General features: G+C 44.5%; 4 protein-coding genes across 14 annotated transcripts in view; 3 read left to right on the top strand and 1 right to left on the bottom strand.

Moving 5' to 3' along the window:
* Nucleotides 1-349: 349 nt before the first annotated feature.
* TSC1 (TSC complex subunit 1) lies at nucleotides 350-27,499 on the bottom strand. Of its 6 annotated transcripts, none has more exons than XM_042878652.1 (23): nucleotides 27,350-27,499; nucleotides 20,673-20,735; nucleotides 19,497-19,670; nucleotides 18,597-18,700; nucleotides 17,772-17,924; nucleotides 16,312-16,456; nucleotides 15,166-15,320; nucleotides 14,756-14,829; nucleotides 13,138-13,316; nucleotides 12,568-12,677; nucleotides 12,195-12,318; nucleotides 11,714-11,826; nucleotides 11,312-11,384; nucleotides 9,931-10,029; nucleotides 8,634-9,204; nucleotides 7,903-7,946; nucleotides 7,605-7,771; nucleotides 6,623-6,805; nucleotides 6,136-6,246; nucleotides 5,492-5,614; nucleotides 4,335-4,522; nucleotides 4,061-4,219; nucleotides 350-3,384 (listed from the first exon to the last, which is right to left on the bottom strand). In XM_042878652.1, the coding sequence occupies exons 3-23, from the start codon at nucleotides 19,600-19,602 to the stop codon at nucleotides 2,889-2,891; spliced, it is 3,477 nt and encodes a 1,158-aa protein (XP_042734586.1). In that variant the 5' UTR covers nucleotides 19,603-19,670; nucleotides 20,673-20,735; nucleotides 27,350-27,499; the 3' UTR covers nucleotides 350-2,888. The 6 variants fall into 6 exon arrangements, with proteins under 6 accessions (XP_042734586.1, XP_042734584.1, XP_042734588.1 ...); XM_042878650.1 differs by lacking the exon at nucleotides 27,350-27,499 and adding an exon at nucleotides 27,190-27,276; XM_042878654.1 differs by lacking the exon at nucleotides 27,350-27,499 and adding an exon at nucleotides 27,190-27,276 and having other exon boundaries at nucleotides 4,335-4,519.
* A 3,460-nt stretch (nucleotides 27,500-30,959) lies between these two features.
* On the top strand, nucleotides 30,960-41,959 carry GFI1B (growth factor independent 1B transcriptional repressor). Of its 3 annotated transcripts, none has more exons than XM_042879161.1 (8): nucleotides 30,960-31,049; nucleotides 31,401-31,518; nucleotides 35,927-36,055; nucleotides 37,538-37,690; nucleotides 38,136-38,404; nucleotides 38,570-38,707; nucleotides 39,113-39,278; nucleotides 39,604-41,958. In XM_042879161.1, exons 3-8 carry the CDS (start codon nucleotides 35,941-35,943, stop codon nucleotides 39,780-39,782), a joined length of 1,020 nt encoding a protein of 339 aa, XP_042735095.1. In that variant the 5' UTR covers nucleotides 30,960-31,049; nucleotides 31,401-31,518; nucleotides 35,927-35,940; the 3' UTR covers nucleotides 39,783-41,958. The 3 variants fall into 3 exon arrangements, with proteins under 3 accessions (XP_042735095.1, XP_042735096.1, XP_042735097.1); XM_042879162.1 differs by having other exon boundaries at nucleotides 30,980-31,033; nucleotides 31,404-31,518; XM_042879163.1 differs by lacking the exon at nucleotides 30,960-31,049 and having other exon boundaries at nucleotides 31,112-31,518; nucleotides 35,931-36,055; nucleotides 39,604-41,959.
* A 3,475-nt stretch (nucleotides 41,960-45,434) lies between these two features.
* Nucleotides 45,435-56,037, top strand: CEL (carboxyl ester lipase). Of its 3 annotated transcripts, none has more exons than XM_042879159.1 (11): nucleotides 45,435-45,632; nucleotides 51,259-51,409; nucleotides 51,632-51,754; nucleotides 52,319-52,516; nucleotides 52,602-52,732; nucleotides 53,030-53,137; nucleotides 53,479-53,596; nucleotides 54,028-54,214; nucleotides 54,736-54,939; nucleotides 55,103-55,300; nucleotides 55,787-56,037. In XM_042879159.1, exons 1-11 carry the CDS (start codon nucleotides 45,618-45,620, stop codon nucleotides 55,962-55,964), a joined length of 1,611 nt encoding a protein of 536 aa, XP_042735093.1. In that variant the 5' UTR covers nucleotides 45,435-45,617; the 3' UTR covers nucleotides 55,965-56,037. The 3 variants fall into 3 exon arrangements, with proteins under 3 accessions (XP_042735093.1, XP_042735094.1, XP_042735092.1); XM_042879158.1 differs by lacking the exon at nucleotides 45,435-45,632 and adding an exon at nucleotides 50,407-50,758; XM_042879160.1 differs by lacking the exon at nucleotides 51,259-51,409.
* Nucleotides 56,038-58,352: 2,315 nt separating this feature from the next.
* GTF3C5 (general transcription factor IIIC subunit 5) overlaps nucleotides 58,353-60,948 on the top strand; it is a 7,086-nt gene continuing 4,490 nt past the window's right edge. Inside the window, exons 1-5 of one of the 2 annotated variants that reach the window (XM_042878862.1) lie at nucleotides 58,353-58,435; nucleotides 58,672-58,882; nucleotides 59,125-59,323; nucleotides 60,285-60,477; nucleotides 60,938-60,948. The exon at nucleotides 60,938-60,948 is cut by the window's right edge and continues 94 nt beyond it. In XM_042878862.1, coding sequence (XP_042734796.1) covers nucleotides 58,768-58,882; nucleotides 59,125-59,323; nucleotides 60,285-60,477; nucleotides 60,938-60,948 — 518 coding nt within the window. In that variant the 5' untranslated portion in view covers nucleotides 58,353-58,435; nucleotides 58,672-58,767. Of the gene's footprint in view, nucleotides 58,515-58,671; nucleotides 58,883-59,124; nucleotides 59,324-60,284; nucleotides 60,478-60,937 lie in introns of both variants that reach the window. The other variant, XM_042878861.1, reaches the window with a different exon arrangement.

The following is a 60,948-nucleotide window of genomic DNA, read 5'->3' as shown; positions in this document are numbered from 1 at the left end:
AAAGGGATTCAAAACGAGCTTGGATGAACTTTCTGCTTTCTTACCCAATGCAGGAGGACCAAAAGCAGCTTTCCCCAACACCCAGTATCTAGAATAAGGCTTAGGGTTACACAACATCTTCCCATTCAGCCAGTGTGCTTTCACAGACAGCTGCACATTGACTCGTGCCTTCATGCACACTGTTCAAATTCTGTCAAATGAACACCATACAAAAAGGGGCAGAACCTCTTACCTGCTCAATGCTGTTCTGCTCACAGATCCTGGAGGGTGCTTCACTTGGTTTCTGCACGTTCTGCCTCAGCACAGCTTGGTCCCAAACAGATCAGCTTGCAGGGAATTTAACACTTAGTAGTGCAAAACAATACATTTTATTTGTTCACAGTTAAACACAAGCAACTGCCTTGACATTTTAGAACATTCTAATAAGGACAGCAAAACCTCCTTTTGGTTTAAGTTCTCTTTAGCTTAGGATTGTACCATTTCCTCATGTTTCATATTTATGGCATTTAATGTGGATTGTTTAACATGCTTACAAAGAGCGAGGCAGGGAACAGATTAACTTGACAAAGACAGCAATTTTAGATTTAACTAAAAGCAGTCAGTCAGAAAAAAAAATGTATCTGTTTCCACTTCACTGATGGGACCCCTTCAAACAAACTGCAAGTTAACTACATACAGCAGATCCATGATTTTTAGACTTTTACAAAAAAAAAATAAACTGCAAAATTTGTTCCTCCGTAATCGTTGTGGTCCATAAACAAACCGAAAGTGGTTTCTATCACTATCCTGGTGCTAAAGTCCTTTTTAAAAGAAGAAAAAAGCCACCTCAACGAGCTTGCATTACCACCAGGGCACGTTTGTCACCGACAACAAAAGCTGCCTCTCCTCTGGACGATGGAGGTCGCCACACCAGCAGGGTGCTGCTCTGGGGCTCAGCACAGCAGGGTGCTCCAAGGAAGCCATGCAACACCTCCAGCTCCACCAGCCGAGCTGCCTGCAGGGCAACGTGCAAACTGCTCCACTCCCCATGCTGGGACCAGGTGGGATGAGAGGCAGGAAACCTCCAAACCTTACCAAAACATACGCTACCACGTTTGCTACCACTAAGTCTTAGAAAGCCTATAGACATGTCGACAAAACCAGTCTGTCACTTACAACCAACTCTCTATTTTCTATTCCATGCAGATTCAAGCTTTGACAAAACCACTTAAGTTCACCTTACTTTCAGAGTTAGGACTGACCAAAAGGACACAGAGTAACGCAGACAGGCAGAAATGTATTTCAACCCGAGGTGTTACGGACAAAGCAGCAGGAGAAGCAGTGCCTGGCACAAGTTATCAGACCGCCAGCTCCTCCAGCAGACTCCTCCTCTGGTTAGGATGGGAACTGATTTAATGTGGCCTTGATTTAATACTTGAGACGATTCTCGACCAGCAGCTGCCACCCACAGAAGGTCTGAGAAGAGGCCACGTGCCGTGCAGGTACCTGTGAAGCCCAGTATGGCCACGTACGCTTGGATTCAGACACACCTACGGCTTGAAACAAGCACACTGCCTTCCTAACCCACAGGCTCTGCTCTGTCACAAAGGAGACTGAGTCAGACCACTGACAAGCCCTGACCCTGCAATCCTCTTTCATTGAAGGCTTAAACATGATTAACACAGAAAGGCTTTCACCATCAGATTCTCAGTTCGAACGAGCAAGCTGCTTCTTCAGCCTCATCTTCTAAGGAAATGGGGATGAAGGGGATACATCTAGTGCCAAACTGACATCGCTGAGCTGAAAAGCGTGCTGCAGGTGGTACAGAGCAGCACTCAAAGGAAACTGTTTTCTGCAAGTCAAGCCCCAAAACAAACTCCCAGGTAGAAGCCAATTTCTTGACATCAGAACACAGTGGTCTTGCTCAGATCAGGAACAAAAACCGTGAAGGAGTCCAGGCAAGACAAATATTTCCCTGATTAGAGAAAGAAACGCTCTTTGTGAGCTGCAAATCTTCATTCTACATACATGTTCTGCATGCTCTCCTTATGTGACTAAGGCTTCCTTCTCCCTCTTCTCCCACCTAACTGCTTTCCCCTATGAACCAGTCTGAGGTCAGTACCAGTCTGTCAAACAAACACAATTCCAATGCAATCAGAAGCTAGTGTTTTAACAAGTCTTCACATATCGTCTCTGCATTACAAGCTCCAGTTCCTTGTTAAGCATCTATTCAAATGAAACTTTCCAAGAAATGTTAAGGACAATATAAACAGTGATTATGAATTAGGATGAACGAATTATTTTGCAGAGGTACACCGTTCCTTAAACATTTAAGTACTCAATTGGAGTCCAACTTAAAGATTGGGCTCTGAGAAAGGTGGGGCAGCAGACAGGCAAAATAGAGACCCTTAGATGAACACACCAGAAATTCTAGCGTTGCTCCTTTCCGTGATGAAAACAATCAGAATCACCCAAACAGGCAGCACAATTAACTGCTCTAAATTGGAAGCTTGCAAGGAAATACAAAGCATTCATAGTAGACTCACACACGTTAGTTTGGCCTCATATTGCACTCAAGTTCATAAACGCAGCCACTCACTGCGCACAGGGAGAAAGGGAAAAAAAATATCTGTAAATGCTAACAGTTGTCCCTTCAAATTAGTACACGCTGCTAAGGACTGAATTTGAGAAAGAAGCAAGAGTTAGGCTGGGCATTTCAACTGCAGACCCAAAAATCCACCTTGCATTCATTCAGCAGCCTTCTTGTGTTACTGGACATCAATCCTATTCCACTGCATGAGCTAGCTGCTCAGACCAAAGAAACATAAAAGCTTTTAGTTAAACTTGCATTCACGCCTCCTGTTCTATGCCAAGAACATGAAAATAACACTGATTGACTATCTTCCTTTTTAACTGTGGTCATGATGAGTTTCGTTGTAGTCCATGATATGAAGCTGTCCAACACTGCTTTCCTGGATCTTAGGTGAGAGGCTAAGGTTATCGGGGCTCGGAGGAGCCTTCGTCTCCATGCTTGGATCTTTACATAGTTCAGTCTTTAGAGTATCAGAAAGGCTGTTGATGGTTACACCGTGCTCATCACACTGGCTCTCACTCTTGTTGCGAAACAACTCTCGTGACTTCATGCCAAGGAAGCTCTTGGAGCTGGGGAGTGAACCTACAGTCAGTGGGACGGTAGTGGAGGGCTCCCGCAACATGGAGGTCTCCCAGCGACTGCTGAATCTCTGGTTCTGTTTTTTTTCTGGGGTGGAGAGCTCACTGTTGCTACCACCTTTACTGCTACTGCTACCTCGAGTGCTGGGAGGTTTGGTTTCTCCATTTCTATCAATGGTTTCTTCACTGTATCCTGCCACAGTATCTGCACAACCTTCGTTACCACAATCCAGCCTGTTTTGGAACAAGAGAGGATACAGCATCAAGGAAATGGTAACTGTTAAAATGGGAATGGAGGCGAGTTTCATTACTTCCTAATTCTAGAACTGCATGTATGCTTCAGCAGGCCTACACCAGGTTTCCTTCTGCAGTTTCGTAGTGAAGCAGAACTGTCAGCAAGTAACCAGGAAGGGAATAACTTACAGCAATCCTAAAGCAAAACAGAACAGTATCCTTGATGGATCAGACAGGAAAACGGAGGTAGCTATGCACTGTGCCTGGGTTGCAGATCTTTCACCTATCCCAAGAACAAGTTTTTTGCTACAAATCTGCCTGCAGTGCAAAGAATGATCCTCATGCTGTAGAAGACCGGTGTAGAACAAGCATCATCTGAGGGGAATCAATACCCAACTGTTTTACACTTACACAGCAACTTCTTCAGAACAGTGTAAATAGAGAAGTTTGCCCAAAGTTTAAATAACGGCTCAGCTATCTGAGAAGTATTTTATGAGCATTTCCAATTTTGCTAATGACTCCCAGTAATCCAGGAAGAATCCCCAAACTCAGTCTGTAAAAGGGGGAGTAACAGAAACACCTTGAAACAATACATCCAAGTGCTAGGAATTCCCCAGTTATACAACACCCCTGGAGCTGGTTGTGAGTCCAGCATACTTTGCATCATCATCCTCACCTTTCTTCTGCTGCTTCAGCTGCTTCTGTTTTTTCATCTTCAAGTTTTTTCAGTGGGCTGTTCTCCAGTCGGCCAAACAGGTTCAAGATCTCCAGCTCAAACGCCTGGGTGATTCTTTTCTGGGCCCTGTATCTACTTTCTACTGCTTGCAACTGACCTCTGAATGGAAAGAGAAATCAAAACCTATCAGATCCACTATCTCCAAATTCTCCCTCAAATATAACACTGCATCTGTCAATGCACTCACAATTTTTTTTTAATTAGAAATCTCTACCTTGCTTTGATTTTGACATCCTCCAGGTATTTCTTTTGCTCCAAGAACAGGTGGTCCTTTTTAGAAAGCTGAGATTCCAGTTCAGCTATCCGTTTCTGGGAAGCATCGAGCCTTTGGCTTTGCTGCTGAACACACAATTTTGCTTTCTCCAGTTCCTTTCGAAAAGCAGCATGCAACATTTCAACCTCCTCAAAGGAAAGAGCACAACATTAAGTACAATTTGATTGTGTGTTATTTTTATTTAGACATGTTTCTGACACTATAAATAAGCACACCTTAAGCAGGATAAAAAGATGCATTTCTAGAAGTTGATATAGAAAGCCAGATAGTGAGAGGACGTACACACAGTTACTGAGAAAGCAACCCCCCACCACTGCAATTTATCAGCACACTGCTGTTCTTTATTAAAAAAAACTTTTTAGCAAAGCAAACCTGTCAGCTCTGCAGATTAGGCAGCCTCAATTTTAAAACAATCTTTTCAACATGGCCTTCAATAAAAATATGAAAAATAGTTTTGTTTTGGTTTTTTTTTTTTTGGCTTATTCACCTTCTTCAGTTGCTTGCTGTCATGCAGAAACTGTTCTACTGTTGGGCAAGCTGCTTGCTCCTAATTAGAAAAAGGCTTATTTGAAGTCAAGAAGTAAAACCACACGAACCACAGGTGTTTTAGTAAAGTTAACACTCCTATGAAGAAAGCAACTTAGGGGGAACAAGCAGCTGCTTGTTTTAGAACAGCATATCACACTAACTAGTTAAATCCTGGTTAAGATCCTCCTGCAAATGCCAATACTATTCCATGTGATACACTTCCACAAACATAAGAGCCCAGTGTTGCTTAATCTCCAACAGTCTGCTACCAATTACAGCAGGAGCACAGTAAGGTTTGGGACTTACAGCAGTGGCATGAAGAAATTAATAAGGATTCAGATGAAGTGGCTAAAACTGACTTCAAGTGTATGCTAACACACCGTTCTTAGCTTTCAAGAGCAGCGAGCTGAAGAGATTTCATAACCACACAGTGCATAAAAATATCTGAACAGAAGGCCAACAAAATATGTTAAGCTCTGAATCATTTCTTTTATTCTGACATCAAGCTATTTCAGCTTGATGATGACTGTGAGCCAAGTCTCCCCGGAAGGCATTGTCTGCAACTGTACCTTTGTAGTGTCTGTGTGCTTGTGCTGCAGCTGCTCCAGGTACAACTCATTGACCTCTCCAAGAACCAGAAGCTGTCTGTTCAAGAACTCCATCTGCTGTTGCACTGATTCACTGTTGGAAAGCTTTTTAAAGAGAAATTAAACAGAATTAAACACTGGATTTAACATTTCAGCAGGAGTCACAGTTGACCAGCACTGCTCACAAGCTATTTTTATTAAAAAAGGCAAAGGTCATAGGTGCTACAGAAATGAATTTTCATAAAGGCAGTGACAATTCATACAGGCTCTCACCACACTGGCATTGTTTCCTTCAATCTTGTTTCCACTTTGATGAAAAGACCATTTAACTTCAACAAGATCTCTCTAATGCTCAGATTTAGCAGGGCTTTAATACAAGTTTATGTTGCTCACTCTGTGAATTCCTACTGCATGAAGAGCAGCCAAAATGAGAAGTTTCAAGAGCCTTTAACTGTTTAGAATTTCATCACCATGATCTGCTTCTGTTGTTTTTGTGCAATGAGTATCAGATTCTACGGATCTAGGCTTTCAGAACAAGAAAGAAAAAGCACTCAACTGCAATCACCAAAAGTAAAAGAAAAAAAAAAGAGAGACAGAGGGACCCTGCAATCTGTGACTTCTCCTACCTTTTGAGAAACTTGGCTAAGCAGCAGTTCTGTGTGACAGACTTTGTTGTTAGCCTTTTTCAATTCTAACCTCAGATCTGCAATCATGGTCCTGCAGTCTTCCAGCTTGGTCTGTTCAAACAAAAAGAACTCGCTCAGGGTCCTGAAACTTCAGCAAGGAGCAGCAGTGCCACATGGCTGGAAGGCCAGAACCACCAAGGCTGTGAGTCAAGTTATGTAGAGCACTTGTGAAAGTCCCAAAACAGAAGCTAAGAAACTGCATTTTCCTATTCCCAAATAGAAGACAGAATAAAACAGAGCTATGAATGGACAAAGACTGTTTAGCCAGGCATTTCCAACTAAGCTTTGTCTTATTCTGAATTAGGACAATACATCCAAAGATGATCATAAATTTCTCTTAGGTATTTCATGCTCTGTCATTGGGAAGGTTATTTTTAAAACCACAGTGAGGAGATAACGCAATATTGCTCAGTGTTCTGCTTCATACCTGTAATTCCTGGCTCTGGTTGTAGAATTCCTCACGGTCATGTTGCAGCTGTCTGATCTGGCTGTGAAGCTGAGCCACTATACTTTCATGCTCCTCCTGAAACTGGTGGTACCTGGCCTGTTCTTTCTGCAGACTCAGTTTCAAGGCCTGGATTTCTCTTTCCTGTAATTTCAGCTGATCTTTCTGTTGAGAACCCCATGCAAAGCATTAGACAAGACATTTGATTTATTAGTTAGAACATCTATTCAGTGCCACTAGCTAAGTAAAGCAATAACATCAGTTAACAGCATGCAGGCTGAACACTTCTCCATACATGGAACATTCTGTGTAATGTATGGTTTTGTGGGCTTTCTTCAACTTAAAGAGAGACTGAATGGTGCTAGAGGGGACTGGCTGATAACTCAAAGTTGCATGCAAAGGCACAGTGAGCAATAGCATGTTCCTCCCCGCCACGCTCTTGACAGGACTTAGACTTCAGAGCTGAAGCCACACTTTATTTTCCAAAACTAATATGGAAAGCTCTTTTTCACTCTCAAATTATTTACTGAAAAGTGAAATTGTAAATGGAAGTAACTACAATAAAGAGGTACAGAATTAAACATTCTTCAGTGCACTTACAACTTGGAATTTCATCACAGTAAATAACTCAAAGAACGTCTGAGTTTTCCAACCGTTTTTATTTTTCCCGTCTTTAATTGAGGAGCACTAAGTAACCACTGCACTAACTGCAAAGCCTTTAACAAAGGTAACTGCTTGCAGAGGTAAAGCACGCAGTCACCCACTGATTCAGCCTCTTACAGTCAACAGGAATAATCACAGCACACACAACTCATTCACGTGCCATTCCACAAACACCGACTTGAGTACGGTGAGCTACTGGGCTTCTGCAACTCAGTGGTGCTGAGAGGTGCTGCCCAAGCCGATAAGCTCCTGTTCTAGGAGCAGTGATTTAGAGCACTGCTAGATTTGTACCCCTCCTCACCATGGCAGCGTTGTGCTCCTCCAGTGCTGTGGCTTTAATCACTTTTCTCAAGAGGCGCCGGTTCCGGAGGGCGTGCTGTTGTCTTTTGAAGCGTTCGTACAGCAGCTGGTTGTGCAGCAACAGCAATTGGTTACGCAGGGTGTGAATCTCATCTGAAGGGGGAGAACCTGGGTTGGAGTTACAAGACAGAGATGAACACACACACACACCCACACACACCCAAGACAGTAGCAGGTCATTGTTCAAACAAGTCTAATAATAGAGGAACAGATTGCCAAAACATAAGAAACATCATCACCTCCAAAGTGAGTCCAGTCAGCAGATTTGCTTGGCAGAGACAATCTGAAAAATGAAAACGCAGCATTAACCGGTAAGTTTAAATATGCAAACGTTAAGCAAATCACTTTAAAATGGAATCCCCACCTCAAACGAGCTTACATAATAAAGCTTAATAATTAAGCACGAAGATGATCAATTTATATGGGGAGAGTAAAGAGGAGTCGTGCAAGAAGCAGGTTGCAAGGGCAGATGGTGAAAGAGGCCATATTATTTCTTGGAACTCAGCAAGAATAATTCTCTCAGGCATAAAAAACAGCGTAAGGACAAAGTGGAGTACAGAGTAACGAGATGAAAAGAGGGAATGCAGCAGATGCATCTAGCCCTTAAATCTGATTCTTCAGTTCTTAGTGTCATTCTATTAGAAAGAAGAAAGTATGCACAACAGTGGTCTTTAAGACACCCAGCTGCTCTGCTTCTTCATCCCAAACTCTGTTACTGAAGGTATATAGAGCTCTAACAGACCTCCCCACCACACCTTTCTCCCCTCACTTTTCACAAAATATTAAACTAGTTGTTACTATAAAGGGTTGCTGGGTAGAGAATCTAACTCAGTTAACAGTAACACTTCACAGAATATGCTTTCATTCACATTTCCCAGCACAGGTGCTTTCCAGGCAGAGGTATTAAAATAAAGCCAACACAAAAAAGTTGCATGAGAAAGTTTGTAGAGTATGACTTTCAGTCACCTACTTGTTCAGTTCCTTAGTGTGTGCATCTGCCCCTTGCTGTATCAGCCTATCCAGTACTTCCACGGGAGAAGTAGAGGACATCCAGTCTTTATCCTGGGTTCCCTTGGCTTTCTTTAGCAGCTCCTCAGTCTTCTTGCCAACAAAGAGGTAGGCAGTCTTTGGTAATGCAACCTCAAAAAGGTGCTCATACAGGGGAGGCTGTCCACTCCCAAACACTGCTCTTCCTTGTGCTGATGCTTTGCAAGGGCTGGGAGTGAGAATACTCGTCTCCCCAGAGGTTCCTTCCCTGTTACCAGCAGGGCTTTCACCAGAGCCTCTGCAGGGCTTGTCTATGGGAGTAAATGTTTGTTTGGGTGTCTCCAGCACACTCTCAGGCCCAGGCTTGTCCAGAGAAGATATTAAAGGCTCAGAGGTCAGACTGTGTCCCTGAACACTAGAGACTACTGAGTGGGTCTTCTTCTGAGAACCCGACAGATTTTCATTTGTGTGGTAAAATGGAGAGTCAAAACCACCTCTAGGCACCATGTGTTCAGCATCGGTTGTGATCTCAGAGATCTCTTTAGATATTGCATCTGAAAAAGGATTGGAGGAGGGAGCACAGTTATTTGCCAGCTCAGCTTAGTATACTTTGTTTCTGTACAGTGTTCTTATTGCTGTTCCAGTGCTGTATCCTAACCAGTTCTCAAAGCATCCCTAGGCATCCCTTTACCTCATCCATGCTTGGACTTCTCAATAACCAGGGAAAAAATCCTGTGAGGTGTCCTAATACAAAATTAGAACCAGACCATGATTCAGGTCCAGATGTAAAATTCCAAACCAGATCATGCTTCAGAACTGAAAAGCACAAGCTAACTCATGGTTTTGAGGTAGAAGAGTGATTTGCTTCTGTTTTAAATAGCTCTAGTTCTTAAATTGGTCAACTTTTCCTCAAAAACTTAAATCCTAGAATTAAAATGGGCAACACAAAAACGTGCCTTAAACAAAAAACCTCAACAACTTGCTTCGAAGGCAACACAGATTTACAGCAGCTAAAACACCTTATAGAGAGCTTGCTTTTTACATCAAAATCATACTCACTTCAGTAACCTTCTGAAGATTAACTTTGCAAGTTTTACTGTTTTCACTGTTTATAAACAACAGCTGTATTTGAAAAGAAGTGCATTAACCCTATGAAATCTACTGTAGAGAGCATGGTGAACAACACTGATAGAGGGCAAGATGCTTCAGAACAAGCTGTGAATCTTACATTTCTATTAGATATACTTGGCTAACATATATGTAAGGATGACAGAAGTTACCTTCTTCTCTGTCCTTTTCAGCACTATCTTCAAAAGACAAACCGCCTAAAAACTCTGGAAGATCACTTAAGGTTACTGAACTTTTACTACCAGATGTGTCTGAAAAAAAAGAGAAAAGTTAGTTGTACAGATTGCACAGATGCCTTGTCTAGTCTTATCAGAGCAAAAAACAGGAGCCTCTTACTGCTGTAAGGACCTTAGATTAAATGCATCCCCTTCTTAAGGAAGCATCTCTTCTTGTGGAAACCAGTTCAGAGACGAGTCACATTTCTCCTGATCCAGGAATTTCATTTGGTAAACTTAACACCTGTTACTGCAGGTGACCTCCTCTACCAAGAAGGATTCAACTGAACCCATTATGTTAAGTTAGAAAAGCAGCCAAAACCTAGTGTGACTATTACACCTCCATGTTAGCTTTAAACTCCCTCTTGACTTCAGTCCTGGCTACTCAGAAACACAGTACTTACTCCCTGAGAAGGAGGTAAACTAAACTGATGTATTACACTTCTGATCAAAACTCTGAGACAGCTGCCAGGAATACACACCAACTGTGCAGGACAGAAACCTCACGCTCACAGCTCAGTCACAGATTATGAACCAAGCGAAGAATCTAGCACAGTCTTCACTTGCAGTTCATGAAGTTCAGATTCCAGGGTTGCTGTTACAACATCACCAGGAAAATGAGCTTAAATTTCATTACCATCTCCACCCTGGGGACAGTACAGAAGCCTCAAACACAGAGTCAAAATCCCTTTTTATAGCTGTCAGAGATGTAGATGATAGAGAATGGAAAAGGAAATCTAGATTTACCTATTAGAAGCTGAGTTCCTCAACCATCCACTGTTGCTTTCAACATTCCACAGGACTTTTAAAAAAAAAAAGGTTCAAGTACAGCACTACAATTGTAGATAGCAAACAAAATTTTTCCAAAAGCCTTTAAAAAGAAGCATCTATCCTTACGTCTGGATCAAATTGTAAGGCTGCACACAACATAAAAGTTATTCAAGTAAAAGCTGCAAATTTGTTGCTTCTAAAAAAAAAAAAAAAAATCACCCTCAAACCATCAGCTTTTTTTAATCCTTTTCCAGGTTTCAGTGCTGATATTCATATTTAGATGTGTGTAAGAATGCAAGAGGGCTAGTTAAAAAAAATATCTGCAACCTATTTCTGAAGGTGAACAGTTAAAATTGAATCAAAAGCATCACAGGAAGGTTTTAGGCTGAATCACAGGTTAAGGCAGGATCCTGGAACTATGAAGAATTCAGAGGAGAGAAAAAGAGAAAAACCTGTGGAAAAGTGTTTGGCAGTTGGAATGTGGCAACAAAACCAAGGTTTGTCTAACACAGGTTATGGAAAATGGGGAGAGGAAACTGGAGTTTACCCAATGATTTATCGCTGCTTATGACATTTTGCTGTCGGTACAGTGAAGGCCTCCCAGAATCTGGTTTGTCCTCCTGTTAGAAAAGAAACACAAGAAAGGCATACAGATTTCTTGCATCAGATATCTGTGGGAAACAAGTCTCTTGAGTAGTTTCATAGAAATGAAATTCCTGCAGGTAGATACCTTAAATAGCAAAGCAATTCTAAGCAAACTTCTGTGTGAAATGATCACACAAAAATGTGTAATTGGAAATGGCAAAAGTTTTCTAACCTTAGAAATTGGGATTCTGCAATAAAATATAACATTAAATCTATTATTCTGATTTTCTTTCTCATTTACGGTCTGCATGTATCATCAGTCAATGACAAATTGTATTCATTTGGCAGAAGAATTTTGTTGTACCTTTTTAGGAGGTGTGGCAGCAGCTGAAGGAAGTGAGACATGCACAAAGTCATCTGAAGTGCAGGGTGGAGGAGATGTGGCTGGTGTCCCCAAAGGTGTTCCCTTCCCCACTGCTGAAAAGTGGGAGCAAAACTTATTTCAGTAAGGTTCCCATTTCCACATTTCAGCTGAACATTGTATGTGAAGAATTGTGTGTTTGAACAGGATCTCAACCACTTCTTAGATCTCTCTCAACTATTTAGCAAGATAAAAGCGCAGTTTCCAGTGGACCTATTTCAGACCTGGGCACTCAATTCACTGGAATTTATTTCCTCTCTCAGTATTTGCACTAGTACTACCCTGGATGACCTGGTACTCTGTTCACAGAATTAATGGCTCAAGCCTCTCAAATAGCCAAGTGCTGCAGTTCCAATTTATGAAGCAGACAGCACAATTTATAGTGAGAGTTTCTATTTTAGTAATACAAAACCACAGCACGTACCAGATGTGCCAAAAGCTTTGCTGTAAGGTTGCGATGCTGACTGGGATGACTCTGATGGGACAATTCCAGGGGAGGTTGGTGGAGTGGTCATACCACAAACTGCAGAAGGACTCCAGATGGTAACCTATGCAAAATTAATACACAATAAACACAGATCAGCAAAGCTCATAACAGGAACACGTGCACTGTGAGACATCCATATCCAGGTTCTGACACTGCAAACAAGATGGGAATGAAATCTGAAACATATGCAAAGCTCTGACCAGTTCACAGCACTTCCCAAAACCATGATTTTTTTTAAGACTGTCACAAGAAGGTACACTTGTACCTTGCAAGGCACTGAACACACACTGCATGTGATCCTCTCCTTTACCTGCTGTGGCTCAGTTGACAGCTTTATTGACTGCGGGCTCAGAATCTGAGGTAGCTGCCCTGGCAGTTGTGATAGTGTTAGTCGAGGAGTGGAATATGGGGTAGATGTCCCTGAAAATGTAAAAAGATAAATAAAGTATCCTACATACCAAATACAAAACGATTATTCTTATGGTTAATATTGAAATGTTTTATTTAAAAGCCTTTAAGTCCATTAAACATATACAGTCATAGCTAGCAAACAAGAAAATTCTATTCCAACCCAAGAAAATATGTTTTGAATGTATTACACACTACAGCTTTTGTTTGGTTTGGTTGTCTTGAGGGCCCAGGCAGAAGTAGGCAAAGGTAACTTTGTCAAAGTTCTGTACGTCTGCATGACCAGACACGCATGCATATATAAATAAACATACATGCATATAACATTATATACATATGTTAAATGAAAGTTTGTTTTCCAGTGCTTAAGAATTGGACTTCAAGTGAGATAAATCAATTAAGATGCCCTTTTGCTATAGGGGCCACTTTCTTCCTGGAAATGGGTATTCATTAGACATCAGGCAGATCTTACCATAGCTGCTCTGTGTGTCAATGTAATGGCTGGCACTGGGGTCAGTTTGATGATGTTTTAAGTTTGTACAGGATTTCCGAGACGCAGAGTAATAGCCATCTTCATATGAGGCTTCTGCAGGGTCCAGGGAGATTTTGGCACATTCTATCACAACATCATGAGTTTCTAGTCTTTTCCACCTGCAGACAGTTTTTGGATCCAAAAGAGTAAGTTAGTCAATTATTGCTACGAACAAAGGTTCCTGGAGATTTCAGGAATTGGCTTGTAGGATGGCTCATTTGATCCAAACTGCCTTGTATGCTCCCAAATGCAAAACAAGGCACCGTACAGAAATTGTAACCAGATGACTTGTGAAAAGGGGGTCTCAGATAGGAGACAAACAGCTTTGATATAGAGATCCATAAGGTCTGCCATGGAGCATTCTGGAAAGGAGGAATAGCATATGAAGATTCGGTTGATCCTGAGCTTCGGCAGCTGTAGAAATCAGCTCATTTAGACTCAGATGTTGGTTGCCAAAAAAGAAATGCCAGCAGACAGGGAACCATATTATTTAAGCAACTGCCACCTGCAATGCCAGTTTCAGGTCTGTGTTTTGGCTCCTAAGTTTTGGGAACGTCCTTTATTATTACTACCACCTTCGCTTGGAAATCTTTTCTCACTAAATTTAGCAGCCATATCAGATCTGCCCAATATTTCAAGGGATGGAAGTTCACTGTAAAGAAGAGAAAGCACTGAAGGCTATTAGGCTGTCTATGAAAGGCTGAGTTACTTTTGAATATCAAGACACGTGAAAGATACCAAATCAAAAGGCTTCAAATTGTAGCTTTGTGCCAACTGAATTCCTCAGTGGTGCCACCCTCTCTCCATCCCCCTCCTCCCTGTCTGAGAGAAGCCTGCAAAACTGAGCACTGTGATATTCAATAGGTTCCCATTTAGCAGTGTTTTCCTAGTGGCTCTGAAAAGCAGGGCAAGAGCACTACTGTGCAGCAACAAGAGTCAATTTCTCCTCTTCATTGGCTGGGCCTGTGGAGACAAGAGAAAAGCAGCAAGTGGTGCTGCTGCAGGCAAATGAGCCTATTTCTAAAGAAAACTAATACAGCTGATGTTAAGACATACCTGTTAAAAGAACTGATCTGTTAATGGAACCAATGTCTAGGTACCAAAACAAAGACACACCAAAGCCATTTCAAATGGGCAAATCCCACCAAGTACTACAACAGACCAAAAAATATGACCCAAAACTTACGCCAATGTTTCCTTCCTATTATAAGGAATTTTTTTCTTAGAACTTTGAGAATGTTTGACTATAAAGCCATAAAATTAAGACAAAGTCAGCAGATGGGTAAGAGACAGATTCTATCCCAAAATCAAAATGAATACAGAGCCCCAACATCGCTGTTAACGGCCCTTCATGACAAAAGGCTGCTTATTCATCCAGCTGTGAGCCTGGATGAAGAAATTTTACATTTACCTGGTGGACTTAGGAAAAATGGATGGCAAAACACCACTGGCACATGCTGTTGTCAAGAGAAAAGGTTTTGCTGTAAGCCTTCTGAAATAAGTCAAGTACAAACTGCTAGTTTGCAGTCTTTCCTAGTAGCAGAGAGAACGTATGTACCTTCGTGGGTCCAGTTCATGGTCCTTAGATCCAGTCACTAATTCTGGATGAATTCGCACGTGTTCCATCATTGGCTGAATGAGCAAGAGCAAAAAAAAAAAGTACAGACTTCAATTAAAACATTTTTTTCTGCTTGCACTAAATTACACAAAGCTGAGAGCTAACTCCTGATCACAAAAATCAATGGGATTTTTGCATTTAACAGATGTTCAAAGCTGACACACATTGCCAGATTCAAGAGATGATCCTGTTCCCAAATGAGCTTTCATCCCTGTAGTACCCTGTCTTTATACATTTTTGTTGAGTAGCACTCAGTTAAATAAAACAGTGTACTAATGTAGCACATAACTGCCTTTGAACAGCTATGAATTCCTTGTCTCAGATAACGTAGAGATGAACTGCATTTTTACCTTGACTACCTCTTCAAAGGTCCCCAAGTTTTCCTTCATACTGTAGTGAGAACGCAGAAAGGAGACAAAATTGCAAGGATACATTCCATAAAGCCGATGAAAGAGAGCATAAACACTGGCATGAAGATGGACAAGATAAATCTCTGCCACGTGACCTGGAAAAAGTAGTTAGATTTTATTTTTTTCAGTACATTGGAGTAAAGAACAACACCTCAAGAAGGCAAGCAAAGTGCTTTTAAAATTGAAATGCTAACTGGAAAGTCTTCACAGTTATGAACATTCCCTAGCAAAGCTGTGAAGCCTTCGGAGTGAACAAATACTCACTTATCCAATCACAGCTAACACAAGAAATAGATATAGACTATTAAGAATTAAAGGATGCTGGTTGGAATTTGTCCCTTCTATCCAAATGTAAAGGTCGAAACCACTCTAGATAGCAAGACAGCTTGCAACATTGACCAAATGATTAAAAAAAGACAAGGTATGCTTCACTTCCAAAGTAAAAACTGAAAGGTTGTCTCTACACAAAGCATTCTGACTTGACTCTTACCAGCCGTCTTTCCTCCTATAAATTCCAATCTTAATTGCCAGTGTCAAATGGCCCTCTGAGCAGTACCTCTGCGTGCTTAACCCAGCCTCTGTCCACACAGCCCTAAGACATCGATATGTAACTACAGTGTTACATCTCAGATAACTCAGGATTTCTGCAAAACCGATGTTGTAACTAAGCTGACTAGGTTTGATGACATTTCAGTGCTAATGATAGTTGTAATTAAAATAAACTCATGCACGTTGTTTTGCTCTCCTACCCATCCATACCTCAGAATCTCAAATTCCTAAATAACTGCAGTTTTTCCCTTCTCTATTAATTAACATAAACCCCTGCTTTTTCACTGCCATCAATGTAGCCTTTCTGGCCAATGACACTTCACATAATAGCAGCATCACACTAAAGAATCTAAGACCTCTAACTTTTGAGTGCAGACGTACAACCCAATGCTGTCAAAGAACAGCATACCTTGTGATCTGCAACATTTTCTGCATTTAAATAATCTGGAACCATTAGGAATCTCACAAAAGAAAGGGTGTAAGAATCTCAAGGATACTGCTACATTGCAACTGCATGCAACCAAACTGAAATCTCACCTGGATTCTGCAAGCACCAGGCTGAGAGACGCCCAAAGATACCAAAGAAATCATGGAGGTACTGTTTGCCAGACTGAGGAATCATTGGCAACATGGTTATTAGCACTAGGACACCTGTGGTGAGTACTACTACATCTGTGTCAGTCTGCAAGAAGGGAAAAAACTTGCATTAGTTGACTAGAGGCTGTTTTTTCCAAGGGTGAAGTGAATGCTGGAATCATCATCATGAAAAATGTCCTCTAGATTGAAACAATCTCTCCAAAACATTCCATAACTTAACGGACCAAGGTTATTGTTTCTTTCATCCCTAATAAATTTAAGAAATATTGTAAGTTCTTGTTCTTAACCTGTCACTTGCCCGCTGCTTTTCTATTGAAAACACCTGCACTTAAGAATGGAACATCACCACAATTCCATCAATTAGGTAAGGAAAAAAAAAAAAATCACTGGTATGTGAAGCATCTTATGTACTGCCTGTCTTTCTTCCCCAGAGCCAAGCACAATGCACTTCAGCATCTAAGAAATGGCAAACCTGACCATAGCATTCAAGGATGTTGGCCAACTACCAACACAAAGGTCAGATGATATTCTACCAAATGTGAATTCCTGCAAACAAGTTACCTGTGACAGTGCCCAGTAAGTTTGCAGGATGATTCACATGATAAATTATTATATAAATTATTGTGCCTTTTAAATCTTCACTGAATCAAAAGCTAGCTTCTCACAGTTTCAGAGTCTTCCAATGTTCAACAACAACAAAAAAAACCAAAACAGCACTGTTGAAACACTGAGACCTGAGGGTGGCAATGCTGTATGGCATACAAGCATAAACAATGCCTGGTTGATGACTCCAGTTGGTAAATATTTCAAAAAGCAGCAACTCAAACAACTGTCAGAACTCTATGGCTTATACTGAGAAAAAGGGCTGTGGGAGTAAAAACCTTTAACTAGATACAATAAAGAACCAAATTTTAAAGCATGACCAGGACACACTCAAACTCTTTCCCTGTGCAGCACCTACTTGTTCCCCCATTTCAATGCATGTTTTCCTTTTCAGTTGCTCTGCTGCTGTTTGGCTCATCTATGCTGTGGAGAGCGGAATGCAGTGCCTTAGAGGTATGCATTTCAGAATGCACTAGTGGGAAGTTATTGTATTTCTTACTAAGATCACATTCAAGGTATCTGTCAGCTTTGCCAATAGCTCTCAATCTCTGGCACAGCTCAAAATAATACCAAAAGAAGTTTTGGTGAACTTTTCTAACATGAAGTTCTGCAGTGCCTTCTTTAAAGACTGTCAGTAACAATAGGGTCAGCACAGAATATTCAGTTGAAATTTTTAAACTCTGTATTTTAATCAGCATCTCTTCTCACAGCTTAACTAAATGACATCAAAGCAGAAAAATACCTTGCATTGCAAGTATGCACATTTACCTCAAGTGTACAAGTGTGACAGTTCTTACCTTGAGACATTTAAGCAATGAGAGCAGGAGAGGTGCTTGAGAAAGCTTATGTTTCCATGATGGTTGTCTTCTTATCACATGTCCCAGCAGCGAGAGAGTGGGTAAACGAGTAGCAGCTTTGCCCATATATTCATTAATTTTGTCCAGAAGGTGCTGATGGAAGATTTGCAGAGAGGCAGAAAAAGGGAAGTTTTGTGTTTGTTTTTTAGATGCTGAACTGATATATGTTCTTTTCCACCAATTTATATATCTATAATCTATCTATAATCTATCTATCTATCTATATATATATATTCAACAGTTTGCTATTGTCAGTTATGGAAACTAAGGTGAGTTTACACGTACACAGGATCTAACAACAGATCCAAACATTAAAATGACATAATGATACATACATATATAAAATGTTATTATATAATTTGGTCAAAATGATACCATATAATTTGCTCAGCCAAAATAAACATTTCCAGTGCCCTCCACTCAACCTATTTAAGAACGTTTACTTGCTCTCGAAACACCCATTTTTTTTCAGGTTGAGGAATCCAGCATTGAACAAGCTGCAGCAGCACTTCCAAGAGACAACATCACTCCTCAAGGTTTTAAATTTCAGAACAGCCTGGCCAGTTTAAACAACCCCAGGAATGGAGTCTTCTGAAGACTTTTAAAACACAAAAAACACTGCAGTGCTCTTACTACAGAGATACTGTATCTCTACAACAAGACAATTACATATCATAATGTAAAAGCTGAATTCTAGCAGACATTATTTCAAGGTTTCTTTAATTATGAGGCTAACATTTGTCATATTTTACTTTTATTTTTTACCTTGTCGTGAGGCTCCTGCAATGTGGACAGTATATGCAGTGCTTGCTGAGAATTGGTTTCCAAGTAATAGTCCACCAGGCTGTTCACAAGCATAGGTCCACAGTCTTAACAAGAAAAAAGACAACATATGTTTCAATACACTAGAAATGAAGCATTTGTTACAGGAATGTTGCTCAACTTTATAACAACTGTTGCACAATTTATGACACAAACTAGGACTTAACTGTTACCAGACCTTTGAGAGAAGATCTCAGCTACAATTGATGGAGCAACTGCTTTCAGCTCGGTAGGAAATGAACTTGCAAGCTCTTTTGTTTGTTTTAATAGCAATGACTGTGACACTGTCTGACCTTAAAAACCTGGAGGTAGCTGAACTGCAGGAGTATTCCACCCAGTAGGAGAAGAGTTCAGGAGCAATTCTATCTTCACTCCCTTTACTAGAAGGACATTAACAGTGCTCTCACTCCCTGAAAAGGCTCCATCAACATAAGGGATGCTTTAGTAACAGAAAGTGTTCTCTTCAGGGTTGGGTTTTTTGTTTCCAGTGAGTGGAATTCCACCAGTTCCCATAACGTACATAACACCTAATTCTTTTTACACACAATCCACACAGAAAGTTTCATGAGTTTGCATCTTGAGGTTATGCCCCAGGAAACTCCAGTCATTTCATAACAGCATTTTAACAGTTATATAACAAACCTTTGGAGAGGCATGCTATTAAGCAAAACAGACCAAAGAGGAGACTCAAGCTTTAAAGCCATTTAAATATCAAATACTAAGAGTTTCTTTCAAGCCATATTCACAAAACAATGTATTTGATAGAAAAAAAAAAGAAAAAAACACCATTATTCTACATTTACTCGTGCCTAAGCAGAATTCTACCACCATAAGGATACGTACCACAGATGAGATTATCTTTGAATGCAGCTGTTATGTCTTCCAGAACACCCAGAATTGGAGAATCCAGCATTGAGAGGAGCTCACCAACATTCCCTTGCTGAGCCATGATGCATGTACTAACATGAATGTGGAGGTTAAAATGTCAAGGAGTTCCTCATTTGTGCCTCTACCAGACTAGGAGAGAAGAGATGAATGAGCTTTCCTTTTTCCCTTCCTGTCCTACATCTCTCACCACTTCCTTTTCTCTTTTCTGCAGTATTGGCCATTTAACAGCTTCACACTGAAATGATTGCTAGAGTTCACACACCTGCAACAAAAGCTCCAAGAGAAGAGTTTGGGGTTGTTTTTGTTTTTAATGTTTGTTTGTTTTTAAGATATTAATGTCTTTTATGGAAGACTTTGGCTAGTGTACATTGACTATGACTGTCACAATATTCTGTTAATTTAAAAAAAATACTCCCTGAAACCACTCATTTTCTTAACAGCAATTCCTCTTCAACCAACCACTTTGCATAGTGGTCTACATTCTGGAAGAAATCCACAGCTCAAGATCCTTCACCACTAGATGAGAATTTCTCTGCCCTCAGCCTTCCATTATTGCAAACTAACAGATCTGTGCTTTAATATTTGCAATGTGGCCAAGTTGCAGCTGTTCAAAAACTCAGGGTTACTACAGCTGCTGTTGCCTGGCCATCCATGCATGCTAAATTACAAGCTTTGCAGTACAACACATTTCAATTTCACATGTATGATTTGTGCACTCTATATTAAAAACTCCACAGCACACAAGCTGTACAGATCATTACAAACAACACTGTGTAGATTAAATGACTCAGGTCATCTCTGCAGTACTGAGCAAGAGTAAATGTAAACCATCTCAGTCTTTTTAGGGGCTTCCTCCCAAGGAGCACTGGGGGAAAGGTGTAGTTACCACACCTACCTATTACAATACATCAAATTTTCCTTCATCCATAAGATTCCTATGCTGAATTCTTCCAAATGACAGAAGGAATTTGGCTTCAAATCACACTGAATTTTGTTAGTAAGGTTTTCTTTTTTCTTTACCAGCCAGCATGCATTTTTCATTTCCTCTATGGAAGGCAGGACTGACATGCACCAAGCTTACATACAAGAATTTTATTGTATTTTTTTTTACTGGAATTGTGTATACTGTACCTGTTCTGTGGATGCCTTGAGCTTCTGTCTGCAATGCTGTCAACCACACAGCTTTCATGATCACTAAGTAAAGAAAAAAACATGACAAGGTTAACAAAGTTTAAAGCTTATCTCTTCCTTATCAAACCAGGTAAATTTAGAACAGCAGAGCTCAGTATGTCCTGTACTGGAGTAAGGAGGACCTGTGCCTGTAAGAGGTCAGCCCTTAGTTTTGGAAAACACCACCAAGTATTGCAGTTATGCCTCTTCTGGAATTGTCCATAAGTTAGGCCGCACAATGGCCTCAAACCAGATGGCTTTCACGAGATCACAGCTTTCTACTGTGAATCTTAAGCTGCTGCAAAAAGAGTTTTATTTTATAGGTAAAAACTTACCAAAAAAAAGTCTTCTCTTACCTAGAAAACTTTGAACCCAGCAAAATTTCTACAATATTAAAGTCCTCAGTCTCTAGCTAAAACACTGTTACACATTAGCCAAGGACTATGTATCCACGTTCTATTTTGGAAATAATGTTATCATTACTTCTGTAGGTATTACTTTCTCTAGAGCTTACATCTGACAGTTAGTGGATTGCAGGAGTTAACCTGTTCACCAGCAATCTTCGTCATTTGCAACATATCACTTCCTATATGCAGAACTGCCCAAGGTCACTTTTATTGGGGCCACAAGCCATCAGCTTACTTAATTTGGCACTGACTGCAATTTCAAAGGTGATAATATAGCACCACGCTCACAACAGGCATTTCTATAGCAACAAACTTTCTTAAAATGCTTCAGCAATCACAGTTCCAGAACACAGAATCACCCTCGATTCTCAATGATCACAGACAGATCAGCAGCCCAAAGAAAAGCAGCTACCTGACAATTCCCAGGACATTTCATGGCCCGTGTTGCCATGATCTTAAAAACCGTGCACTCAGAAACCAGCTGGTACTGTGAGAAGAACCTCAACTGAAGAGAATAGAAGAGAAAGTTGGGGGTGGAGGGGAAAGCGCTGCATTTCACTCGAATACATAAGAGCTCAGAATGCTTTCCAAAAAGATGAGGGGCAGAACTTGTCCTTGCATTGGGTTTATTTTGCTTTGAATTTGGAAGTTTTACAGACTTCCAAGCTTCAAGTTCTTCCTCAAAGAGCTTTGCTGGTCAGAGAGAAGCAATGCTCAAAGCGGGAAATCATCCACTGAAAAAGTTTAAAGTCATTCCTCTACACAACCTAAGTAGGCAATCTTCTGCTTCACTGTTCACTTTCAGGAGCCAAGCGTTTCGTCAGTTTCTAGTAATCACTGAAACATTCCATTTAGTAAATTACAGTTATATTGAGATACCCAGAACTCACACAGTCCCAGAGATAGTTTACTACAAGTCACCAACTCCATTACATCCAAGAACATTATCTTTGAGATCACCCAAGGCCTGCTAACATACATCCCTCATTCCTCATCAGGATTCAGCCTCAGCTTTGGTTAAGCAAGGGATTCATGGGCTTCCTAAGCAACATGAATTGTTTAAAGTCTTGTTAACAAGAGATGGATGACCACACCCCCAAAGCTGCAAGCAAAACCTGTTTTGAGAGTTGAAGTGGCATAAATAGCAGTCTCTGCTTCTTTCTTATTTCTTTTTTCTTTACCCCATCATGACCTTGTCAATAGTATTTTCTTTGCTCCCCACACCCACCATTGCCTAAGCATCTTTTACATACAGAACTGAACTCACCACCCAAAATGCTTTTATTTCTGATTTTCTTCTAGGAATACCACATTGTGCTGGAGCAGATTGTCACGACATCAGTAAAAAGGTCAACAGCAGGTCTTCCCAAGCCTGGTATTGCCAGAGAAGAGCTACAGCATGGTGGCATCAAGAACCACCTATGCCACAGCAGTGGCTGGGTTCTGGTGGCCAGGTTCAGCGCTACCCTTGCAGCCAGATGGGAAGAACTGTGGCTGAAGTGTTCAGTAGGTACAAGGATTTCAAACTTTATGCTGTTGGCACATACAAACACTACAGTCAGACCAAAGCAAGGTGGACAGTGCAAGCTTAATCCATGATAACTACACGCAGAGGTAACTAATAACTTCCCAAGCCCCCTAAACTAATTAAAACAGATGGCTCAAGCGACCCTGTGCCAAGAAATCCAGCACAGTCAAAATGAATTTGCCTTACACTCAGTAGTGCACTGAAAGCACTCGCCATGAACTGGAGCCATGTTCCAGAAGCCAGCATTCAAAATATGAAAAGAATCCCAAGCCAGGTTTAACAGTGGGATGGTATTAGAAGGGAAAGTTGATCAGCTGAATAAAAACCAGTACAAAGTTGTCACCCCACTGCACACAATTAGTCCTTTAAAAAACAAACTTTTAAAAAGCAAATCTGTTTGATGCAACATTTCCTTTGAAGACCTTTGTGAGGAAGAGATTTGAAATCCTAAGAGTGCACAACGCACAGCAGAAATGTACAAACCAGGGAAATCCACAACAGCATCACCACTATGTCATGCTTTAAAGACAGAAAAACAAGCGCGGTTCCCAGGAGCTGTGGTGATTTCTGACTAATCCCACAGTAACCTGGGACGTGATTTTCCAATCTTTAGATAAGGATCTCAAGACAGACCAGGCTGGGGAACGTCCAGTACCTTGGAACAAAACAAGATCATCCACTGAATGCCACAGCAGTTTGCACCTGGGATTGGTATGGCATCTGTGGTGACCAGATCTCCCTTAGATCTTTGCACTGTCATATCATGGTTGTGCCTTGCTTCTCAGACACACAGCATAAAGACAAGTCTCTACTTCTTCCATCACTAGCTGCTGCAATCATTCTCCCACAAGAAGGATTTCCACGTCCACACAGCAATCCTCAGAACGGACAGCACTGAAACAATGCAACTTCTCCATGCGGTTTGAGGCTCTTCACTACCATTAGGTTTATGTAAAACGTCCAATGTGCTCAATAATTAAGATCGAAAAAATTCTGCTTCGTTACCTTTTAACATTCCTTCTCATCAGAAGATACAAACACCAAGAACAAGATAGTTATTCTTATATTCAGCACCTTCCATAAAGACAAATTTAACTGAAGTGTGGTCTTTAAGTACCAGCACCACTTCAGAGCCAGCTTAAGAGGGAAAACGAAGAAGCCGAGAAGCAAAGAATCAAATTAAAAAGTTCTCAGTGGTTAATTTAACCACAACACAATACAGCTGAGCTGCAAACTCACGACAAAAGGGAAAGACTACACAAATGTTCATTGGAAAAGGCTACGGAGAGAAGGAGAAAAAGTATTTCAAAAGAGTACGACTTCTGTAAGTATTTCTGTCAAGAGATGTTCTTCTGTTCGGTGTATTTTTATCTCCAGCCAAGGGAAAAGGCAGCTGGTAGTGCCAGTTATGCCTCTGTGAGGGGTGGGGAGGAGGGGGACACACTCAACATACACACCTGCTCCTCCTGTAACGTCCTTAGCGTTGGCTACAGTGAAGCAGTTCAGAAGCACTTAGTGCTGGCGTCATGTCAGCTTTTCATCCCTTTTCATTAAATACAGTTTGAGACATACAAGGGAATGGTTATTTGCCCCCAACCAAAAGCACATAGATGTTAACAACGTAAGAGCACTGCTGATAGCCACGAAATGAAACTGAAGCTTACATTCTTCTGTCTGATTCTCACTGCAGGCAAAGCAGGCCACGAATGAGGACAGAAGTATTGCACAGGGGTTGTTATTTCTGAAGAAAAGCTCAGACTGATAAGAATGGAGCCCCTTACGTTCCAAGCTTTCAGATGTTCTATGGTCAAACAGGATACGCCTCACTCCAACGTGAAATACCACAATCCTGGCTTTGGTTTCCTAGAAATATCTGATTTTAGAATTTCTTCACAAGCAAAAAAAGAATGAAAACTGAGAGTAGGAATAAAAAGCAGCGGTGGCAACAGGGCAGTAAGCAGCTCATAGTGTCCTTTTTTGCCCCATGAAAATATTAACCCTGAACACTTTGAACATCAGTTTGAATGGATCATTACAACAGGCAATACAGTAAATATTCATTTATAAGAATGCAGGCATCTGGCTTCTCCTAATAGTCTACACTTTTTCTGGTTATTTTAAGATCTAACACAAGATCAGGCTCTTAAACTCAGTAATTATTTTATAAGGTGTAATTCAATATTACATTCACATTCATGTACTCCGCTACAGGTGCTTAAACGAAGCATGGAGACCCACGAAGACCAGCACCTCCACATAAAGAGAGAATCACATTCAGCATCTTTAAAGATTCTTTTGAAACTGTGCTGTGCCAATATACTACACTAATTGCTACCCATCAAACTTCTGACAGAGAGAAAATTGTTTAAAATCAATTCATGCTGAAAAAAAAAAGCCCAAACATGGCAGAGATGACACATAACCCTTTGGCAGCAGCCATGCTAACAAGCCAGTTACCAACCCGACAAGGAGTGATTTCAGCTCCTTACATATAACCATATCTACTAACAACAAACAAATATAAACAAGCACTGCTTCTCTATGCCAATTTAATCAACAGCACATGAGGAAAATAAGTTTAGATACAGAATCCTTCTAGAACTACGCCCAGAGAGCTCTAGTTCTCACAGCAACACAAGTGAGACTCCTGAACCACTGCTGCAGGTTTGTCTGCCCTTAAGAGAACCCCTTAAGCATATCCCAGGGGTTACAGTGCAATCCAATAGGCCTTGAAACCACTGCAAACCAGCTGCTGCACTGTCATCTTAATCACCCCAAAATCAAAGCAGGCACTGCACAGAGCCATTACCAAATGATGCTAAACTTCTCAGTTAAAAACAATGAACAATACCCAGGAAAGTGAAATGGGGATACACTGATTCCAAAATTCTGCTCTGTGTCTTAATGTGATACCCAAAGAGGTGTTTATGATCACTCAGTATTATTACTTGTCTTCATCACGTTTTTTTAAATTATGTGAAAACACTGCAGCTGCACATCAGACCAAGCTCTAACAGTCTCTCCAAAAAAGCCACTCATCTGGCTACAACGTGCCATAAAATCTGGTATCTCTTCCTCACTTCTGCCACTAAAAAGTTCACTGACCATTTATTTGACTTGCTTATCGTGGAAAATACCTTTTCCAGAGACACACACGTGTGTGTGTGTGTGTGTATATGTATATGTGCTGCATGTTATTTGGCTCTTACAGAACCGTGGCCTGTGGTAACCACACCACCAGGTCATTTCAGACCCAACGAGAAGGTGTCTGACAGCCAACAGAATATCAGGGATCACTACAGGTCAGCAGCTCAGCTCTACGTGGAGCCAAGACAACATTCACTGGTTTGATCAGAACATCTGCCATAGCACAGCACATCTCATGTGAGAACCCTTCAGTAGCACTGTTTTCTGTTAGTCACCTAAAGTAACTTCTCAAGTAACAGAGTCAGGTAGCTGAGATTGAAAAACAAAGATAAAGGCATTTAATTAAAGCTTATCTCATGACACATTAGACGCTCTGACTACATTTTCATCTGAGTAATCCACGTCACTCCACAAAAACACAACTTAGCCAAAGGCTGATGAGGCTGTTAACTAAAAAAACAGAACAAAAAGAGATGTTTTTGTTGCCGTTTGAGTAAAGGACATAAAATCCTTGATTTCAAGCTCAAATGTAGCTCATTCTGATAAGCAGATCGGGCACCTTGCTGCTGCTTAGCAAACTTCAGAAAGCTGCACTCCCAGTGCTCGCAATAACTGCTGCATGCTCAGCAGTTCCAGTCCTTCAGTTGCCAGCTCCCTATGGCTCACACAGAGCACTGAGGACCTTCCCCACCTGATGGCATCACTTCAGCACTGCTCCAAGCGATGGTTTCTAACAACTCGCTGCAGAGGAAAGGTCGGGATGGGACCGAAGAACAAAAAGCTCCTGCACTTCTAGAAACAGCTCTACAGACGCGGCCCGATCCCCACGCCGGGTCATTTCTGAGGGGTTTGAATCACGCACTGCTCTGAGGCATGTCTTTCTCCCACTGACTGCCTTGTAAACGGCTCATTAGGGGGAAAAAAAAAAAAGAGAGAGAGAAAGAGGAGCACTAACTGAACAGCCAGCACGATGACAGAGCGCCTTCACAAAGTGAGAACTGCGGAGCTGCAGCTTCCCAAGTTCTCCGTGACAACGGGAAGCCGGACGTTTTTGTGCTCCAACAAACAACTCCCCGAGTGAGGGGAGCCGCCCCCGCCCAGGCAGCCCCTCAGGGCCGGGGGGCAGCCGCACACCGCCGCCCGGCGCTGGGAGCGGAGCCGCGGCGGTACTCAGAGAGCGACCCCACGAGGTGAGAAGGAAGGAGGAGGAAGAGGGAGGAAGGCAAAGGAAGGCGCGCCGCCCCCCAGCCCCACTCCGCGCACCGCCGCCCCCCAGCCCCCTCCCTTTCTCCCGCCGCCTCGTCCTCAGCGCTCTCCCCGCTCTCGCCTCACGGTGTCCCCCGCTCCCTGCCGCTCCTTTCTCCCCCAACGGGGCGGCGGCAGGCCCGGCACTCACCTCGCCCTCTCCTCCCCTCAGCTGTTTACCGCTCAGGGCTCCCCTGGCCCACAGGGCGCCGCCATCTTGGCCCAGCCTCCCCCTTCCCCCTCCCATTCACGAGCCGCCTCTCTCCTGGAATCCATCCGCCATAGAAAGTAATCCCGCGCAGCTTTCCTACCGCCCTTCCCTCGGCGCCGCGCCGGTCCCACGCCGCCCCTCTCCGACTGTTTTCCCTCATGAACCCTTCTTCTTCTGAGGGAGCCGGAGGGGCCGGACAGATGGCCGCACCCACCCGGTCTCTCACGGCGGAAGGATCCGGACTAGGGCGCCCTGCGGCCGCCGAGAGGTCGCGTGATTCTGGGGGCGGAGCCGCGGGCGGCGGTCACGTGAGGGGGCGGGGCGGGGTGCGGCCGGTAAACAAGGCCCGGCACTGCCTGGCTGCGTGGGCCCGGCTCCGCGGTGCTTCTCTATGTGCCGCTGAGCGGCGCCGTACGCGGTTCCTCCCGAGGAGCGATATTGTGTCTGAGATCGCCTGGTTTGGCCCTTTGCGGCAAAGCAGTGGTTGCGAGCACTGTGCTGCCGGCCCGGGCCACGCGCTGAACCAGCAGCCAAAGATCCTTCTTTTTAGGTGTTTTTCTTTTATTCCCGTGGTTAAAATAGGGCTGAGGGGAGAAGCCAGGACGTTGGCTCGGGGAAGGTTCTCCAGCCGCCATATGCCACACAGGTTCTTCAGGCCCGTGTTTTCAGCCCTCAGCCCAGCGGGGTCTCAGCGTTCCCCACAGGATGAGTTCAGTAGGGCTGCACCAACAATCCTTTGCAAGTGTTTGATCCAATTCTACCTGTAAGAACTGTCTTCCAGAGAGAAGTACAGAGATTGGAGTAGAAGCCAGGTGTAAGAAAACACAGCTGTGAGCCCCATGCAACAAGTCACAGCCGATCTTTAACTTCTGCAGCATCAGCTGTGCCCTCTTAGAGCAGTTCCTTTGTGCTGCACCTGCGATAGGTTGTTCTGCTTCTGGATGAGATGGAGCTGCTTGATGTGAGCGTGCTTTTAATCCGCTTCTGCTGCATCCATTGCAGTTAATGTTTACTGCAGCTTGGGCTGGGTAATGGCATTTTTTTCTGCTGTGCAGATGTATTTATTGCTTTTCTCACAGAAGAGAGTTCAAGTTAGGATGAGCTTCAGAAAAGAACTGAGAACAATTAGTTGTGTTATTTTACTGTGACTTAATTACTATACCGTTAAATATGACATAGAGAACGTGGATGCTATAGGAGAGGTCTGCTGCTAGATTTGAAAGGAAAGATAACACCATTAGAATGGGTGTGATGCACTATAATTAACCTGTTTGTTCTTGCTGAGTTATGCACGTAATCATTTATTCACTTAGGATGCACCAGAGCATGTGACATGTAATAAGAACTCAAAGCAATACATAAAATTAAATTGCCTTCAGTTGCCAAGTGAACTCATTGTATATCCCCTATGTGGGTCAGGGCCAGCACAAGGTTCTGAATCCAGGCCCTCTGCTGACCCTGAGATGTGAAGAAAGAAAAGGGAAATGGGATTAATAAGAACATAAAATATGACTGAACACAAAGGGTCACCTCAAAGGTCCTTCTAGGCTAAAATGCATCACTGACATTCTTTTATTTTCCTTGTATAATCAGCTTGTATAAATCACCTTTTGCTAATGATTTCACTGAAGAGAAGAGGTGATAAGTTTAACAGGAGCCACAAAAAGATTTACAGAAGATCACAAGGAGCCACGGTGACAGCTTTCCTGACCACGCTCTGGTCCTGTGGCTGTTTGCTCCAAAGGAGCTCCTGACATAAAATAAAGTAAAAAGGGATGAATGAGAGCTGAATCAGATACAGCAGTGTCCCCTGTCTCTCTTCAGACATTCTAGCATTGTAATAATAGTAATACAGAGTATCTCAGGGATCAATTTGTATTCAGTGATATAGGTGCTTTGTGAGATGATAGCTACTTGGGGAACTAGAATGGCTGATACGGATGATGTTTTGCACAGCCTACTGAAATGAGGAGATGCAGCCATCCTCCTTCTCCAAAGGACCGTGCCCAGTGCTGTTTGGATCTCCTCTGGAACCAGCTAGCTGCTCAAGTTTGACTGTACGCACTGTTAAATTGTGTTGCATAATTAGTCTGTTCTAGGATTTTGTTTCTGTGGTCGACTTGGTTTTATTATCTCTGGTTTAAGAACAACCAATTGCACTTCATGTCAATGGGAAGTCTGTGCTCAAGGTGCTGGCAGGATCTAGCTCCAGTGTTTCATAGAATAACATCTCAGTCCCTTCAGCAGCTTGTCTTTTTTCCTATTTTGTTTAATTCCTGTAACTGTCTTCACATGAAATCCCGAAGCTGCAATGTACATCTTGGTTTTCTGTTACAGTGCTGGTTTTTTGTAGTGGGAAACGTAATCCTTGAAATGCCTGTGTTTAAGAGGATGCAAATCAGCTTGCTAGCACAATGCTTTGGGAACGTTTCTTTCATGCAAAATACAGCTAAATAAATAAAGGGAGGGAAAAGGGAGAGGGAAAGGGATCATTTGCTTCTGTAAACAGCAAGAATTAATTATGTTCAGTAAATAGGTGAAGATGGGCAAAGACTAAAATCTGATTCTTTCTCAACGTGGGTCTACGTTGAGAATCTATGCTCCTATCTCCCAGTTGCAGCAAACCCTGTTGCACAGCCTGTGCGGAGCCGTGGGGCAACGCGGTGCCACGAGCTGTGAGTTGTGGCTGTCCCAGCAGGGAGCGCTCGGGCCACCAGCGACACACACAGCACCTCCACGATGAATCTGAGGTTCCTCTGCACCGCATCTGTTCCGCAGGGGAACACCAGCACCCTGCAGCCGATCCTCTTGCGTGGCAGAGAAGAAGCCACTCGTTCCTGGTGCTGTCACTGCTCTGCGTTACAGCAGGAAAATGGAGCGTGCTGAATCCTGGCGTAGTGCAGCTGGCTGTAGGAAACAGGGAGATGTGTTTGAAGGCTCACAACGCACAGAAAAGTCCATGATATCAAGGCAGTCTTCTGACAGCGAAGTCTGAATGCTTGGCAGCTGGCTGCGTGCTTCTGAAGCTACAAACTTAGGAGGTATCTTTGCTGTTCCAGCTGTGCAGGAGGGGTTAACCAGTGGCACAGGTAGCACAATGCTGTGCACTGCACAGTGGGGCAGTGGAAACCAGAAAACAAGTGAAATCAAAGAATCACTTCTTTCCCCCTCCCAAGGCTATGGAAAGATCAGCTCTCTCCTTGTTTTCCCCCCAAACAAGAGTCGTGTCTGAGGATTCTCCAAAGAAAATCACTGCTCTTCAGCTTCCATCTCACCTGTGATGGAGAGCCACCAGGTGATGAGGAAAGGCGTTTTGCCCTGCTGTGCTTTCCCTTCCCTTACCTACCTTACAGGCAGTCAGTTATTCCACACTTGTAAACCCATTTTCAAACCTTTTTTGAAAGCGAGTGATAGAAGTAATACAAATTCTTATTATTGCTCTTGAGGTGAAGAACTTCTTACAAAGGTGCTTGTTATGTGTTATGTCTGTACCTTATATGCAGCTGTATATAGATAAGAGCAGTGCCTAAAATGCATATAGACTGCATACACACATCTAGGAGAATAAAGGCTGATTAACAAACATCTTTTTCAGTTATTACTGTGAAATTATTTCTTCTTCTTTTTTTTTTTTTTTTTCTTGGAAATTGGAGAGAAATCCATCCTGGAATAAAATAATTTTGTATATACATGCTGTATGGTTTTGTTGATGAGACTGAAGCATGGGAGTGTATGTGAGACAGATGGCATGTCTGTTTGGGAAAGATACGATGCATGGATGAACGTGTGTGAAAATACAGGTTTCTTAAGGGCTATTTTTTTATTTTTTATTTTTTTAAGAAAAAGCATGGAAATGCCTGCTTTGTACATTATTTCCCCATGTCGTGCTCTTTGTCAATATGACAGAAGAGTATTCCTGCAGAAGGCGAAATTTAAGGGTGCTGCCTCCAGGGTTTGCAGCTGGGCATTGTGAATTCTCTTCAAGTTTTCAAAGTCCTGGGAAGTTTTGATAAGCAAATACTTTCTGGGCTCTGCTTCTCCATTGGCTCTTTCTTCACCGCCAGATTTTGACACAAATAATCTGATTGAAAAATCAGGGAGGGGAACGGGGGCAAAAAACAGAGAGAAAAAAGGAGAAGTTTCTATTTCAGCAGGCTGCAACTAAGTGAAAAAGTGGAAGAAGGAGCCCAGAGAGAAGACTACGTCTTGCTGGGGGCTTGTCTGGGGAGACATCAAGGCAAATCCAGTGAAGCAGAGTACCCTAAACAGGTGATTTATTTATCCTTTTTAACACTTTCAGTGTCACTGTCCGGCTTGTTTCTCTGATCTCGCGCCCTTTGCCTTATTCTTTGCTTCTGTGTGCAAACATGTAACGTAGCTCCCCGCTAAGTCAGTTGTGTTGAGCATTCCTTTGTGAGAACGCTTTACTTATATCAAACTTCACAAAAGTGACATACTGTATACTTGCTTTGCACCCTCACATGCACGCATGAAAATGATAACAGCAGAATAAAATACAGAAGATGTGTCAGTGGTCTCAGATATCCGCATCCCAGCGAGTTCTGTGCAGCAGGAGCAGTTTCCAGCTGTAGACTTCTGTACTTGAGCAATGAGGATATACTCTATTTTTCCTTTTAAGCGCTCTTGTGCAGACTTTTACATTCAGATTTAGTACATCTCTGCTGACTTAAATGATTAATTGTGTAAGTTTTGATACCGATTTTGCTAGGTGAGAACTCAGTCTCTCCTGTTGAGGATTTTTGCTTCCAACCTATAATTTATATCACCTCTCCATCCTTTCTAAGCACATGCTAATTAGTGTAACAATTTTTAACATATGGAATTTGGTACTTATAAGTGTCTAATATTTACCTGGCTGATTCAATGCATTAAGCAGGAAAACAAATGGTTTACAAGTCCACAAACTAAATGCATATACAGAGAGACATAGGATGTGTTAGACTGTGCCGTGTAAGTCTATAAATGAAAGCTTAAGGCAGAGTGCTAAAACCAGTGGCATTCCCAACATCGCTAGGAGCAAAGGAGCTTTCTGAAGGACAAATGCTGCAATTATATTATTAGCATTCTGTCTAGATAATAAAGATCTCCACAGATTTCCCATCTACTTCTTTAACAAAATGTTCACTGTAATTTTCAGGCTCTGGCATAACGCCCATCTGCCCGTTCTTACTGCAGGAATGGAAAGTGTTCTGTGCATCTTCCCCCACTCAAAAAGCCACATTCAAATTACTTGCCCCAACTACAATGAATTTTACACTGGCTTGATCTCAGTGTAAAGAACGGGAATTCTGAAGTATTTTATATTTAAAGAGTCAGAAGTCCACAAAACTTCTCATTTTACTTGGGCTCTTAAAAATGTCACACACAGGTTATGTTTTGTGCTTTTTTCTTCACAAATACAGTCTTGCAGTAGATACACTGTTCTTCATAGCTTAATTTTGCCAGGAAAAAGAAAAAAAACACAAACCAATATTAAGGTTTAAAATAAATTAAGCAGTAGGAAGGAAATGAGCCTCTTTCAGGCTAAAACTTTATATACCCATCAATTTACATAAAGCCACGCATCAATTTTAAGTTAAATTAAGTAAAATTAAGTATTTCTTCTGAGTGCCATGGGAGAAAGGGCTTCATTGCTACAGTTTACATTGTAAATTTGAAAATGGGAAACCTGAATTTAGAAAGACTTCGAGGAAAATGAGTCAGCTTGAGAATGGAACTTACATGGCACCTTGGGTTCCTGATTCAGGATGGCACAATCCTGCAAACCCTTGCCCCCAAAATATGGTAATTTGGGGTTAATTGTGTCCCTGAAGGAACTGCTGACAGAACAGACCCATAACCTCATAGAGGGAAGAGAGAATACCAGTTTCTTCTAAAATATACCAAAGGAGCCAATCCTGTGGTTTTGGGGACTGTGAGCTGCTGTGTGCTGAGATGGGAACTGGGGCTTCAAGAGGAACACGAGCCCTTACAATTTAGGATTAGGATACAAATTAGGATCTTGAACCCAACCCATCCATGTGCGCCTCAGGAAGACGTCCTGCCCAAGCAATGAACTCTGCCATGCAGTTATCAGAAGACAGAAACCACTGCCACTGGAGCTGGCAAAAACAGGCTCCCTAAAAGACAAGACCAGTTTTTAACAGAAAGTCAAAGCAAAATTCTGTTGGAAGCTCCAGTGATGGTTCAAGCCACAGCAGGCCCTGCTGCCCGCTGCACTGCATTCCCTGTGAGATGCACTGAGCTGTCTGTAGCAGCTCAATTAGCTGCTGATAATCTTGAGTTTCAGAGAGGGAGAGAGTATTTTTTCTCTGACAATCTGTGCTCCCCAGCTTTCCCTCTATGTTGGCTGTGTGAATCACAAAGACAGTCCGATGCAGTCGTTAATTAACTATGCTTGGGCTCCCAGTTCCTGTTTTCTCTGCAAAATGGGGTGGGGGAAGGTAACTTCCTTTTGCAACGTTCACTAGTGCATTAAAGATTGTGTTGCTCAGTACAGGCTTATCAGCAGCCAAGATACTGGCCCAAATTTGACTTTTGCATATGCTGGGGCAAATTCATCCAGAAAAACCCTGGTGATTTTTAGGCAGCTACTTTCAACAGCCACCTGAAAAGATGGGCTGGAATCAGTACCTTCATATCCTGAGTGCATGGATACTAGAGTAAAACACAGCAAGGCTGTTTTTGCCACCCATCTGCAGTCCTCCAATGTATCTGTGAGTGCCTCTGGATGTTCCAGCTGGTAGGCAGGGAGAGCAGCCTTTCCAGGAGCACTGAGCACACGTTTTCACCTTGCCCTTCACCTGCTACTGGAGCCTCTTCCTCCACTGTGTGGGAAGCCCAGGAAAATTAACTGGTTCATTTAGGCAGACAACGCATACCAGCAAGCTTTAGACATCTGAATAGTCTCTATTGTAGATGGCACGGTCCTGCCCTCTATGGGAAAATCCCTTTGACATGAGTGGAAATCCCATGTAGAAAGGGCTTGTGGCAGGAGTTTAATTTGGGGCATGTCTGTGTTGTCAAGTTGTCCAGGCACATAGATCCGATCCGGGGCTGAGCAAGGGTACTGAGACCTTCCCACCATCGCTGCTGAGCTAAACATTTCCATAGGGTGTGAGGCACACGGCCAGGCAGAGCACACTGCTGCAATGGTCGTGGCCATCCCAGAGCACTTCTGTGCTACTGAGCTGAGTGCTTCTGCATGCAGGTCAGGACAATACATTTCATGATGCTTAAAAGAACCTCACTGGAGAGTTGCAGAAATGTAAATACAGCGATGTATTTCAGCATCCCTTCTCCTGTGTGCATACTTATGATTCCTTCTCAGTACTATTTTGTTCTCTTACTAAAATTAAATTAACACATCCACTCTTGGCTTGTTGTCTCATATTCATCTCAAGTCACATGTACATTTCTCGGAAGAAGATAAAAACAGGTGAGTCATTTCAGAAGAAAAAAAATAGCTAAAGTCATACATGAAAGTGGGAATCCTGGACCAGAATTAAAAAGACAGCTGGAGCTGTAATGGGATTTCTAAGGGGACTGGGGCTGGTGAGCACCTGACTCCCACAGACAGCAGTGAGCTTCACTGGCCACAGCAGACTTTGCTGCATGAGTGCCCTTTGTATGTGTAAATGTAGGCAAAGCTGCCATCATAGATCTGGTGTAAATCTGGTCCCTTGGACCTTTAAATGAAACACCACTGGGCTCTGTGATTACATTTAGCATTTAGGGGTAAGCACATACACTTCTGAACCCTAAAGAGGAGCAAGAGAAGAGCTTTTCCATCCCTGGCTGTTTCCAAGAGCTCACACTGCTCTGCCCTAACTTAAGCAGACACTTCACATCATTCCTACTCAACAGGAACAAACTGTATTCTTTTTCAGTAAATAAGTACTCTACGCTTCAACTGCTCCTGAGAAAAAGAACCCAAGCAATAACATAATGCATTTGCCCATCGGTTGAGAGCCAGGACTTACTGCTGACTTTCCATATGAAATATAGCAAGATTTGCTTTTAGTGCTGCTATCTTGAACAATTACTAGGGAAAATGCAAATACGTATGCAAATAATGCACCAGCTGATATTGCCATACGCAGGATTGAGCCTGTTGTCACACTGTCTGCATGAGAACAGTTGTTGGCCACGGGGAGCGGGCACAGGGCGGGCTGGGCTCTGGGTAGCAAAGATAACAGATGCATTGCAAGAGAATTTCATATGATTAAATTTGAGCATTTTATGTTAGTTCCTAACCCACCATTTCAACGGTCTGTGATATCTGAGTCGGGTCCAAAAGGTAACCTCTCTTTGCTCAGCCTCTGCTTGACTTTGTCAGCCAGAACAAAGAATGATGTCAAGGAGATTCTGAGTTCTGGTGTATCCCTGCCACACGAACACTTTTGGTCTGTAACAGCTTACGCACAGCTGTGTGTTTTCGCCAGACTTAAGGCCCGTTGAGCGCCTACAGCCAAGCAACCACTCCCATCCCTTCAGCTGGGTGGGGGGCCCTTTGAGGTGGGCTATCTGTCACCCCAGCAGAAGGGTTTTAATTCTCACCTCTGCTGGATGCAGAGCTGAGGTGCTGTGGGAGCAAGGAGGAATAACCCCACAAACTGCAGGGATTTACATGCTGTTATTCCACGCTTCTGCCCAGGCAGTGAATGGAAAATGCCGCGTTCCTTTTTGGTGAAGAGCAAAAAGGCTCATTCCTACCATCAGCACCGCTTTGTGGAAGATGATCTGTCTATATTCACATGGGATCCAATCACCTCTGCTTTCACTGGTGAGTCAATACATCCACCGGGCATGTAAGAATACACCGAGGCAAATAAATAATTGAGTAAGCAAGCTAAGGGAGCTGGATGAATGAGCAAAAGAATTACTAAGGGCTCCCATGCAGGGATGGCAGTCTGAGGACAAACTGGTCCCTCTGTGTGCACCCTCTTTCTGTTGGCTAAATCCACATTGTCATGCTGGAAATGAATTTAGATCCTTCCTTTGTTTCCTGTTGGGCTGCTGCTATTATAATTCCAGCAGAGCGAGAATCCCTTACACTGGCAAGCTTTGGGCAGATGCAAGCACTGGAAGCCCTGAGTAAGCACAGAGTTCCTGATGGCCAGTACTCTACCTGTGTGGGAATTAGACAGAATTCTGCCTTTTGTTTTTGGCTCTTGCTCCAGTTGTTGACTGCCATCTCCATTCACCATATCTTCTCTACCTCAGTGTTACCACCTCCTCCTGATGACTTGCAAGGAAGGTTAAAACTAGAATGAGAAAATAGTGATATCCAAACACTGACTGAAAGGAATCCTGTGCACTGCAGAGGAAAGACCAGCTACTGTATGCTAGATTAACACAAACCAATGCTGCTTCTGCCTATGTCTGCTGCCATCTCTTCTCCTGGCCATGCTCTCCCACAGCCATCCATGCAATAGTGGGGCTGGGACAATTATCTCCTTCCTTCAGGCCCCATTCAAATTTTCATTATTCAAATCTAGGATCAACTTACCCTTTGTTCTAGCCCTGGCTGTGGAACTAGAGTCCAGCCCTATGATACGCTTGATAGAAGAATGGAGGCAACTTTCCAGTATTAGTTCCTCACATCATCCCTTGGCCATCTGCAGTGCACAGGATGGTTTGGATGACACGTGGATGCTCTCCTTCAGCAGCCCAGTGCTGTCTGCAGCAGAAATGAGGCACATGTATTAGACTTCTGGTTTAGATTTGTACTATAAATTATACATCTAACAAGCACTGGTTGGTCTATTAAAGGGCTGGGACAGGCATGGAGAAATGTGAGTGGGCAGAAGGACACAAAGCTCTGTGGCAACCTTTGCAGCTGTACAGGCAGCTACCTCCCCTCTCAGCTTCCTTACTTGACTGTCTACTGAACTCTCTGCTGGGAGAGATGGGGAAGTTAATAAGTTAGTGATCGTTAGTTACCCTCATAAATGAAATGGTTTTAAATAAGGAAATTATTCTTACAGAAATGTGGCAGCCTAGGGTTAATTTGCTATAGGTATATGTTGCATCAAGTGCCATATCATATCCTGCCCCTCTCTAAATTGCATATCTCATTCTGCTTAGAATTTCCCTTTGCCAGCAATGGACAGACCTTGACTGCCATGCTGACTGGGCCACTCTGTACCAACTCAGGGAACTGAGTGGGTGATCTGTGTGTCCAAGCATGAGTTCACATGCTTAGTGCACTGACTGTTCTCTTACTGGCTAGAATAAACTAACTGTGACCCTACTGTGATTACAGCCGCAGGAGACAGAGACAAGACACCAGAGGATGGCAAGAAACAGGACCTGGAATGGGTGGTTCCAAAACAAGAAAATGATTCTTTTCAACCAAAGGAAGAAAGTGTCCCTGTCCCCTACCTGAGCAGGATGCTGCCAGGACCTTCAGCTCAAGGTCTGCTAACCAAAGCCAGAATTGCAGAATAGATCAGGGCTTTGTAAGCTTAGGGGGCCCCTACGACTGGGTCCAGATTTTCAACAAATGGCAGCTCTTATTTTGACACCAATGGTCAAACTTGCCCCAGGCAGAGATCATTAAAATCTTTCTGTATTTCCCTTTATGATTCTGGTTTAGATCAGCATCTCCCTGAAGCATATGGCTATGATTCCCAGCAAGCAAGCCTCCAAACCTCAGCAACAAATGTAACTGTGGTGGGTGATATGGGTGTCCCCATGATATTTGTTCAAGAAAATAATCCCTTAACATCCCCTCTCCATTAACATTTCCTCAGATTGAAATCAAAGTCCTAAATCAAACATCATATGGGCACCAGGACTTGACTTAGCTTGGGGGTAACTCAGCACTGGTATGACACTCACTTTCTCCCTCTCCTTTACAGACTCAGACATGACCATCTCAGGTCTGCAAGTCAAACACTGCGCTAGCCCAACCAGCACGCCTACCTTCTACAAAACCGTCTTTTCTTGGGATGCTTTCCAACTGCCATACAGCTACAGACAGATGTCTTCCAGCATGCAGTCAGCCCTCCTGGAGCACCCAGTCAGCCTGTATGGAAGCCATCTCCTGTCAAGCACCGAGCCCCCTCTGGATTACAGCATGCGGTACTCCTCAGACATGGAGACCTACCACTGTGTGAAGTGCAGCAAGGTGTGTGGCTGAGAACCTCAGCCATGAGTTGGGGCTGGAGGGGGCTAAGAATGGTGCAGTTTACATGGCCTGTGAGAGGGAAGAATCAAATAAAGAGTAGGAACTGTAAACAGAGGTGAAAACAAAGCCGGCTCCTGGAAAAATCAATGGCATTTTGTTTTTCAGGTGTTCTCCACTCCCCACGGCCTGGAGGTCCACGTACGAAGGTCTCACAGTGGGATCCGGCCCTTCGCTTGTGAAGTATGTGGCAAAACCTTTGGACACGCTGTAAGCCTGGAGCAGCACACCAACATTCACTCCCAGGTGTGTAGCATCCCAAGAGAACTGCCCTCCACAGCCCAGTGGTGCTTGGACTTTTGTGACGAGGGAGGTGATGCTTCCTAGATTACACATGCAATGGCTTTCCTGCAGCACCCAGCGACAGAAGCTCTGAAGACCACAGATCATAGTTCTCACCTTTCCACTCTCAGACAGTCCTTGGGAAAGTCCTGCACGGGGAGGATTGTTGCTACTAGTTCTCCTGTGCCTCACCTTCTCTTAAAGGATGCAGGACAAACAGCCAGCTATTTCCCTAAATCCTCCCTTCATCCTCCTTGTATTAGCACATCAGCCCATGAGCTGAGATTTGCTCCTATCTACCACACTCTTCAAGCTGTCACATGTTCTGCAGCCACTGATTGACACCTCATGATTTTCTTTCCCTACCAGGAAAGAAGTTTTGAGTGCAAGATGTGTGGGAAGACATTCAAGCGTTCCTCCACCCTCTCCACACATCTGCTGATCCATTCCGACACACGGCCCTATCCCTGCCAATACTGCGGCAAGCGCTTCCACCAGAAGTCGGATATGAAGAAACACACTTACATCCACACTGGTGAGAAACAAAATATTCCCATGGAATAAATACAAACTGGAGTCCCTCATGTCTACACACACACACACACAGAGTCATTCTTTTCTAAGTCTGAACATCCCTGAGATGCACCTCCTCCTTTGTGTAATGAGGAGCCACTCATTATCCAGCCTCTGGTCCACAGCATGCTCACCCCCAGCCCTGGATGCAGAAAGGGCCTGGGACCAAGATGGGGAGGGCTGCCTCTGGTGTTAATCCCCCCCTGCTCCTCAAGGAGAGCACAGACACTGGCAGGCATATTTCTTTCTCTTTTGAGATCTTTCTTATCATCTTCTTTGCTCTGCAGGAGAGAAGCCCCACAAATGCCAGGTATGCGGCAAAGCCTTCAGCCAGAGCTCCAACCTCATCACCCACAGCCGCAAGCACACTGGCTTCAAGCCCTTCAGCTGTGAGCTCTGTGCCAAGGGTTTCCAACGTAAGGTGGACTTACGGAGGCACCGGGAGACCCAACACAGTCTCAAGTGAGGGATGGCTCCAGTTCTCTGCTGGGGTCCCACTGCCAGTGCATGCTTCATGGAAGACAACCCTCCGCAGCATTTCCATCCAGCATGGGGACTCTCATTTCATTCAGCTCACATCGCTTCCTGCACTTTCCTGAGAAGTGACAATGCCACGTCATTGGCTTTGGTGTTCTTGCAACCCCAGAGCCTTACACACCCCAGTATGTGACAAAGAAACCTGTGGGAGCTCTCACTTCTTGGTTACAGCAGGTATCAGGCCAGATCTGGTATCACCTGCTCAAGCATAAATGCAGGGGAATTCCTCCAGGGTCACAATTACTCTAGATTTACACCATTCAGAATTCAGTCCATCACACCGACCTGACCAGCAGTGAGGTGGGAACACCTGGACTAGTAGCAGCCACAATCTGTGCCAAGCTGCTGCTGTAACCATGTTCTGCTTTGATGGTTAGAAAGATAAGGATAGGGCATGCAAATAGATTGTGTTCAGTGAGTTGTTTTTAACCTGGACAGGGCTTCTGCAGAGACTTGCCCAGGTCATAAATTCCAGCAACAGACACCTAAAGTCATTTTCTTTCAGTGGAGCATTTACTGTGATCAAGTGACAAATTAACTGCATCCTATTTTTAGCTTGGAGTAGGAGGAAAATATTGGGAAAAAAATAGCTCCTATCCCTAACTAATAACTAGGGTCTCTGCATGCATTCCACACCCACATCCTCCAGCAAAGATCCCTAAGCAAGGGACAACCAGATGAACTCCAGGGAAAGCCATGCCACAGCACTGGGGTTAAGCTAATGAGCCCTGGATCTCAGTACCCTGGGAGAGAGACTGGCTCTCAGAATCCAGGCTGGGATGTTCCCCAGTGTTGCACTGTGTGCTGGATTTATTGGCTTAAATCTGTCCTGGACAGCTCTGTGTCACTGCACGGTCAGGAATGACCATGGATGTAGATGTCAAGGGCCAAAGAAACATGATTTCCTTCCACTCTTACAGGAGGAAGTGGTCTAACCTATATACACTGGCATGATATGAGTACTTCACAAATATTACACAAACACAGCAGTGGTATTTCCTCCTTCTTGCAGGTCTAGAGGTTGAAACAAAGCACAGGAAGAAGTAAATAGCTGGCTCTCCTCTAAGCTCTGCTGTGTTCTCAGTACATAACCTTTGGCAAGTCACTGCACTGCTCTGACTTCTATTTCTCCACACCTCTTGGTGATGAGGCGTCATTCGTTCAGGTTTGTAAAGTCCCTTGAGTTTTTGAGAGGAAGGACAAAGTATTATTATAGCATTAAACAGACAAATGCTTGCTGTTGAGTGGGGCATTGCAGCAGGGCACAGCCCACTCCGTGACTCCATGGCATCGCACGATGACTCCTATGGGAAGCAGCCTGCAGAAGGGGCTGTGCCATCCACCATCTCACTCCAAATGCTCTTTAAGGAAGGCTGCCCCCACGGGCAAAGAAGCAGCAGTCCAAGTGGAAAATTCATTTACTGCCCAGACAAAAGGGTTCTGATCCTGTCCTCAGCTACACTGCTGCAAATCCAAAGCCATTCTCCTTACTAAGATTTAAAACATACTTGCCCCTGTTCTTTGCTTAAGCTGTTACTCATTAATACGCAGCCTGGCAACTCGAAACAGAGTCTGTACTCCTGGCTTGTCCTTGCACACTGTAAATATGTATTTATACTTATTCTAATGTATATTTTTATTGCAATATACCAGACAGCGACAACATGTACAGGCCTGCTGGGATTTAACTGATAAACCTGTTACCTCTCAGTAGCTCTGCCAACACAAGGTGCTTTGTGTTAAAAACATTCATCTCAAGAAAGTCTTGTGCTCAGCTCTGGAGGTGCCAGCTGTGGGGGCAGAAGGGGAAAGGAAGGGGGTGACAGTACAGCATTGCTCCCCTGTTAAAGCTGAGCTGTTCTGCATTTTACCATGCCAGAACCTGGTCAGGGTATGGGCTCCCAGGGAGAAAGCAATGCCCAGGCCCTATCTGTGACACCAGACACACATGCACGAACCTCAGATAAGGTAAAAACCATTTTAGCTTATTAAAATTGCTGCCAAAAATGCAAACTGTGTTTATTATTTCCCTCGTCCTCCTCAAATCTGCAAACAGAGATATACAAAGAGCATCTGAACGGCTCTGTAGCTAACACCCTCCAGCCCCAAAACAACAGGCACACCAGCACCCAGTCCACATCCTGGGGGACAGCAGGTGCTTCTGACTCATGAGAAGCTCCTCAGTTTTGAAGGAAATGCTGGTGTACATTGATCAGCACCATAGCAAGACTGCCAGCAAAACCACTCAAATCCAAAGCAGCCAGCTAGGTTTGAGCCTGCAGAACAAGATCTAACTGTATCCATTAGATTTCCTCTCTGCCTCTGATTTCTATGTGACAGAGAAGTCACAGCCTTGAATAGGTGGCTTCTAGCAAAGAGAGGATCACCCAAGAACTTTCATTTATTTCCCCTGGACATTGGGAAATAAAGCTTTCACCATTCTTCTTTGTTCCTGAGCCTAAAGATCACCAAGGAGCAGTCACACCAGAGCAGGCAGTGCCAGCCTCACCCATCTACTTGATGGGAGCCAAACCCTTTCCCAGGAGATGGAAAGGCAGGGAGTAAAGACAAGCTGGGTGAGCATGGGCAGCATGCTGTGCTGCAACAGGACGGGGTGGGCAGACTAGCCCACTCTCACCAGCTCTGTGAACATATCTCCACAAACACAGGTTGTGGAAGGAAGCCAGCTGGCAAAGGTGCTTGCAAGACAGAAAAACAAGAGTCGGAAGGTGGCTTGAGAAGGAAGAAGGAATTAGCTTGCAGAGTTTTGCACTAAAGCAATTTAAAATATTTCTTCCTAAAGAGCCTCTCTGACTCAGGCCACCAGGAAACACCACCTTATGCTTAAAGGAGCAATGGATGTCAGCAGCTCAGAGGAAAACCAAGCATGGATCCTCAGCTCCTCAGATCAGGAAGAGATGTCCTTTGAGCAAGAAGCTGGAGGGACCCCCACCTTGGTTTCACTGCCTGCTGTTCTTTGCAAAGAGAAATACTGTGACAGTTCCAATCTGCCCAGCAGTGAGAGATCAGAAAGATCTTAGTAAAGATCTTGAGGAACAGCCCCAGCAAAGTCAGCGTGACAAACACAGCGGTGTAACCTCACAGCCTGCTTGCAATGGACCTCCCAGGGCAGGAGCATGGAGCATGGGCTGCTCTGGCCTGCTGCTCAGTGTGTGGCACCCCATTTCCAGATTGAAAGGAACACCCCGTTCTCTGGGGCTGGCAGCTCCACTCTGCACCATTCCCCAGGCTTCCATCCATGCTACTGGAAGCTCTGAAAAATCATAGAATCATAGTATCATTGTCTAGGATCATCATGTCCAACTCCAAGTCATCCCCGCCATGCCCTCTGACCACATCTCCCTGGTTCAGGAGCACTTCCAGGGATGGTGACTTCACCACCTCCCTGGGCACGAAGGAGAGAGGAAAGAAGCAGGTCTGGTCCTACCCAAGTGCTTCAAACCCAATGTGATCCTCACTACTGAACTCACACAACAGGCACCCAAGGATGCTGAGCACCTGTCAGGATCAGGCAGTTGGTGTCACCAAGTCCAAACACACCTGGCCTTGTTCTCCAATAATGCAAATTCTCCCCAGTTCTGACTGTTCTGAAAGTAACCCCTTTCTCCACCATCTCCCCTTGCATCTGAAACATTCTGGTCAGTCAATCAAGGAAATAGATAACAAAAAGCAAAATCTCAACTAATCTTTGTGGCTGAAGAAAGAACCGATTGTTTTTGCTTCTCCCTGAGCCCTACCATAAACGCTGCACTTCCCCAGTCCTCTTCACACCTTCATTCCTTTATTGCCAGGGAAAGAAAATCCTCAGTCTTGGGGCTGTTTTGTTTAGCAAATGAGGGACATGCAAAGCAATCCTGTTGAGCAGAGGTGAGCCTCTGTCTTCCAGACAGCCTTCAGGTATTGAGAGAAGCAGACCAGAAATATTGTGATCGAAGGCAGATTTAATTCTGGACACAGGGTGCATCTTTTCCTAATGAAGACAGCCACAGGACACCTGCAGGAAGAAAAGGTGCTCTCCTGGTTAGCACGGCATTATACTGGAGCTTATCTTCAGATTGTATTAACTGACAGAGAAGGCCAAACTGAAGTTCTCACATGTGTTGGCAAAAGTTAGAGAAGGTCTGAGTGGAAATGAGAGAAAGGATGGGGAAGAATTTGGATCCAGACAGGTATGGGTTGCATTGGATAAAAAAATATTTGCTGAGTCCAGTTGCTTCCCATCCTAGACCACACAAGAGTGTTTTCAGTGAAAGGTTAAAAGCAGAGTCCTTGCAGCAGGCCATTCCCCCAGTGCTGCACAGCCTGTTGTAAGTAAAGGGGATACAGCTGTACTCCCAGCTGCCAGTAGTTTTGTGCTAACTGCAACAGCAACACATGTGGAAACCTGGAAGCAATACACAGTCTCTCAGTAACAGCTGCATAAGCATGTTTCCTTGCATGGGACAAACATTCTTGCCTGCCATTAAAAGGGCCTGGCCACAGATAGGGAAATACTACATAAACTTTTTGTTTGTTTGTTTGTTTTAATCAATTATTCTGCTTACAAAGCAGAGATGTTTTCCCACTTTTGACCTGGAGCAACACGTCCACATGGGAAGCACCAAACCACCACACCAACCATCCCAGGGCAGCTAAATCAGTCAGTTCTTCTATGGTAGGTGAGACCTAAGAAAATGCAGACCTGTGCAGCAATTACAGAACCAGCACACTTCAGCTAACAGTCACCACGGACACACACGGATCCTATGTTCACAACCCTGACCTGAGGTGCCAGATCTGCCACATCTCTTGCATGACCTTGGGCAAGACATTAGATCTGGATTTGTGAAATTGGCTCAGCACCCTATGCATAGAAAGGTGCTCATAGAAAACTTCAGCCCATCTGCAAAAGGAGGATAATTCCACCTCTCCCTTCTATTTCACTTGTTTTTTTTTTCTTCCTCCACCCCCCCAACGGTAAGATAATCAGACACAGGACTGCCCCTCCTTATCTCCTACAAACAGTGCCTTGCACAATGAAGCCTTGATCTCAGCTGGAACCTACTTAGTGCTACTGTGATCCTAATAACGAATGATAGAAACATACTTCAGCAAAGCAACCCAATTCTGTTAGTGGCTTAGAAAGAAATCCTCCAAGCACAACAAGAACATCAAATTAGAAGTTAAACTTCATGTAAGCAGAGAAACGAAGCAAGTGGAAAGACAAAGGATAAATCAGACAGGTAGCATTTCCATCAGTGAATAATATTTAAGGGGGAGAGAGAGAGAGAGAGAGAGACAGAGCTGGATACTGATGCTACAGACATCCTATTTGACCCCCCCCATTCTGAGGATGCTGCCTAAATACAGGCATTTCCAATCTGGCCCTTGGGCTGATTTTGACCTGGTGGCCCAAGGGTGATCATCATTCACCTCACCAGACTGCAAGGCAGGCAGAGAGCAAAGAGTTCCCAGAAATGGGGAAATCTGAGGCCAGGGAGGAGCTGAGCATGCACCGGGCTCAGCTTTAGCCTGATAAGTTTATCAGGCACTGCCGGCTGCTAACTGTCAGCCAGCAAAGTGGGCCTGTTAGGGAGGGGGAACAGCTCCCGGGGTCAGATAGAACAGCCCCAGCCTTATCGGAGCGCCTAAGCCAAAGCGGGAACTGGAGAGAGTGAGCACTTTCCAACCACTTCATCTGAAGAGCAGACAGATTGGCAGGAAGGACCTGTCAGCCTGCTGCTCCCAGCCACGAGCCCTGTCCATGCAAATGACACCGGTAAGTGCAGTAGGAAAGTTGCAAATTTGGACATAGAGGCCTGAGGGAAGGTGAGAGGGAAAGCTTTCCTAGGAACGTTGCCCAAAGGGGAGAGTCGGACTCAGAAGTTTGGATACTTACTGCACAAGGTGATCCTTCAGAAGGCTGCCATCAAGCCTTGAGCTTGGAGCTTGAGCTCCAGCAGCTCAGGCTAACGCTAAGGCACCAAATTTCAGCATACAAAAAATTGTTTTGTTTTCCCTTTAAGAAAACAAACACATAAATAGAAGAAAAACCTTCTCATCCATTCTGAGCAGCAAAAGCATGGACCAGCAAATCCTTTCACACTTAGCTTTAGTGCAGCAATACCCAGATCTCTACAGCAGACTCTCCCATGTTTGGATGAACTCCCTTTCTGCACACCTCAGTCATGACAGAGGGTAAAAGAATTGTTGCACAGCACATTTCCTGCTTGGTTTCCCTGCTGAGGATGTGCCATGCAGGATAGAAATAGTGTAAGACCATGAGCTGAGACACACTGCATTCCTACAGCCCCTCTAACCGTATTGTTACCGTGTCACTGCTCATAGTAGTGGACTGCATGCAGGGCATTGGGCTCATCTTCAGGTCTTTTGGTTGAAACAGGGGACTCAGGTCCTGTCTGTGTCAGGAAATTTTGCTGAGAGATGGCTCAAGTAAAAGCCCTGAGCCTGCCCCACAAGAACATGCTACCTGCCAACAAGTGAGTACGTTGGATATCATAGAGAGGGCTGGGGACAGCAACACTGTAGGACAAGATATCTTCTACATGAGCTAGTCATTCAAAGGCTCCCTTTATGACAAGTAGAGCTTTATGACAGAGAGCTTGTTCACGGCCATTTAATTCCTCGGTGCATCAAGGGCTCTTAACCAAGCTTTAAGTACAACATCCACACTTAGCAGTGGCCAATGCACTTCTGAGGTTCAAGGCTTTCGAGTTAAAAACAAATCAAAAAACCCACCTACTGTTGATTCTACTTTCTCACTGAGGAGTTTTAAAGCAATGGGACTTTATCTTACATCCTAGGCTCTTCTATATTAAGAACTTTGGTGGGATTTTTAGCAGTGGCCAAGACTGCTGGTTTCTTCTCTTTATATAATAGAAGTTATCTCTTGCTTCAGCTGGGGAAAGGGAAGTCAGATGATGATGCATTCCTGTTCTTGCAAAGACACCATCCTGAGGGCATGGACATGGTGAACCACTGTGTCACTCACACATCCCTGCCCCAGTGCCTTATTTAGATCCAGCCTGTAGTGGCTTGTCTGTAAATCAATTGGCTCAATAAGCTCCTAGGTGTGAGCATCTAGAAACTGCAAATCCATTTTTTAATACTGAGGCATCATGAAGAGTGATGAACATGAAACTCAAACAAAAAAGACTTTTCTCCTATCTTTGCTGCTGTCAGCTGATCCAAGCCAGTCACTACCCTTCTCTCTGTCTCAGGATTCCCAACCACAAAATGAGGATAACAACACAGACATACCCTGAGATCAACAGATAAGAGCAAGGTAGAATTGCTGTACATGTGCTGGGATGGGACCTGGCATTATGAAAATAAATCCCATAGAAAATGCACAGAACATTAAAGCATTGTGATCTTCCTACCCCCTATTAATTTTCCACCTATAAATATTCCCCCCGACAACAGTTGGCAAGGATTAAGCCTTTGTCTGCAAGCTTTCTCACAGCATCATTATAAATTTTCAGGAGATGCAACAAAAGAAATGTAGTTATCAGAATCTACAGTTCATTCTGTGTCCCAAAAATAAGTCATTGGTATTAGCTCCCAGCCCCACTTCCTCAGTTCCCAAGTCCCCAGCAATCTTAGCTCCGAAGGGAATGTGACTCAGACCCTTCAACTGAACGGCTGTCATCTGCAAACCCTGATGGCTGGATGCGACCATGGCTTTATCGTGGCCCACCAGCTGCACGTACAACCCTTGCCTCCTCCCCAATGATTCAGCAAATCTTCTCTGAGGAGAAAAACAAGCATACAAGCGAACAAATCACAATGTCAGATTACAAAGATGAGCGGGGAAAAGCTGCAGCTCAAAGAAGGGAGATAAAAGCTGGTGAAATCGCATGGCATAAGGGCTGAAATGCCTGATAGACTTTTTATGGAGTGTAGCAATAAAAATATAAAACATAGTTGTCTTTCCGCATCCTTACTCCTTAAAATATTGCTAAGTGAGAACACACATGTAAGGAAATGAAGCACATTCCACCCTCTGTGATGTGGGCATTGCACAGGGCTGATATGGAGCCCTTGTGGCATCACTGAGAGCTAAAGAATCCATCCTGTTTTACATTGAAATTAAGTTCTACCAGGCAAAGTATTTTCAAAAAGAGTTTCTGTTCACCATAACCAACACTTTCAACGGCTCCGAAGCCTGTTGTCAAACACTTAACAGCTAGAGATCAGTCAGAAAATGTAGTACTTCTGAATGGCATTCAGCCCAGATATTCCAGTCAGAGCCCACTATTTCCAGAAATGCCATGTTTGCAAGTGTTTGCAATTCACAGAGCACTCATGTCACATTTATGGAACATCTCAAGCTAGTGGGTCCTCCAACATCTGCGAGACAGAGATGCACCCCTCCACTAGATTAAATGCAATAACAGAAAACATAGAGAAGAAGCATATGTACATATTTCAGTACTGAACTACAAGTAAAGAGGACTGACTTACCTCCCTACAGGTTTGTGTATTCTTTGTGAATATTAATGTATTCACACCGATGTGAAATCACAGTTCATAAAGCCTACTGAAGCCACTTACTACGTCTTCAAAAAGACATGAATCAGAGCAAAAGTGCGTTGCTTCAGGGGGCTGCTCCATGGGACACCAGGGCAACAGTTGACAAGGCAAGAGTAAAGCAAAACCTTCAGGAAAGCAACCATGAAGTACTGAACTGCCTCATACCCACTCATCTGCCAACCCCTCCCCAGGGTTTAAACAGACCTGTGATCGTAGGAAAGAAAAGAAAGCACTCCTTGCCCCTTTCCTATGGGCTCCTAAAGGGAACAGGATTTTAGTTTAGGTACTTACAGAGCGGTAGCAGGGAGGCTGAAATTAAATGATCACTATGGCCCTTTTCAACTCAGGCCATTCTATGATTCTATGAATTAACAGCACCTGAATTACACTTAGTTGAAGTCACATCTGTCTCCTTTTAAAGCATTTCCCTTTGCAGTTATGCCACCTGCTCTCACAGGTCTGGAGGCTTTCCTCTCAAGTCTAATGATAATCAGCTGTATTACTTAAAGCTTGAGTGTCAGAGCCAAGAGATGAAGACATTTGTTTGCAGGGAGAGCATTAAAAATGTAGTGCCACTGCACCCTACAGGCTGAAAATAAAGAGTCAATCATTCTTTATATGTACATACACACACGCACATATATATATATCACAGTATCCAAATGAGGCTCATCACTTTTGAGAGGGAGGCTGGATCAGGACTCTTGCACATTTAGGGCTGGCAGTTCTGCTTCTGCCCCATACCACAATGAACAATTCTATTGCCTGTACTGCTGGGATGAGCAGGAAAACCAGCAGCTGTAACACAAATACACACTCACTACCAAAGCCCTGGCTAGAGCTGTCCCAAACACTGCTATGTATGGGTACCTGATGATGGGGAGCACTGTGAGAAACAGGAAAGTGTGCCTTCATAGGGCCAGGAGTTCAGCCCCAACCAGAGGAGGGAACAGTGCAGGGGGTGACCCTGCAGCGGAAACCCCTACCCAGGCTCCTGAGTCTCAGCAAGATCCATGTGAGATTTTGGAGTGATGCCACTGCCATGGGCTGGAGCTGTGTGGAGGCTATGAGAAGTCAATGCCATATGTTCCTCTGACCACATTCACTGGATCTGTTCCCTCCAGGCCCATGGTCACTTATGCCTGAAGAACATTCTGTGAGATCTCCCACAAGAAACAGCTTTTGTTTTTCTCACGGCACTCCTTTATCAGCATTTAGAAGGGAAAAAAAAAATCTTAATAATTGCATTTCCATGTTATGCTGTCCCTGTACCCTGCTGAACTCCAGGAGTTACAGTGGAGCAAAAACAGAAGCGTGCAGCCTTTTGTGTAACAAATCCATCTCATCAAATCAGCAATCAATTGCATGGGGGGTTTCTCTCTGGTAGTACAGGGTAACACTTTCATCAGACAACTAGAGGTAGTTTGGCCATTTGGATGGTGTTTTTTTAACTGGAATTTCCCTTCCTCGTTGATGTAGCAAAAGTCTTCGTGGTTACAAGTGTGTGATTCCAAAATCCACGAGGAGCTGAGGCCAAAGTAAAACCCACTGCTCATACAGCTTGATCCTTTCTCCTCAGTCATCTGGAAAACAGACTTCATTTTTGCATGTTCCCATGAAATCCGCATGCCTGTGTGTGCCATAGGCAGACAGCAAACCCAGTCCTCTACCCCAGCAATGCCATCTTTGTGAACTTTGATGATGAAAAAGTCCCAAGCAAACCACTGGATGCTGTTGCATGGACCTGGAAGAAAGTGTGCACCAATCCTGTGGATAGGAAGGTGGAGGAAGAGCTGAGAAAAGTACGTGCCATGTTCCTGAGCTGGGCTGGGCACTCAGCCCTGGTGTGCTGTGTAGGAAAAGACTGCATGCAGCCCTTTTCTTTGACTTCCTCCAGGTGGTTGCAGTCCTACTTGCTGGCTCCTCTGTAGGTTTTGGTTGTGAGGTTCTGTGTATAATACTGTTAGCGTGGCCTATTGAATTACAGCAGGATTCCAAATCCAGGCCATGGAGTTCAATTCTCTTTCACTATCTGAATTTTGATTGAGATATTTCCTTACACGTGGATGGCCTTCATCCCATAGAAGCAACACCTGCAGGGCTCCCACACTGTGACACCAGCCTCCCTCAGCCAAGGTTTAGCCTTGGCCTATTTATGTACAAGGACTTACGCAGCATAACTCAGAGCAAAAACTGCGTAATGGCACTGGCACATAGCTGCACTGCTACCTATATATACATATGTTGGGCTGTGTTTGGAGGCAGGCTCCTCAGGTGCATACCATGGCTCGCTGGGCGACTCTGAGCTTTGCCTTGTGCTGCTGCCTCGGGGTGGCACAGGCTGCGACAGTAAGTACTTAGGCATTTCTTACAGCTTCCTAAGACTTTTTGCCTGTTCTTGCCTGAATGAGCAAATTTCTCCAATGTCTGCTCATGAAAAAGGCCTGCAAACAGTGACAGAAAAGGCAGGGTATTGTTCTTGAAAAGGCTGTCCCTGGTGTCTTCACAAAAGCGTCCTGCACAGTTCTTTATCAGATCTGGCTTGGCTTAAATCTTAAGGCTGTAGGTTCTCACAGTCAACCATGTACACATGGAAGAGCAGAGATATTGCTGCTGGCTGTCTGCTCCGAAGGGCAACATGAAGGACATTGGCGTGGGCACATCGCTGGCAGCAGCTACCTGTGGGCTTCCCACCAGGAATCCCAGGATGGCTGGGGGAGGGGGCTGTGAGTCGCTTTGTGCTGGGGGACCCTCCAGCCATGGGAAGGTGTGGGTGCTGGCAACATGAGAAGCCTCAGTCATGAAGGATTGCAAGGGATTTACTTTCTTCTCAATGGTACCACGTTTAGCTTGGTGTGGTGCTCACCGAGGGAGGTTTTGTGAAAGGCAAGAATAAACGACGGGGACTCCTGGGGAGCTATGTGGACATCTTCAAAGGGATCCCTTTTGCTGCCCCACCAAAGACACTGTACGACCCCCAGCCTCATCCTGGCTGGGAAGGTAAGATCGAGCTTTGGGTTTATTTTAACTTCTGTCTCTTTAGTCCATTGCTGGCAGGAGCTAGTTCACACGGGAAAGGGTCCCACTCGCTCAGTAACAGTGGATGGGGAGGCTTTGTTGCCCCTGCCAGACTTACAGAGGGGAAGATGGGTGGACAGAACCTACAACCAAAAGAGCTGACACTTCTAACCAGGACCTGTTGTATTCCCTTTCTTCTCTCAGGAACACTGGAAACAACAGAATTTAAAAGTCGCTGCATGCAGACAACGGTTGCACAAACTGATGTCCGTGGGGAAGAGGACTGTCTCTATCTGAACATCTGGATCCCTCAAGGGAGGAAAGAGGGTATGTGTTTGGCAAAGACCTGAGGAGGAGATTCTCAGTTGCCTTCTGTGGATCAACTGCTTTGGGGCATCCCTCAACAGCTATGTTTCCACAGCGAGCAAGCACAGCACTGGTTTTCAGTGGGAAAGGTAGGAGAGATTTCAGCCACTGTTCCCCAGCTGCATTCCACTGGGAGTTGCAGCCTCTTCCACAGAGCAGAGATTTTCTTGGCCATAGGCTATCACAAAGCATCATGTCCTTGAATTGGAGACAACCCTTTCTGGACAAATGACTGTCCTACACTCTAGTAGAGATTTAAAAGTTCTTTTCTTGTCAAGAAAAGAGATTAATTTGCATGGGATGTCAGCCAATAGGGAAAGCCCACATAAGTTTGTTGTCCTGGGAATGCTTTTCCAATGCTCTTCCTGTGGTGGGGTAAGATGACAATGAAGATGACAGGGGCATTTGCGTCAGCCCCAATAGGTTCATGCCCAAGTGGAGCAGTGCTCAGTGAATGGGCATGGAAGTAGGCAGCACCTTCTGGCTGTGTAGTGCTTCACGCTGCTTTTCCTCCTCACCTCCTAGTCTCCACCAACTTGCCAGTGATGGTCTGGATCTACGGCGGTGCCTTCCTTCTTGGAGGGGGTCAGGGAGCCAACTTCCTTGACAATTACCTCTATGATGGTGAGGAGATTGCTGTGCGGGGCAATGTGATTGTGGTGACCTTCAACTATCGTGTGGGGCCCCTGGGCTTCCTCAGCACTGGAGACGAAAACATGCCAGGTACCACAGTTGCTCCCTCTTAGGGGACCCTGCCCAGCTGCCCACCTTTGCCCTGAATGAATGGTGGGTACCCTCTGTTACTCAGGGAACTATGGGCTGAAGGACCAGCATATGGCTATTGCTTGGGTGAAGAGGAATATCAAGGCCTTTGGAGGGGATCCAGACAACATCACCATCTTTGGGGAGTCAGCTGGTGCTGCTAGTGTCTCCCTGCAGGTCTGTTGTCCTTGTTAGACCACACTATAGCTGCTTCTCATTTCTGCAAATGGGCAAACCAGCCCCCTTGGCACTCTGATGCTTTCCTCCATGCATGCCATACCCCCTTGCTCTCCTCCTCTTCTCTCCTTCTCATCATACCACCTTTTTACTTCAACTGCTGAGTATAACAAGAGCTGGCTCCTTCCCTGGACCTTGTGTACAAATTGTGAGGGGGATCGGCCAGCTCTGGCATGGAATTGTTTCTTCATGCTTTCATGAATGAAACTCTCTATTTTGTGCTATTTTGTGCTGCAGATGCTGTCCCCAAAGAATGCCGGTCTGTTCAAGAGAGCCATCAGCCAAAGTGGTGTCGGTTTGTGCAGCTGGGTCATCCAAGACGACCCACTCACTTGGGCTAAAAAGGTAATGTGCACCTCTGCAGAGGGACCCCAACCCACAGAGGGAGGCTGGCACACAGGACAGTTAGTAGCCTGCACACCTACCTGGGCTGGCTGGATCGTGGCTGTGTCACTCCAGGCAGCAATCCTGAAGCTGAAGTCTTACTTGAGGGTACAAAAAAAAAATGAGATTTCATAGAAAAGAGCATAGCAAGTATGGGATTTAGCAGGAGCCACGCTGCCAAACACAGAGCTCTGGAAACACGAATCTTTGAGATTAAAACCAAGCTCTTCTCTGGGAAGCTGGGAATGCAGCCTGGCTTCAGAGAGTAATGCCATAAGCTTTGTCTCTCTCTTCTTCTGCAGGTTGGAGAGAAAGTGGGCTGCCCCACAGATAACACCACAGTCTTGGCCAATTGCATCCGTGCCACTGACCCCAAAGACGTGACACTGGCCTTCCACTTGGAACTGGCCTCCCTGTCTGGTATGTTCCCCAGCCTATGCTGTGTCCTCCATGCACAAAAAGTTCACTAAGCCTTCAATGGGGTACTGGGGTGATTGCCAGAAGTATTTAAACAGTGCTTGTGTCATTCAGTAAGGGGACAACAATGACAGATTCTGCAGTCACTCCTCCACAGACAGGTGCACACTGTGCTGAGTGAATGCTGTTGGTTGTGCAGTGGCAGTGGTGGCAGATCAGTTGTCTAGGGGTTGTGCCTTAGCTCCAGAACAAGTAGCTTTCTGTTCTGCAATGTTTCATGAAAGCAGCAAGAGGAATTCCAGAATACAGCTTACAAACAACAACAAACTGACAACATCCATCTTTTTTTTTTTCTTAAGCAAATAAGATACGCTAGGCCACACAGCTGTTTTTTCCATGCTCCTAACAGATTCTGGATTTGCTTCCTGCTGCAGGTCCCGTGGTTCATACACTCACCATCACTCCCGTTGTTGATGGAGACTTCCTCCCTGACTTGCCAGAAAACCTCTTTGCCAATGCTGCTGACATTGACTACATTGCTGGGGTCAATGACATGGATGGACATTTATTTGCTGGCGTTGATATACCTGCTATCAACCGTCCATTAGGGAAAATGACTGCGTAAGAGGACATTCCTAAAACCCTTATCAAGAGAAACTTTAACATATTCCCAAACACCAAAGACTGGAAGGGGCACTATCTTCAGCACAGGATGTCACTCCAAGCTGGGGTGCCCAAGGCATGTGTTGCCAAGCCCAGAGCCTTCAAGAAAATGATCTAATTTAGTGGGGAAGCCTTCCCAAATATATTTAAGATACCCCTGAACTCAGCAGTAGAGACAAGCATGGCAGCCCTGATGCTCTCTGTGTGGAGTGTGTTCATGCAGAAATGCTGGGTGCCTGGCCATAAGACCCCTCTTTCAGGACTAAAAGAGCTTATGGTTCATTTGGAACCCAAGCGGTTCTGCTGAAAAGGTTGTGTCTCTCCATCTAAGACCTGGATTGAAACTCCTGGCTTTTACTTCACCAAACAGTTGCCAACCACAGGTGTTGGATGTGAAACATCAAAGGGAGCTGGGACAACTTCTACGCTCCTCTTCAAGCTGCTGGTCCTCAATTATCTCATACCTCTTGTCTTTTCAGGAGCGAGTTCTTTGACTTGGTCGAAGGACTTACTGCAGAGAGGGGTGAGAGAGCAGCCACCCTGACGTACGATCTCTACACAGAGACATGGGGTGACAACCCAGGGCAAGAAGTCATGAAGAAAACAGTGGTGGACCTGATTACAGACTACATTTTCCTGATTCCCACGCAGTGGGCACTAAACCTGCACCATCAGAATGCCCGGTGAGGAGCACAGCATTGGTAGGAGCTCAGAGTTTGTTTGGGAACCAAAATGCTACTCCCAGCATGAAGGGCTCCATCAGTGTTTGGAGCATAGTTACAAATCCGCACTCCTTTTCCTGCTCCCCACTCACAGTTGCTTATCAAGCCTATTTTATTTCCCCAGGACTGGCAAGACATACAGCTATTTGTTCTCCCAGCCATCTCGAATGCCCATCTATCCAAGCTGGGTAGGGGCAGACCACGCTGATGACTTGCAGTACGTGTTTGGGAAACCCTTTGCCACCCCTCTAGGCTACCTGCCCAAGCACAGGAAAGTCTCATCTGCCATGATTGCTTATTGGACCAATTTTGCCAAGACTGGGTAAGTGATCCTGGTTCCACCTTTGGAGCTTGCTGCAGCACTTCAACCTGTTGCTTTTGTCTATTAACTTCTCAGAAGCAGTTCTCAAAAGCAGAGTGCCCTCTGTACTTTTGCAAACCTGGCTCTATGTCTCCCAGTGCTAGAGTTTGCTCTGAGCTTTCCTCATCCAAAGAACACCTGGGAACAGCAGAAGCATTTTCAGGACTTGTGATCTCTGCTTAAAATTTCTGATGACATTTCTTTCTGAACCCTGGAGTTGGGGCAGGAGTTCAGTTTGCTCTGTGCAGCCAGGGCCAGTGCTAGTGGGAACCAAAGGGGGAGAATGCAGGTTGGCAAGTTGCTCCTAGCAGGCAGAATTGCTATCATTTGTCTAAATTTCAAAGTCTCTCCTTGCACTCACTTAAAGCCTTACTTGAGCACAGATAAGATCTGCAGAGAACACAAATCTGCCATGATAAAACTAAACTTCTATTTCTTTTTTCCCAGTGACCCCAACAGTGGGGATTCAAAGGTGCCTGTTACCTGGCCGGCCTACACCACTGAGGGTGGTTACTACCTGGAAATCAACAATAAAATAAACTCTGATTCAGTGAAACAGAATCTGAGAACCCAATATGTGAACTACTGGAATTCGGTCTATTTAAATCTGCCAAAGACATCCTAGACTGTGGAGCTGCTCCAAGCAAAACCACCTTTTAAAGACAGACCGAGTTCATTAAAGACTTGATTGCAACTGAGGCATTTTGGCTTCTGAATGTCTTTGTCATCACGGTTTACTCCCTATCACTACAGTTAGGCAGGAAGCAGCATCTAGTCTCTTGGCAAAGCACGTTCCCCTGACAGCAGTGGGTCAATTAATGATGCATCAGTGCATCATTGCCTCAAGGTTTGTTTTTGCTTGTGCCTTGCATGATCCCTATCAGGACAGACCCAATCCTGATCTGTACCTCTGGATATTGCCGGATTCTAATCATCCACACTTATAACAAACATCTCATAGATAATTATAATATATGCACACAAATCTCTTAGAGAAATGTTCCCCAGTTAGCAATAATAATAATAATAATAATAAATGCAAGGAGGTTATTCTGCACTGGTTTATGGCCACAAGTCTCTGCTTCACAAAGACCAAGCTAGGCTATGAGCTACAGCTCTGAACCAGGGAATAAAGAAGAGGATCAGAATTTGTCACCCAGGATTTGTACCTGGAGCTATTCCCAACTTTACAACACCATGGATGCTCACAACCTTGTCCCATACCAACATCCTCCCCGTGCCCATGGCCAGCTGCATGCAGCTTTGGTGCACAGCGCCCTGGCTGCTGTATCAAAGGGTATTTACCCTTCATCTGTTTCCACTTAGTAATTTTCCAGTGCTCAGTGAGCACAATCGGATTGGTTTGGTGGGGAATGAAAGGAAAGTTCAAAGATAGCTGTGGTCTTATAAATGTAATGCAAACAAAGGAGAGACGTTGAAGGCACTCTACTTTTGGGTAAGAATTTCTGCTCAGGCAGAAAAAACACTGAAAATATTCTTAAAAACGCGGAGAGAAACACTTAAAGCCACGTGACCAACGTGAAGCCCAAGGCCAGAGATACTAGAACTCACCTGTGCAGAACTCACCAGAACTTCATCAGCTGCTTTATGTTCTTTATCTGGGAAGGTTCCGCTGCAGTGCGCGCTATGCCCGCCAGGGGGCGCTAAGAGAGCGGCCCATTGTCAGTGCCTGCCGGATCTGCGTATGGGATGCTCAGGGGACAGCGTTGGCTATGGGATGAATAGGGTGCAGCGTTGGGTATAGGATGCCCGAGAAGCAGCATCAGTTGTTGAGGAGACCAACCCTTCTGTTTTGCACCCCCAATCTCTCGGGAAGGCTGAGCAAAGGGAGAAGAGAAGGAGGATAGAGATGGAGGAGCATAAGCCCAGAAAACATGGTGGTGCTGAGACAGGGAATAGTGCCCTGCATCACACCCTAGGGGACAGCGAGGGACACCAGGGTTAGCAGGGAGCCAGAATGGGTGCCAAAAGCTACAGGGGAGGGGACATGGGTGCAGCTGTGCCTACACATCTGGACAACACTTTCAGGCACATGGTCTGATTTTTGGGTGGCCCAGCATAGAGCCAGGAGTTGGCCACAATGATCCTGATCAGTCCCTTGTAGCTCAAGACATTCAGTGATTCTGTGAGCTCACCATCTCTTGCTGCTGCTGCTGCTCCTGAGCTCTCCTCAAGCTGATTCCAAGGTAGTGAATTCAGCCCTGCTCTCCTGGATGGTGGGAGTGAGAAATAACCAACTGATTTCTTTGGAGACCAGATCTATTGTGAAAATGTTTTAATTTGTGATTGCAATGGTGGGTGTCCTGCAAGCAGGAACACACAACCAAAAACACATCATAGCCTGATATCACCTACACCCCCAACATAAGGATTCTTTCCCTGTTTCCTTGCTGGTTGGGTACTCCAGGTTCACAGTCTATATGATGCTTCCTCTCTCTCATTATTCCTATCTCATTATTGGTTCATAATTTATTACCTCCTGATCTCTGCTAATTTTGTTAGTGTTTATCATGTCTGCCCTGTCCATTTCCCTAATCTTGACACTGGAGCCTCTTGCTTTCTGCTTAGCTGTCTATCCAAGCACACCCCAGCTGGTCTACGAGTACAGGCCAGTGGGGTTTTTTTATTTGCAAAGTTCTTTGAGTGCACCCCCCCCAGGGAGCTCACAAAGTCCATTTCTCCAAGTGAGCAGAACCCATAAACAGTCTCCAAGCCACGATCTCCCACTATTGATCTGCCACATCTGTTTGCTCTTCCTACACAGCCCCGAGTGCAGGTGTGTGTCTTACAGCCTTTGGCCGTCCTCAAGGGAGAAGAGCACACAGATGCACACAGCAGAGCCTCCTCGCGTCTCTCCAAAGCGCTCACACTCCGTTCTTTAAGCACAGCGCGCTGTGAAAGCGAAGGGCGACCCGGAACCTCCGTGCGGCGGAACCATCGCGCTGCGGCTGCGGGGAAGGGCCGGGGACGGAGCGGGGACGGATTGGAGCCGGGGCGGGCAGCGATGGCGGCGGACGGGCAGCGCGCGGAGCGAGGCTCGGGGGTGCTGGAGCTGCCCAGCGCTCCGCGTTTGGTGTGCGTGGAATATCCGGGGCTGGTGCGGGATGTCGGCGCGATGCTGCGGACTCTGGGAGGAGAGGAAGGGGTGTCGAGGGTGAGGGGCTGCCGGAGGCCGCGTGTGAGGGAGGCGGGCTGCGGGTTACGCGGGGTATCGGGGCGGTGAGGCGCCGTGCTGGAGGTGGTGGGAAGGCGTTTCAGACCCCGGGGTGATGTGAAGGCATGGAGCTGACGGCGTGCCGTCTGTGATGCAGATCTACGCCGACCCCGGCAGAAGGTTGGAGCTGTATTTCCGCCCCAAGGACCCCTACTGCCATCCCGTGTGTGCCAACCGCTTCCCTGCCTCCGCCATGCTGCTCAAGGTGAAGAGGAGGACCGGGAGGAAGCGGGTGGACGCGGAGGAGCAGGACGTGCAGTTTGAGATGGAAATCATGGGGATCGTCACGACGGTTTACAAATTTCAAGGTAATGCTGGTGTTTTTGTCCTCAGGGCTTAAAGGCTGATGGGAAAGAGAAAGGTTTCCTTTTAAGGCTGGAAGGGAAATCACACCTATTATTACAGTCTCCTTTCTGTATAAAGCTTTGCATAGATCTATCAGACTCTGCTCCTGAAAGCTGAGTGCTGGGAGAAGCATTATCTTCACAATACACTTCACAGCATTCTGACTCGTATAATTCTATGATTCCTTATGACTTGTTTCCCATAGGAATGTCAGATTTCCAGTACCTTGCGATGCATTCTGGTCCTGACGGCAAACAAACCTCCATGTATGACAAAGTCCTAATGCTCAAGCCAGAGAAGGAAGAATTTTTCAATAGGGAATTGCCTCTGTACATCCCTCCCCCAATTTTCTCACGACTGGACACTCCTGTTGACTATTTCTATCGGCCAGATGTCCAACACCGGTCAGTGCCTTTTCTCATTATAATAAATAGTCCATGTTGTTTCTTGAATGGAAAGGCAGTGACACATTTTTCTAGTTTGATATATACTTCCAACGGGCAAATCTTCAAGTTAAGGTTTCATTTTTCATCATATGGAGATGGATTGAATCCATTCTGACATCAGTGCTGTTATAGGATCTAAGCTCTTAAAGCATCAGGCCAGTGTTAAATACATGCCTCATGCATTTCATTAGTTTTTGCTACTGAGTGCTCAGTACAAGTGATAGCTTTTCCTGCAGGAAACAACATGTCACATGGGATACACAAGTGTGGCTTTCTGCCTGCTTCCCATGGGCTGGAGCTGTGTGGAGGCTATGAGAAGTCAATGCCATATGTTCTTCTGACCACATTCACTGGATCTGTTCCCTCCAGGCCCATGGTCACTTATGCCTGAAGAACATTCTGTGAGATCTCCCACAAGAAACAGCTTTTGTTTTTCTCACTACTATCCTTTATCAGCATGTAGGGGAAAAAAATATCTTAATAATTGCATTTCCATGTTATGCTGTCCCTGTACCCTGCTGAACTCCAGCAGTTACAGCAGAGCAAGGAGAGAATTTGCAGCCTGTTGTGCAACAAATCCATGTCATACAAATCAGTGATAAACTGCCTGGGAGGTTTCTCTCGAGTAGCACAAGGGATCTCTTTCATCAGAGGTACTTTGGCCATTTGGATGGTGTTGTTTTTTTAACTGGAATTTCCCTTCCACGTTGATGTAGCAAAAGTCTTCGTGGTTACAAGTGTGTGATTCCAAAATCCACGAGGAGCTGAGGCCAAAGTAAAACCCACTGCTCATACAGCTTGATCCTTTCTCCTCAGTCATCTGGAAAACAAACTTCATTTTTGCATGTTCCCATGAAATCCACATGCCTGTGTGTGCCATAGGCAGACAGCAAACCCAGTCCTTTGCCCTGTCTTGTAGGGATGGCTACAACAATCCCCAGGTGTCAGCTGAGAACCTCATTGGCCTCAGCAGGGCCCGGCGCCCCAACAATGCCATCTTTGTGAACTTTGATGATGAAGTGCCAACCAAACCACTGGATGCTGCTGCACAGGCCTGGAAGAAAGTGTGCACCAATCCTGTGGATAGGAAGGTGGAGGAAGAGCTGAGAAAAGTACGTGCCATATTCCTGAGCTGGGCTGGGCACCCAGCCCTGGTGTGCTGTGTAGGAAAAGACTGCATGCAGTCCTTTTCTTTGACTTCCCAGGAAATGGCTGTAATCCTAACTTGCTGGCTCCTCTGTAGGTTTTGATTGTGAAGTTCTGTGTATAATACTGTTAGTGTGATGTGGCCTGTTGAATTGCACCAGGATTCCCAATCCAGGCCATTGGGTTTGATTCCTGTTCACTATCAGCTGTCTCTTGAAATCTTGGCAAAGAACGTTTGCTTTTTCTGTTCTCTGATCCTTCAAATGAGAGGGGCTATACTTCTCAGGATACTAGAATGTTTGATGTCCAGAACAGCTGCACTTCTTGTAAATAATGGGTGGGATAAAAACTTGTCAAGGCATGACACCATCATGTCAAGCAATTAAATGAGGAGCATGTATCTGAAATTATTATGTATTATTTTAGCTCTTTGAGGT

Source organism: Lagopus leucura, unplaced genomic scaffold (assembly GCF_019238085.1).
Source record: "Lagopus leucura isolate 7727_CA_CO unplaced genomic scaffold, USGS_WTPT01 Super-Scaffold_100022, whole genome shotgun sequence".
Classification (NCBI taxonomy): domain Eukaryota; kingdom Metazoa; phylum Chordata; class Aves; order Galliformes; family Phasianidae; genus Lagopus; species Lagopus leucura.
Note: the sequence above shows the minus strand (reverse complement) of the source record. Positions and strands in the feature narration are given on the sequence as shown.

Excerpts from the sequence above, each read along its gene's own strand:
- GFI1B (XM_042879163.1), top strand. The coding sequence starts at position 35,941 with ATGCCGCGTTCCTTTTTGGTGAAGAGCAAAAAGGCTCATTCCTACCAT. Across the intron at positions 37,691-38,135 it reads GCCAGGACCTTCAGCTCAAG|ACTCAGACATGACCATCTCA; the intron begins GTCTGCTAACCA and ends TCTCCTTTACAG. Across the intron at positions 38,708-39,112 it reads ACACCAACATTCACTCCCAG|GAAAGAAGTTTTGAGTGCAA; the intron begins GTGTGTAGCATC and ends TTTCCCTACCAG.
- TSC1 (XM_042878652.1), bottom strand. The coding sequence starts at position 19,602 with ATGGCTCAGCAAGGGAATGTTGGTGAGCTCCTCTCAATGCTGGATTCT. Across the intron at positions 13,317-14,755 it reads CATGAACTGGACCCACGAAG|GTGGAAAAGACTAGAAACTC; the intron begins GTACATACGTTC and ends AACTGTCTGCAG. Across the intron at positions 3,385-4,060 it reads GCTGAAGCAGCAGAAGAAAG|GCTGGATTGTGGTAACGAAG; the intron begins GTGAGGATGATG and ends GTTCCAAAACAG.
- CEL (XM_042879158.1), top strand. The coding sequence starts at position 50,651 with ATGTTGGGCTGTGTTTGGAGGCAGGCTCCTCAGGTGCATACCATGGCT. Across the intron at positions 52,517-52,601 it reads TGGAGACGAAAACATGCCAG|GGAACTATGGGCTGAAGGAC; the intron begins GTACCACAGTTG and ends TCTGTTACTCAG. Across the intron at positions 52,733-53,029 it reads CTGCTAGTGTCTCCCTGCAG|ATGCTGTCCCCAAAGAATGC; the intron begins GTCTGTTGTCCT and ends TTTGTGCTGCAG.